General features: G+C 37.8%; 3 protein-coding genes, 2 long non-coding RNA genes, 3 other non-coding genes and 1 pseudogene across 9 annotated transcripts in view; 3 read left to right on the top strand and 6 right to left on the bottom strand.

The window, feature by feature from the left end:
• LOC149011094 (putative 2' cyclic ADP-D-ribose synthase BdTIR) overlaps positions 1-407 on the bottom strand; it is a 447-nt gene extending 40 nt beyond the window's left edge. The window contains exon 1 of the mRNA XM_089162559.1: positions 1-407. This exon is cut by the window's left edge and continues 40 nt beyond it. Within this exon, the coding sequence (XP_089018685.1) occupies positions 1-407 (407 nt within the window).
• A 3,524-nt stretch (positions 408-3,931) lies between these two features.
• Positions 3,932-4,357, top strand: LOC149011093 (putative 2' cyclic ADP-D-ribose synthase BdTIR pseudogene; annotated as a pseudogene).
• Positions 4,358-4,626: 269 nt separating this feature from the next.
• LOC149011092 (uncharacterized) lies at positions 4,627-7,854 on the top strand. The gene is made up of 3 exons (XR_016174276.1): positions 4,627-4,827; positions 4,914-5,096; positions 7,382-7,854. It is a non-coding gene; the product is annotated as an uncharacterized LOC149011092 (long non-coding RNA).
• A 5,524-nt stretch (positions 7,855-13,378) lies between these two features.
• Positions 13,379-19,760, bottom strand: LOC149011088 (uncharacterized). 2 transcript variants are annotated; one of them, XR_016174755.1, is made up of 3 exons: positions 19,292-19,760; positions 18,598-18,718; positions 13,379-13,876 (listed from the first exon to the last, which is right to left on the bottom strand). It is a non-coding gene; the product is annotated as an uncharacterized LOC149011088 (long non-coding RNA). The 2 variants fall into 2 exon arrangements; XR_016174756.1 differs by lacking the exon at positions 13,379-13,876 and adding an exon at positions 17,523-18,423.
• Positions 17,278-17,400, bottom strand: LOC149011091 (small nucleolar RNA snoR83). Its single transcript, XR_016174935.1, has one exon. It is a non-coding gene; the product is annotated as a small nucleolar RNA snoR83 (small nucleolar RNA).
• On the bottom strand, positions 18,205-18,274 carry LOC149011090 (small nucleolar RNA snoR60). The gene has a single exon (XR_016174906.1). It is a non-coding gene; the product is annotated as a small nucleolar RNA snoR60 (small nucleolar RNA).
• Positions 18,361-18,429, bottom strand: LOC149011089 (small nucleolar RNA snoR60). The gene has a single exon (XR_016174908.1). It is a non-coding gene; the product is annotated as a small nucleolar RNA snoR60 (small nucleolar RNA).
• A 13,360-nt stretch (positions 19,761-33,120) lies between the features above and the next one.
• LOC149011087 (Pentatricopeptide repeat (PPR) superfamily protein) lies at positions 33,121-40,219 on the top strand. The gene is made up of 3 exons (XM_089164422.1): positions 33,121-35,846; positions 35,990-36,076; positions 39,138-40,219. The coding sequence occupies exon 1, from the start codon at positions 33,457-33,459 to the stop codon at positions 35,725-35,727; it is 2,271 nt and encodes a 756-aa protein (XP_089020548.1). The 5' UTR covers positions 33,121-33,456; the 3' UTR covers positions 35,728-35,846; positions 35,990-36,076; positions 39,138-40,219.
• Positions 40,220-41,371: 1,152 nt separating this feature from the next.
• Positions 41,372-67,823, bottom strand: LOC149011086 (uncharacterized). The gene is made up of 7 exons (XM_089161892.1): positions 67,740-67,823; positions 67,370-67,622; positions 65,194-65,484; positions 63,848-63,964; positions 62,386-62,535; positions 58,407-58,465; positions 41,372-41,893 (listed from the first exon to the last, which is right to left on the bottom strand). The coding sequence occupies exons 1-7, from the start codon at positions 67,754-67,756 to the stop codon at positions 41,758-41,760; spliced, it is 1,023 nt and encodes a 340-aa protein (XP_089018018.1). The 5' UTR covers positions 67,757-67,823; the 3' UTR covers positions 41,372-41,757.
• Positions 67,824-72,089: the final 4,266 nt, after the last annotated feature.

The following is a 72,089-nucleotide window of genomic DNA, read 5'->3' as shown; positions in this document are numbered from 1 at the left end:
TTGGCCAGCTCAAGAGCCCATCTGTATCTGTCCAAGTCGTTGGCAGGGTAAGTGCCATCTTCGGGAATCACAAGATCAGAGGGATTGACATCATAGAAGATGGGAATGATCTTCTTCTGGTGTTCTGTCAAGAGAGCCAATTCATGCAGACAGTAGTAAGATTGACAATAAGTTGGAGAGAAAATTAACACCCCAACCTTACACTCTCGTATGCCACTTTCGATGTTCTTGATGAGCTCATCTCCAGGCTTCATGCTCTTGGAATCTAAGAATGGCTTGAATTTTAAATGGGTCAAGCGATCGTAAAGCAACCCAGCTATAGTATGCTTGGTATCCACCCCACGATGGTTTATAAAAATTATGGGAGGACGGGCCATAAGAAATTTCTCATAGTTGCTAAGAGCCATGAAACACTTTGCAAAGTAATGCTTCATATATCTCTTCTGCAGTTAACTAGCAGAAAAGGAAAACTCGCATACTGAGGACATAGAGCTGTCGTCCTCCCTTTTATAAGCATCGTCTCTGGAGTTTGTTTGGACATGATTTTGATGGAGATATGAAACGCATTATTTTAAAATTAAGTCAACGTGGGTGGAAGTGGAACCAACTTTCTTGCATGTTATCGAAATTTGTCTAAGGTTACTCCAACTGGTGTGCTGACTTATTGACAGCGCCAACGCTGGTTTTTTTTTGAGATTGTAATTTATTTATACCAAAAAAAAAAAAAATTTTAATTGTGTAATTTATATAGTCAAGCAACTCAGGTGCCGTATAATCCAACAAAAGAAAAGTCAAATATGCATATATAATTTTTTTCCATATTGGCGGCTGTCATACCCGTCGCATTCCATACCCCATGAAAATGACGTCCAAAGACCGGCTCTTAACATGCGGTCGTCATGCATTCGAAACTAAAATACCTACTTCTACGTCTTCGTCGTCTTTGTTAATTATTTTTTTATTTTTTTATTTTGTTTTCCGGAGGGAGAGGAGAGATCGATAGTGATGCAAGTCATGCAACAGAATCAAGTTGGAGATTGTTTAATTGAAATTCTTTAATAAAGACAACTCAAACGGAACCCATCGATCATGAAACAAGCAAAGCATTACATAAAATCATAAAATCATAAATTCATGTCGGAGGATTAGAAGACTTTCTTCAGTAAGTGAAGGTGATTGTTACATTTAAAAGTAACTGCAAGCGCACAGTATCATGTAGCTACCGGGTCGATCTCAGGGAGATATGCCACTTTAAATTCAACTTTTTAATAGTAATGCGAGAATGGAGTGATTCAATACTTGTTAAACTAATTAACTAAACTAAACGATCATAATCCATACATCTAATGCAATCGAATTGAAACGAAAAATAAAGCAAAAATGCAATCAATGCATAAATAAAAGACAGAAGAAAAAAATGCAAACAATAAAAATAAAAGGAAAAGGGAAGTGATCCGAATGTCAGCTCTGGATTGAGGGAGAGGAAGTATAATAATAATGACTTTAACCGTGGACCCTTTGCCGTAGTTTCCAGTCCACCGATCGGGGGAATGGATATTGGAGAAAAGGAAATTGCAGAAAAGAAATAATCAAAGCAATAAAAAGAAAATGAAACCTTAACCAAAAAAAGGCACGACTGTAGGCATCTCTGATTAAAGACCCAGGGAAAGGGAGAACAATAAATAAATGTTGAAAGTAAATTACAGAAAGTAAAATGGAAACTTTAACCAAAGAAAGGTACAACTGTAGGCATCTCTGATCAAGGATCCAGGGGAAGGGAGAACAATAAATAAATGCTGAAAGTAAATCATAAATTAAGAATATGGAAGGATAGATAGAAGTGGGAATGGAGGGAGGAGAGAAGATTAATAAAGAATGTTACTTACTTGCGAATTGAACAAACGATTCGAATCTCAACCAACCCTAACAACCAGATCTAGATCTAAAATGATATAAATCTGCAATTGCTAGACCCAAAGAAAAACGAATCTAAAAACTTGAAACTTGAACTTGAATTGCATTACATTGACAAATTAAACCTAAACCTTCAATCTAGAAATTTAAATCTACAAATGCAAGCAAATAAAACTAGAGAAAACCTAAATAAACCGAAGAGAGAAGAAAGAATGCTTCTACTAAGCTATAGAACACGTCCTCCCTTGATAGAGTATGCTCTCCTTTTATAGAGTTTACATGAGATAATGAGGCGCGGTTGAATTTGAATAAAACTCAAAGTTCTTATCTGACTCAACTAATTAGGGTTTTAGCGTACCAATCGGACGGACTTAGAGATATCAAATACATAATTCCACTGTTGGATTTTAGGGTTAAGAAGTCGTAAAGCTCTCCTCCAAAAATCAGCTCGATCGGACACCGGATGACCGTTCGATGAAGGACTTGATTGGAACTAGACAGAGACATTCAAAAATGGGATTTTTTCCTCTTTTTCTTCCTGAATATAATTCTTTTTCCTCTTTTTCTTTTTTGACCAAGTCCCAAATAGGAAATAAGATATTGAGGTGTGGAAAGACTCTTTTTCTCCATTAGGACTCTCTCAATAATATCTATTTAGATTTGATTAATAATTTCTAATCTCAACCGTAGATCAAAATTTGCTTCTTTATCTCTAAAATATTTTGGAGTTGGCCCATAATCACATATTTGGCCCATCATGCTCCAGGTCAGGCCCATTTTCGCATTTGAGAATTTGAACGGACCTCTTGACGTGTAAAATCGCATGTTTAATACCCAAAACTCCAAATATTCACTCAAGTCCTAAAAATTCATAAAATCTGCAAAAACAAGATAAAACCCAAGGTAGCTCCACTCAAAGTGTATAAAAATACATGTTTTATGCCCTAAGATTTCACACATAAATGTGTTCATCGGAAGGCTTCTGCGTTTCGTCTTCTCGTCATCGAGATGCTGGTTTTGGCACAAATATGTCGCACTTTTATTGGGCAATTTGTAGAAAATTTTTAAATATATATATCATTAAATGATGTGCTTGCGGGGAATGTTTTAGTCATCGAAGGCAAAAGGTTTGTCTAACTATGTCAGCGACGGTGTCTGAAGCACTTAGATATTAAATCACTGGTGTTTCACTCAGATTGAAAGGCTGCAATCTCACTCTAAATGGGCAAATCAATAACTTGAAGTGGTTATTCCGCAGCATATCTGAAGATATTATTTTTTATTTCTGTACACTTTGAATTTGTTTTATTTAAATATTTATGTAGGAATCAATTGCTTTGCTAATTCCATGGTTAGAGTTCAAGGTCTCATTTAAAAGAAAAGCCCCTGGGATACAAAGTACGGAATACATCAAAATGCAAAAGCCAAAGAACGAAAGCGGGCAAAGAAAAAAAAAGAAGAAGCCTAAGAAACAGCAGCATAAGAAACTAATCTATCAACTACATAGTTGCATTCTCTATGTGTATGATTTACAATTAAAACATCAAACAGAGAGGAAAGGTTGAAGATATCATGTATGAAATCAGTTCTTCACAAAAAAAAAAAAAGTTCTAGGTCTCCTGGTCTTCCGAGTTTTGTGCAGTCTCCACCTCACAAAGTGGGTTCTTCAAAGAGAGTCAGCTCAAGGAACATTGTCCCAAGAGTTCCTAACATAAATGCTCAGTTGACCAAAAACTGTGCTCTTGTCTCCTGAGAAGTCTTTAGAATATATTGGTCGCGGTTTTTAAAGCACTTTCTAGTCTAGCTTTTGGCTTTTGGGTGTTCTTCTTTGTCCCTTGCTTTGTAAACCCTAAACAACAGTTTCAAGTTTCCACAGAATATAACTTTAATTTCTCAAAGTTTTGATATGCATTCCAGCGTTGATTACATTTTTTGCAATAAAAAGGAAGGAAGAGGGCGTCAATCCATAGGTGAGTTTTTCGTTTGTGTTTTTCCTTTGGAGTGAATTCCAAAAGAGATGAAGCAAAACTTATCAAAGTGGTTCATGGGCGTTAGCACCTACGAGAAAGTTCTCATGGTTCGTCCGCCTGTAATTTTTATAAACCATCGTGGAGTGGATACCCAGCTTTCAGTAGCTGGGTTGCTTTACGATCGCCTGACCCATCTAAAACTCAACCCCTTCTTGGATTCCAAGAACATGAAGCCCGGAGATGAGCTGGTGCAAAGCATTGAAAGTGGCATACGAGAGTGTAAGGTTGGGGTGGCCATCTTCTCACCAACTTATTGTCACTCTTACTACTATCTCCATGAATTGGCTCTCATGGCAGAATACCAGAAGAAGATCGTTCCTGTCTTTTATGATGTCAATCCATCTGACCTAGCAATTTTGCTGAGGTCCTGCGTAATTAATGCGCAGGACCGTCAAGCGAGTCGTCCGATTTAATCGGACGGCTGGATTCATTGTTCTATTAAAATAATGTAAAAAACTGAAATCCAGCTTTTTAAAACGTCGATTCAAGTGACGGTTCGGTTCAGCGCAAACCGTCGGTTCAAGACGAGCGGTTCGTATCCCATCGTTTTAGGTATTTTATACCTGATTCAAAATTTTACCTACGAATTCAAAATTTGAATCAAAATATACGGTTGAAAAACCGAAAACACAAAACCCAACCTCGCAGGTATTACGACCTCATTTCAGAATTATACCCAGCGTTTGCTTGAAGCTCTGACGGAGAAGAAGAGAAGAAGCTTCGTCCCAAGCTTTGCTCGCATGAATCTCTCATGTTAAACACATCATTTGAAGCAGTAACGGAGAAGAAGAAGAAGTAGCTTGAAGCAGCAGCTTGAAGAAAAAGAAGCCATATTTTGGGTTCTCGTTCCAGCGTTCTGGTCTTAAAGAAGAAACACGAAATCGTATGTAAAAATTCTCTCCTAAAATGCTCCTGGTTTACATTATTCATGTCACTTCTTGCTCATTTTGCCATTTACCCTAATTTCAGCACCGCACCACGACAACCAACTAACTGCTCCCGCCGGCAGTTGCAGAAGAACGAACTCCCCTTTTACAGTCTTCTTCAGTTCCTACTTCATCGTCTAACGAGCAAGACCGAGCAAGTCCTGCTACTGCCAATCATAATCAACGGCTTGTCTCCCTCGATGTCTTTCGAGGTCTTATTGTTGCGGTATACACCTCAATCTTCCTACAAGCTACAATTCTTTGAGAAGTTTTTTTTCTTCACTCCGACTGAAATTAGAGTTCAGACGCTTCGTTGACCCCCAAAATTTTTGTTAGTTACAGACTCAAAATTTTATGTAATTTTGTCGCCTTATGTGTGATCGGTCTAGTGTATCTATAACACGGAAATTTAGCTACTAAAACATTTGAGACATTACTGTAATGAGGATTTTCTCCGAGTATTTCTTGTTGGCAGCGATTTTAAACCTTTTCTGTGTAGTGCAGTGCAAGCGCCTGTTTTTATTCAAGTACTGCAGAGTAACAATAATATAGGAAACAAGAACATCAAACTTGAAAAAATTGGACGGGAGTCACCATTCATGATTCTTTATGTACCTACAAAGGCCTGCAGAAATGGTATTCTTGTGGCTTGGGCCACAACAGATTCTGGTGGAAATATTGGTTGCCTTCCTTTCTTTTGCCCGGCTAGTCACCTGAAACTGTGGGTTTTGTTCAAGACATCATCAACAAACTGTGACCTTTGAATTGGCTTATTGTGTGTTGATTAGGGTTGGGAGCACAATATCATCATAAGAAAATCTCTTTGTAGAATGGCATCATGTCTTAACCTCAACTATTTAGTCTTCCTCATCTATCTGCTGATTGTAACCAAAGTTTATAGCTGTACTCTCCTTTACAATAGTTTAGCAATTAAACTTCACTTGTTAAAAGAAATAGGTAAAGAAGAACAAAATGCATCTCACTATTGAGAACTTTCACCCTAATCTCAAAGCGCAGATGTGCATTTCTAAAAGGCATTTCCTTAATGCCTATAATTAGTTACTCAACCTTTTACAATTAACCTCATAATTTTTGAAAGATGTCTATTTACTTGTGTCAATCTGCTTTTTTCAGTGGATCAAGGGTCCCTAGAACTTTGTGCTCGTTTTTTAGTTAAAATCTAGATAGCCTTTTTATTAGATTAATTTATGTTCAATTATTGATGAGACTCAATGTATTTTATGACAGGTTCCAACTTTGCCTATCCATTTACTTTTCAAACATCAGAAATATCTTCTTCTTTTTTATCTTATTTTTTAATATTAAAATCTTGATGTTATTGTTTTTGAGATTTTCTTTGGGTAGGATATGATGATCTAGAACTGCATCGTTCTGCTTGATTTTGGTCTTTTTTTTATTTTCTAAGTAACGGAGCCAAAATCTTGTAAATTCAAGTTAATTTTATAATTGACTAGATATCTACTATGTATAGAAATGTGACAGGATTTCAATTTTGGGATTCTAGCTTAAGATCATATCAAGTGTCTCTATATACTTCTATGTTCTTTACCCATGATGATAAATGAGATGTTTAATTGGATGAGCTCAATAAAAAATGTTTTGGCCCTGACCATATTTTACTATTGTTTTGGAGAATTATTCTCAATTTTGGTTTTTTCCTCTTCTTTCAGAATTGGTGGTGAAGATGAGATTCTGTTCCAGGTCTTGAATATGACAACCCAAAGACCTCATTGATTCTAGAAACCCTAGGTGTGATAAGTTCTGTCACTACATCCTCTTCTTTTTGTTTGTAATTTTATGCAATTACATTGCAATTCCCTTGATTGAAGTTCTAGCTTGAGCTTTGAATCAGGTTTTCTCTCGTCAAAATCCAAGCAATTTTCTGAAACCCTAGCTTCCTTACATCAAAACACTTAAGGTTTTCCTGCTGAAATTCAGATCGGTAACTCATATTCTAATTTCATCAAATATGCAGCCTCTGAAGCTTTTTGCTTGTCTCATTTAAACTCATTTTCTTTAATTTTGAAGTCAAGTTTCCATCAAGAACCACATCCTAGGTTTTGAGAGCCTAGCTCAAATCAATTTATTTTTATAGTGTTTCCTTGGAACCATAGAGTCCTGTATGTCATACCATAAAGTGTAATGTTGCATTTTCTTTTCCTGTGCTATGCATTCTGATTCTATATGAGTTTGGCACGCGTACAAATTATTTCTTTTCCTGTGCCATATATTCTGATTCTACATGAGTTTGGCACACGTACAAATTATAACTAGCCATGCATGTGGTGATCATTACAATGACTACTAAAAGATAATGCTAAATTTAGAGCTACTTAATAGTCAACCTCGATGTTAGTGTTTAACTGTTAGAATTGGATTATTTTGATACAGTTTCTCATCAAGCTCATTCTTGGATTGTTTTGATTAATGGCTTTGTGCTTAATTTCTGTTTACTTAGCTTGACTAGCTTTTAATTTCTGATTCATCCAGTTAATGATTCTAGTTGATGATGCTGGTGGAGCATTTCCATCCATTAATCACTCCCCATGGTTCGGTGTTACCCTTGCAGTGCCATTTTTCCTTTTCAGTGTTGGCGTTTCAATTAGTTTGGCATTCAAGGTAAATTCTAGAACTCTAACTTGAATTTACAGGTACATATATTTGATTCAATTTCATGAAAGATTGGTGAAGAACCTTAATGAGACATGATGCACTGGGGTAATCCCATATACAATCCTCTTTATTTGTTCTTACATTTAAATTGAAGTATCATTCAGTGATATTTTTCTGTTGTATTATTTTATAAGATTCATCTGATTTTGATTTCTTGACACCAATGGAAGTTTACTTTGTGCGGGATATTGGAAAAGAGTAAGCTCATCCTCTGCTTCCATAGGAAAAAGAAATTCTATGCAATGCACTTTTTTGTTGATTCTTCATACATATATATTATTCACAGAAAGCAAGGCTTCATACTTTAGATAATAGTATGTTACCTTTTTTTTTTTTCAGTTCTTTGGGTCTTTTGTCAATTATTCAGTTTCCTTTATAATATTATATTCAACTTGATCTTTTATTGTGTGTGAATTTCTTGTTACATCTCTTGTATTCAGTCATCCATAAGAAATGTGATGTTCCTTTTTCACTTGGTTTTATTTTTTAGTTTTTTATGGCCAAAATTAGTTGAAACTAGAGGTTGTTTTGGTAGGAGTCTTCACACAAATTCCATTGTCCCTCTGTTGGGGACTATATAGAGTTAGCAGAAATGTTAATGGACATACCCTAAATTGGATACTCAATATTTCTTGTGATAGAAAAAAGGGATAGAAAAAAGGGACCAAATCTCATATATTTATCCATGTAATATGTGTTGCCACTGTTATGTATGTGTGTGATTATGTGCATGTTGTATTGTCGAGCTTTACAGTGCCCATGTGTTGAAAAAAAAAATTGATATTTTTTTGTGTGAATAAAAAATAGAGCAAATTGCACTGGAATTCCATCTGTAAAGGTTCCACTCCGACCAAATGTGGGAAACTCAAGCGCCATCTCAAAGGGCTGGGGATGTCTACAGCCAAAAGAAGAGGTGAGCCTACAGCACTCCATCTCAAAGGGCTGGGGATGTCTACACCAGGGCCAAATGGAAGCAAGGGGTTGATTCCAAATGTGTTTGGGGAAGGGGCAGGTGATGAAAAGGTCAATTGGGTCTCTTCAATATTGACCTCCCACTACTTGTAGTTTTGGATCTCTTTTTGCCGCTAACTTGTCGACTTTTTCTTAATCATGTGTCTGTTACTAGTTTTTGGCTAGGACATCTTTTTCTAGATTTCTTACTCTGCCTGCAACATGAGTGTCTAATTCTGCACCATATCAACCCACAAAAGCTTTAGAGTAATATTAATTGTAGCATTTTTGTGAAATCAGTACCTCAATCTTTATTATGAATTTGATGAGCCTTCTTTTCGACCATTTTATTAATAATCATATTTTTATATTCTTATTTAGGTCATTCATGGTTTTAAAATTTCCCTTACATTATTTTGATAATTTTCTCTTCATTTTACCAGAATGGAAAGAAGCATAATATGTGTAGACAATGTTTTGAATTCTTGATGTTTATTCTATTTTTAGAATTTTACTCCGTTTACTTATTGTTCTTGGTATATCTATTTCATTAGCTACCATCTTGATTTATAATACTATGTAGAAACACAATAATTAATCAACTGCAACGAAGAAAGTTATACAGAAAGTTATACTGAGCTCGGCGAAGCTCTTTGTCTTGGGTGTGCTGCTGCAAGGTTTGTCTATTCCCACCTCTAAATTCTTCTGTACAAATATCTTAATTCTTGCACACTGCACATTATAGGTACAGAGAACAATGACTCAAAAGACCTTTATTATCTAATTAGGTGATTTCTCTTGGTCTAATTATTTTGTTCGTTGCAGTGTTCTGCCTTACTGAAGTTCTGGCCCGCCCGCCAAGGCAAATGCCTGGTTTAAGTCTTCAGGGCGCCACTTTGTATAAAAATACCAAAAGTTAGGTCTGATCTCAAAATCATGCCCCAGGACCCCACATAGGTGGGACCAGCACTCAATAATGGCCCTTATTCATGATAATATTTCAATTTTCAACAAGTCCAAATTACTTACATTTGCTTCATAAAGCAAATAGAACCACGCTGTTGAACATGCTTAGCAGTATGAAGGCAAGTCATGGCGGTGGTCAGGTGCCTTGACAACTAGGTGACACCAAGTTGAGCATCATATTTGGAGAACGTCATGATCAGTCCAGCTATACACACGAGTTCATAGGTTCATTTTCTTCTGGTTGGCCCATAAATGTTGTATGTTGGTGCTTCAACGAAGACTTGCTTTCCTGATTTGTTTGATATTTCTGGTTTTCAGTTGCCTGGTAACCATGAGCTTGGCACTGTTACTGCTACTAATGAGTTGTGTACTTCTAGGTGGGTACTTCCATGGGCGTAATCATTTAGATTATGGAGTTGACATAGATCATATACGGTGGTGGTTAGGTGTACTGCAGGTAATAGTTTTGAATAGAACATCGCTTTGAATATTTTCCTCTCTTCCTCTGTTATTATGTGGTTTCGTGGACAGAATACTTTTCCTCAGTTCATTTGAATGGTTTTCTGAGTTGTTGGCCTTTTATTTATTTATTTTTTTCCGCCGGGGGGGGGGGTTATCATGATCTTATTGTCGTGATGTTGAAACATTGTGATATTGACCTAATCAATGGTACAATGTTCATCCATTTTGCAATTCATTTCATAGGTTCAGACATTAGTGTTGTCATTCATCTGGCTGTAAATATGATTTTATTGGTATGAGGCTGTAAGTATGATAACTGCTAATAAAAACTTCCTTGGATAATCTATTTATAGTAATAGCTTAAATAGATCTCACATTGTCCATAACTTTGAAATGGAATATGTTGGAGACTTTAGATGAGTCTAAGCTTATATTAGCACACAAACTCGATACAATGTATGGGATACAGTTCTAAGTGAAATGTTTTGCACTCATGGTAAACATCTATAATGCTACACAATCTAGTATGTCCAATACAGCACATTAAAGTGCGAAGGTGAACTAAAACTTGTACTATCATTTGTTGTCTCCTAATTGAGTACTCAACCTTAAGAAAGCCTTATACCAGGCAGATAGGGTGGCTACCTGATGTAGTTCTAGATTGGTAGGGGACCAGTAGAAGTTAATGACCAGATCTGCTATGAATAGGTGGGCTTGACTAGGCCAAAAAATAGTATTTGGTCATACTAGGGTTAGGATTTTATTGGACTGGGGTTTAGTGAAATGTTTATGTCAAATGAGGGTGTAGTGGATAACAGTGAAGGTCTCACAATGTTTTAATGGGGGTGAAGTATATGGAAATGATTTGACAGCAATTTACAGGTAGGGTTTTAGATTTCTGGAAAGAGAATGATGTAGAAATTCTAGGGTTTGTCTGATCAGAACTCAACCAAATTTGAATGTTTTTGTTAGGAGTCTATGGGGGGGTAACCAGTTAGAATTGAGGATAATTCTGACAGTTGGTTTAAGTCTGAGTGAGATTAGGGTTTTGGGAATAAGTTGAGATGGGGTTTGCAAAGGTCTTAATGGAAAGAATGGGCTGAGAGTTGGATTGACTTCTTAGATGGGTGTATGAGAGTATTCAATCCAACTTTGGAGTTTTCATGTCTGGTTGGATAGGTCTTTTCTCTTGACAAGATTCACAGGGAAATTGAAGCTGTAGAAAATTAGAGAGGTATGGGCTGTTATGTTGTCAGCTCACTGTTGTTGCTGAAGAACCTGGGTTGCAAGTTGTTTAGTAAAGAAACTTCAATAAAACCAGATCTAGGTTAATAACTTGAAGGAGATCTTCACATAATTTGAATGAGAGTGCTTCAACAAGGGGGCTTTAAACCATGAGGTGTCTGCTGGATCAAACACCAAGCCCACCAATCATTGTTCTCTGCATATTCCTTCACCAACTCCATTGATCTTGTACTTTTTGTAAAGAGGACTTCATCAGAATTTAGCAGACCCTTGTAAACTAAGAGGTTCTTGAAGTAGAAATTATCAAACTTTGTTGGACTGACATAGTCCAAGAAGAACAAGTTCTGATCACCACCAGATCTTGGGCACCTGGTTCTTAACTGTGCAGCAATGATTGATCAAGTGAGTAGTCAGGCTGACCATTGCCTGACCACCTATCATAGTAAAGAATTTCAGCACAAGCACACAACCTTCTTGGATTGCTATGCACTGCTACGAAGTAACAAGCAGGTAACTAATTATGGCCAACAGTTAATACAATAATCTTTCTTTTCATTACTTCCTTAATTAGCAGCCAATTCTACTGATGTTTTGTGTTCTTGTTAATTTGTCAGATCATCAGCATAGCTGAAGAGGTATCAAGTTTGTTTTGAGTGCTCAGAGTCTTGTTGAGAGGGAAAAGAAAGTGCCTTCACTTGGAGTAAGTTGGAGGAGAAGTGATGATATGGAGTTGATATTATCTATGGTGAAGAAGCTCACTGGAGACAAGTATAAAAATGAAAATTGTAAAGTAGGGATAGAGCAGAGCTTTCCTGTTAAATAGTGTACTTCATTTGTAAAATTGAATTTGGATTGATGGAATTGGATCTTCATTTGTAAAATTGAATTTGGCTTTTTGGAACCAATTTTTTTTTTAATTAAAAAAATTATCCCGGCGTTTGAAGGCATAGGTAACATATGACGGCGTTTATTAAAAACACCAGGATAAGTAGCATATGATGGCATTTATTAAAAATGATGGTAATAAAGTTAAACTCTTATGTCTACTACGGCATTTCCAAAACACCGCAAAAAAAAAACTGTGATCAATCCAATAGCAAGTGTAGCTTGTAGCCGGTGTCAGTGTAGCTACTACGTCCGGATGCGATAGATGAGATTTACTCCTTTCAGACTATGGCAGCAGTAGATCAGTTTCAAATGGTAATAAAGTTAAACTCTTATGTTCCGTTTCAAATGGAATGGTTCCTTTTGATCAGTCCGTTTCAACACTGTGATCAGTCTGATGAACGGAACCATTCCGTTTCAACATCAGTCTGATGAAACGAAATGGTTCCTTTTTAAACGGAACCATTCTGTTTCAACACTGTGATCAGTCTAGTGAAACGGAATGGTTCCTTTTGATCAGTCCGTTTCAACACTGTGATCAGTCGATGAAACGGAACCATTCCGTTTCAACATCGTGATCAGTCTAGTGAAACGGAATGGTTCCTTTTGATCAGTCTGTTTCAACACTGTGATCAGTCTGATGAACGGAACCATTCCGTTTCAACACTGTGATCAGTCTAGTGAAACGAAATGGTTCCTTTTGATCAGTCCGTTTCAACCCTGTGATAAGTCTAGTGAAACGGAATGGTTCCTTTTGATCAGTCTGTTTCAACACTGTGATTAGTCTGATGAACGGAACCATTCCGTTTCAACACTGTGATCAGTCTAGTGAGATGGAATGGTTCCTTTTGATCAGTTCGTTTCAACACTATGATCAGTCTGATGAACGAAACCATTCCATTTCAACGCTGTGATCAGTCTTATGAAACGAAATGGTTCCTTTTTGAACGGAATCATTCCGTTTCAAGTAGCTTTAAAACGGAATCATTCCGTTTCCTCCCTGTGATCAGTCTAATGAAATGGAATCATTTCGTTTCAAGTAGCTTCAGAACGAAACCATTCCGTTTTACCCACTTTGCATAAAGGTTAGCGCATGGTCACATACCAAATCTTCATATCATCACATATTTTTGGTAAATTAGAATAACCACTGTACATACCAACTCTTTATGTGAAGTACATTTGTATTGGAACCCAAAAAAAAACTATCCCATAATTGAGCAACCAACCATGGGTTAAAAAAATTAACATGTCATCTCACCAGACACTGCTAGCTTTTTCACCTCATGAACCAAACAAACCATATTTTTAAAATTTCATGTCATTCAAACTACCAACTTATTCACATAAACAACACCTTCCCACTATCCTATATAGAAAACCTAAAATGGGGGGAAATAAACTTCACAATACCATAAAGACATGTTCTCGATTGATGGGTAGCACATATAACCCAATCATTTGAATGTTACTAGAAAGAAAGACAATAGTTGTATATATAACCCAATCATTTAATACTTAATAATCCAATCGATCCTTGGAAGTTCAACCACGTGCTGCAACAGCTCCATTTATATTCTTTGCTCCAACTGGTACTCAGCTTGCTATAGATATCAATTGGTAGTTATGAGAACAGAAAGAGTGATAAGTATGGGCTTTGAGAATATGTAAACCACCATGAGTGGAATTCCAGTTGCCATGAGGAGGATTGTTTGACCTCTACATATAAACTCCCAGCATTTCATACTTGGCTGCTCCATGAGCTTGCCCACATAGTGTCTCAACCACACTAACCATGCCAAGCTGCCCATAAAGAAACAAGAATTTATCAGTCCTTGGGTAGAGCTTATCCTTCAATTCACTAACTGGTAATTACATAAATGAAATATGGGTGGGGGCTGTAAAGAGCATTAAACAAATAATAACTGATGCTTGTGTTCTAACAATTCTATGGTACTCTGTGTTGTCATGGATATGCATCTTTCTAACAACAATAAAAAATGAATACCTTTATTACAACATTTCCCACTTCAAAAGATTCTATTAATGCTCAAACCTAGTGTTCACCAAGATCGTGTGGTTATGTACTCAGTAGGGTCTACAGAATTGGAGAAGAACTATCAAGCAAATCTCCTTATTCAGCTTGCAAATGGTAGGATTCAGGCACATCCCATAGGAAACCTCTTACTGTTGTGGGACATGTAAGAAGTTCTTATATTTGTTGTTGTTAATGATGTTAGTACCCTAGGATGGTTGGGAAATCATCTCTCTACTTTTAATCCTCTGAATATTTAAAGGAGACTATAGGAGGCCATACATGGGGCAGATATGACCATGCAGAAATTGAAAGTAAGGTAAAAGCTGAAACAAGTGAAGTAATCAGACTAGCTAATAACCAATGCTAATGCATTTCTAACTCCATTTTAATTGTTTAAGAGATGGACAAAAGGAAAGGAACTAAATTCACATCTTGAAAGTCCAGTCAAAATTTTTCCCAACAAAACATAAACCAACCAAATGACCAAATCTTAACTCGATATGAAATTGGACAGCTTGTTGATTCATATTGACATTGGAAGGTTAATGTAAGTTTCCTATGGTTTGCCTATAGCTTGGAAGCTCTCCTCAAAGTGACTGTATTATTATTTCCTATTCATTATTGTTACTGTATTGGTTAAATGGTATTGTATGAATCTCCTATGCATATCTATTTCTTTTCCCCCAACATCTTCTGAAGGACAGCCCCACCCACCCCCAAAGGTCTAGTGAGAAGAAAAAAAAGTGAATAACAAATAAAAAAAATCCCAATAAAAATAAAAACTAGGAGACCCTGCATATGAATATTATTATGCATATCATATTTGAGATAGATAACCAAGAACATGGACCAGAGCAGAAACTGATTCATTCCTTTTTCATATCAAATATGATATGCATAACAATATTTGTTGTTGCAACCAAGTCTGCCCTGGTTCATTCTTTTTTCCTTTTCTTGTATAGTAGCCAAGTGCCATTGGGTGAATGAAAATGGTGTTCCTATTTTATCACTGGGTGATTCATGTGAAAAATAAAGCAAATTAAACCCTGTTGCTGGGAAAACTGAGATCTAATTCAATTCTTTCTTTCACTAAAGAACAATAGAAGCATTAACCATTGTATTTGTTCAACCCAGCAAATGGTAAAAGATATAGAATAAAAAGAATTATACTCAAGCATTTTTTAGCTCTGATTTGTAGCAGTTGAACACTGATTGAAAGAAGCTTAATATCCTAACACAGGATGAGGTGAAAAACCTAACAAACAGAAAAGAAACAAATAAAACTGAAAACAACCGGAAGGTGGATGTTCTTCACTACCCGTCTCTGTTCTTCATATAAGGACTAACAAATCATAATATTAACTCCACTAACCCCATACCAAGTTCATAGGTACTCCAGAATTAATGGAATTAAAATAAAAGAAGTTGCAAGCACCTTCCAAGAGAATCAAATTGGGGTACTGGATAATCAGGAAGAAATTATCAAACACAGTGAGACAAGGACAAACCAACTATGAACCAAGGAAGCCCCCTGCAAAATCAGCCTTTTTAAAATTATGAAGGAGGAGTTTTTGTAGCTTCACTTTTCTAAAACAATTTGGATTGGTGTTGTTCAGTCATCACCTTGATGATGGGAAGCCTAGAGGGTCCTCAATCAACCAAACTCTTCATTAGTTTGAATAACACTATGTTCAAGTTCAGATTTGATTGTAAGCAATCCAAATTTCTACTTCAAAACCTCCAAATCCCTAAAACTACCCTCCCTTTTACTGTTTTCCTTTTTTGAAATGTTAGTTCACCAAAACCTTACAGCAGCCCAAATTCACCAGTAGAATCCATTCAAATCTCAACTTAAACCCATGGAATCAATGACCCTCTCATAAACATTGGGTTTCTTCAGCCTCATACAGGCCATGGAGATGGTTTGCCACATATATCTTGGCAAATAAGGTCCAGGTCTCTTTGCATTTGTCCTGTGTGTTTGGCCAGCAGGGGCTATGTCAGTAAGGTCACAAGGCTTTCAAAGCAGGGAGAGTGCTTGCTAGAAGGTGTGCGCCTCAGGAAGATGCCAGTAGAACAATTATAGTACTTTTCATCTTAGTTACTTCCATAGGAGAAACACTGTTCACATGCATGCGAGAAAATAGATAATAAAAGTAAAAAAAATAAAAATGATAAGTAGAGTCATTTTTTCTAGTTAACAAGGGACAAATGGCTAAATATCCCGGTTTACATGTGCAAACAGAGAAAACAACCGAAGAGAAAACAATAAAGTTTCATTTTATGGTTGGATGAAGTTAGCAGGTCATAGAGTTTCATTTCAGAATTGGATCGGTTTCTCTCTCGGTTTTTTTTTTTTTTTTTTGGGGGGGGGGGGGGGGGGGGCAAAGGGTCAGGGTTTTACCTTTCATACTGTTTCAGTTCTCATTCTCCCCGTTGATTTACATAAATTATACCACTAACCGACTTCAAATTTACAACAATCAACCTACAACTTAGATCAGCAACTGAAGATAATGAAAAACCATTCGTTTTACTTGGAAGCATGTGTAACCAAGTAGCGGGAGCCATGTAACAGAGTCAAAGAATGGGAACCAATTGTCCTTATCCGTGTTATGGACAACTAAGTCTAATACTCCAAAGAACCTTGAGAAAATAGAAACAACCGACTGTCCAGCTAACGGTCGTTGGGTATCTCATTCCCAAAAACAAATGATTTGAAGAATGAGTCCAGAGATGTGGAATAAATCATATTGAGGAGAGAGAGAATTAGAAAGCACACCGAAGAGGGGTGAGCTGAACAAAATGACAAGCGGATAACTAAACCATTGGAAAATTCTACAACTACATGAGAGAAACACCTCCCAGAAGATCCCTCCTTCAGCGGAGGATTGAACTGACACAGAACAAGGAAGTTGGTTACTTGGTTCTATGTTTTACATAGAAAACAGCCAACCTTGAACCCAACAAGGCTGATATATTCATGATTGGATTAAGGATGACAACTATATTTGAGGATGACAAGACCAATCACCATATCAGGATTGAGACATCACCCTTCTAAATGTAAACTAGGCGCATAATCTTAATAGCTTCCATCGTGGTCAAGTCACCCAACAAAAAGAAAGGATTATAAGAAAATTGGGACACTTGGGAGCAGAACCCATCATGTTTGGCAAGTTACTAGTAAAGCACCATTTAATTACAAAGGTGTTATCAGCGAAACTTCCATTGTTAATATTGGCCTCCCATGAATCAGATAAACACCACAAATAGTTTTATCTAGCATTATGGAGGCAAGACTAATGCATTTCTTTAAGAAGCATTAGCATCAAGAAGAATACAAAGAATGGGCAACAGTGTCAGCAAAATGATGAAAATCCATGATAATAATAACTCTATTGTGGGGTGGGTAGAAAGGAATAAGTTGCAATAGATCCCCAACAAGAAAAACAAACTAGTATTGGGTCATCAAAGTTAGATCCAGCCTTCTAAGATCCGCTCTATGGTTAGCATGCATGGGAGCAAGAGAGATGAAATGTGCAAGGAACCAACCTATTCCAAGCCTTTTTTGGATAATCAAGGTCGTAGGAGAACTACAAACTCTAGGAAGGTAATTACTCACACCCAAAAAAATTTCTCTGTACCCAAACAAGCCTAGATGACCACCAGTCTGTGAGATGATTACTGCAGGAAATGACTAGGGAGAAAGTGGACTACAAAGCATCAGGAAGCACAAAGCCTTACCAGTCAACCTGTACTCTTCTCTGCTATAATAAACAATAACAGAAGAGTAGAGAAAATACTAAAGGTAATAAAGTCTGAGGTTAAAACAGGCAGCATCTCATCCTCATATAGGAAATTACCATTTAAAAACACAAAGAATCTTACCAAAATTATATTTAATAAAATTTTAGCCTAATAACTGCTGAATTCTTTTTGCCTATGAAAAGAAAATATATGAAGGGCATTTTCTTCTGAGCAAATAAGTGACTAATAACAAGCACAAGGGAGTGAACCATGACATTCTTTGCTTTAAATTTCAATATAGCAAATATAAGGGGAAAATAACTCAGGGGTTATTATATGAATTTGCATCAGAAACTCGAGATTACATCATCCAAATGTCTTGAAGGAGAATCCGAGTAACTCTTCATCTGCTTGATCTCATAGAACTGATTGAAATAAGCCAATGTATAATACAAGCATTCACAACAATGAAACTAAAACAAAATTCAGTATAGGCATTTGCATCAGAAACTCGAGACTACATCATCCAAATGTCTGAAGGGGAATCCGAGTAACTCATCATCTGCTTGATTTCAGAAACAGAGTGAAATAAGTAATGTATATATATTGTGATCTCCAAAACATAATATCTTTTTATGAAAAATAGATTGTGTATTATATACAATGGGAATACATTAATACATAGATATCGCAAATGCAGTGAGCAGATAAGAAAGGAAAAGTACACATAGCCAACCTGAAGGTCATGGAAAATCCCAAAATCAAACAGCATAACTATTCTTGGGGGTATGCCAGCACAGATTCAAACCCCTCATTCACCAAGAATCATAACTCAGAAAATGCATCTAGACATCGCACTGCAAGAAAGTACCTCCAAAGATTAAAGATAAATAAAAAGAGAGAATATTTTAAAGATGAACAACAAAAATCTAAAATTCATCATAAGATCTTCATGGATCCATTTCAACAAATAATTGAAATGTTAACAAAGATGGGTAGACAGAAGTTAGATCTAAAATTTAATGAACAGATAAAACATGGAAAAACTAAAAGAATACCAATCAACCTTATCAATAGAATTACAGGGTAGCAAGACCGGGCAGGTACAAAGAAAGGAAATAATAAACAAATGACTAATATGTGACCAGAAAAAGTTCAACCATAGGAGCTCTCATGATGGGTCTAGAATTAGCTGGCAAATCAGAGAAAAGATGAAAGAGAATTTCTGAGGAAAAAAAAACAAAGGAAAGAAAAGATCAAGATGTATCCATTTGAAATAAACGTATTTTTTTGTTTGATAAGCATAACAGGGATGAAATACATATGGGGGAGAATTACCCGAGCAATTAGAAATAGACAGTTATATTCTGAGGACTATATTTGAAGCCATTAAAGAAAAGGATTGGGTGGGATGTAGAGTAATTGCTCACCTGGATTTTGTCAATATATTCCTTGCGAAATCGGAGCATATGGCCGTGATAACGATCAACAAAGAGGAAGTCCCGAATTCCATACGGAGATTATGAGAAGCACAGGCCAGAGAGACTGCGGCAAGACAAGACTGAGTAATGATGGCATCGAGCTCGAAACTAAAGATCTGATAATTCTCGCACCCAGAACAGTCGGAAATCTGAAGTATCAGTACAGGGACCAAAACACCCAGAAGAAGGTAAGCAGACCAAGCTAATAGAAAGCCTGAAAGCTAGAGAACCCAAGATCACCCACAAAGAAGCCTTCAGTACAGCTGCCAAAAATGTAAGTGATGTTTAAGCTGAATAAAATGCTTCTCTTTCCCTGATAAAACTCATAAACACAAAACTGAGATTGTTGTATCCATTTCAGATATAGACTCTTAAGAGTGTATTGTGAAATCTGATTCTTCTCTATTTTCAACTTCAAATGCGTTCTAAACCAAATAAACCAAAGCTGAACATGTTTTGATTGTGTTAGACTGTTTACAGTGGGCCTATATATTTCCATCGAATTTAGAGTGAAAAAAAAAGAGATGGAGAGAGGAGCACTCAAGAAAGGGAAAAGTGACAAAGAATCTAGATGTTGACGAGCTAAAAGCTTGTTCATGAAAGAAAACTCTTTGAAAATCAGACATTGAAGAATGACTAACAGAAACTCAAACATCGTTGAAAATCCTCCACTAAGGCACAAAACCACACCTTCGAAGAATTGCACTTCCGTATGAATCCTATCAAATGTAAAAGCATACACAAAAGAGATTGGGAGAGATGATGGATACCTGAATTTGAAGGATATTGCCTAGAACAAGAGGATTCGAGGTTGACCTAGAACAAGAGTTGGGGCTTTTGATTTTGAAATGAAACACGAGTTCAACTCGTCTTCTCCTCTGCTTCTCCTTCTTCTTCCAATGATAGACAGATCTTCTCAAGCTCCAAGATGCGATCAACGGAAGCGAGTTCATTCTCAAGAGGGCTTGTTGTTCTTCTTCTTCTCCAGATTTTCAGAGCTCCAAATCGTAAAATGAGTTGGGCGGGTGACTGCCATGGGTTTTGGGTATTTTCAAAACATTTTGAAAAGCAAAATTGAACCGCTGGTTTTGGTTTTTGAATTCGTATATACATATTTTATTTTGTATGTTGTGTTTTTAAAACTTATTAACCAAACTTGTATGAAATACCAGTACTTCAGTTACATAAACCACTCGAACCGCCCAACTCGAACCGCTGGTTTGTCATTGGACCGATCTGTCAGCAAAAAGTAAGCATTATTTTTTTTTTTTTTTTTTTTTTTTTTTTTTCCCCCCCCCCCCCCTTCTTTTTTCTCGCTCGGCCCGCCTCCTTCCCCCCCTTTCATCCCGCCCCCCCCCCCAATTCCCCCCCCCTTGCTTTTTTTTTTTGGCCCTTTTTTCCCCCCCCCCCCCCCCCCGGTTTGCCCCCCGCCCCCCCCCCCCCAGGCGCGGGGGGCCCCCCCTTCCACCCCCCCCATGGGGGGGTTTTGGGGTTTTCCGGGTATTTCATGTATTTACCTGGGTTGTTATTGAACCGTCCGGTTCATGTGTTTGTATAAGGCATAGTTGGGCTGGTTTATTTCATTGATGTATGCAAACAGTGTCGAGGGTTTCATGTTGTGATTTGGGGTTTGAGCTCTGGCGATTCTGGAGATTTGGAGATGGCTATTCTTCTTCCTGCTCTTCATCTTCTACCTTCGTTTGATGGTTGATTCTTGTGGTACTTTGAGGCAAAGTGCTTGGCAAAGGAAGGGAATCACTTGGTGGTGTTCTTGAGTGATTCGGTGATGGCTTGGAGTTGTTCTTGATGTTCTGATCTCACTCTGTGTTTGGTTCTTTGAGGCGATACCAGAGGGCTTTCATTCCTCATATGAAGAGGAAGACTCGATGTTGATTTGAGCATCAACTACTGCCATATATAGTCATCTCTGTACCCTTATTTTCCCTGTTTATCTGTAATCTCTCAAGCTATATTAGATTGGACTCTATCCCGAGTCCCGGAGACGTAGGCTCAAGAGCCGAACTCCGTCATCAAACGCCTGTGTCTCTTCTTCTTCTTGCTTCCAATTTTCTTGTTAAATCACATGATCGATTGGCTTGACTAGGTTAGGGTTTATAGGTTGCGTATTTCTTTTGATTCAATTGATAATTAATATGAGTTAATCACCTAATGCTAATGTGAATTGAGACCTGGGAACATCAAATTGGCATCAGAGCAAAGGTTACCCTGCTAGCCTGAGACAGCCAGTGTTTCGGTTAGATGATTCGGTGGAGACCTAATTTAGAATTTCTCTATGAGTATTATGTTAATTGTTTTATGATCTCATAGATAATTTAGGTTAAATTATTGAATCATTTTTTTCTGATTATATAATCTGTGTATGCTTCTACTTCGCTTGATTATAATTCGGATGATTCAACTGCTGATTATATAATCTGGTTTTTATATAATTTCAGCAAGTGTTAACCTGTTAGATTGATAGCCTATGTTTTTTGGTTAATATAGATTGATTTATTGCTTCTGCTGCTTACCATTCTGGTCTGCTGATAATTTTTTTTTTGTTCATTTCCAATGTTAATCTATATGAGGGTTGGTGATTCTGATTAGATTAATTTGCTAAATTAATCTCATATGAATATAGGTTGATTACTGTTATATGTTGGTCATATATACTACTGCTGCTCCTGTATGTTACCAGTAGGTATTCGGTTCTAATTTTTATGACCTGTTTTGACTTTGTAATTGTGATAATCTATGTATGAGATTTATTCTGTTTTTATTAACTGTTAATTGAACACTGGTTATATAATTTCTGCTAGAATTTTATACAAGACTGCAGTAGTGATCTCAATTGATAACTTAGGCACTTTATTTGGTTTATATTGGCCTATTGAGTTAATAAATGTTTGATTAAATACTGCTGACACATGTATATGAGTAGATAATAAAATTGTGATTGATTAATTCTGTTTATTATATTTTTCAGAATTGTTTATATCAGTATTGTGATTTAATTCCAATATATACTGATTGTGTGTGATTTATCTGCTTCAAAGTGGAGTTAAGTAAGGGATTTGGTCTACCAGGGGAGGGCACTCCTCCCAGTGTGGTTAGTGTAGTTACCACACGCTCTAGTAGAGCAGTAGGTCTAGGGTTGAGTCCTAGTTACCTAAGTTTGGATACTCCTATGAGGGGTTCCAGGGTAGACATTGAGAAGTTTGATGGGACAGGGGACTTTGGGATTTGGAAAAGGAAAGTCAGGGCTTTAATGGCACAACAGAAACTCCTAAGATCTATAGATGACCCAGATGCTTTCTTTGAAAGTATTGATCCAGTCTTGAGGATCGAAGTGATGGAGAATGCAATTGGTTGCATGCTCGGAACATCACGAGATGGTGTTATCAGGTGTCTTGATGAGGATGACAACACTCCTATTAAAGTTTGGAATAAGCTTGAGCAGATCTATCAAAAAAAGAATCTAGGTAACAAAATTTATTTGAAGGAGAGGTTGTATGGGTTTAAGATGGACCCTACAATCAGCCTTGACAAGAACCTAGATATATTTAAGAAGCTGATTCAAGACTTAGCTAATACAGGGGAGAAAACTAAATTGGAAAATCAGGACTTGTCTATTATCCTATTGAATTCACTTCATAATGATTATCTTGTTGTTAAGAACTCAATCAAGTATGCTTGTCAAAACATTTCCCTAGAACAACTGATTGATGCCTTAAAGAATAGGGAGTCCGAACTATTGGCTTCTGGTATGACTAAGGGCAGTGGGGAGAATCTGTTTGTTAAGGGTAAAGGCTCTTACAAACAAAAGAGACCCAAAGGGAAGGGAAAAGTATTTGAAAGTCATGAGAATAACAATAAGAATAATAATGGGAACAACAAGTCTGATGCAAACCTCAAGAGATGCTTCTTTTGCAAGAAAGTAGGACACTTTAAGAAAAATTGTTTTGCATATAAGAGAAAACTGCAAGAAGAAGAGACTTCTAATAACAATGTGCCTAATTCTGGTGAAATAAACATGTTTGAGGTCCTTTGATGACCTAGGTGCTTTCTGTGTTAGCATAAACCTTGTTTTAAGACCTGGTTGTTTGGGTTTCCATTGGGTGCACACTTTGGTTTATCCTATTTTGTTCCTTTGTTAAAAGGAGGTGGTCTATTTATTTTTAAGGTGATATGCTTGTGTAAGGAAGTTGTTTATTTTTCATAAATCTGAGACAACATGTTTTATGCCTGTTTTTTTATTGGTTAAGATATACCTTGTTGTGTGAGAATTCTTGACCAATTATGATAGTGATGGCATGTTATGTATTTGTTGTTGTTTTGTACTCTCATGGATGCTTTTATTGGCATTGGTATACTTGTCTGACTGTTTTTTGTAATGCTAGAGTGGTAATAGGTGGTGTTGAGACTGTTTATTACAGTTGGTTACACATGAGGATTCCTATTTCACTTGGTATAGCATTAGATATATCCCTAGTTTTTTGGAGAGGTATAGTCTCCATATGTAGCATGAGTGCTAGTTTTTGACACAGTGTTGTCAAGTGTTTGGAGAGGTTGGTCTCCAGGGGGAGAGGTTTGTTCTCCAGTTCAGCATTGGTGCTTGGTCTTGACATAGGTGTTGTCAAGAGGGTGTGTCCTCACAAAGTTGGGGTTCACATGAGATTCAGGGGATATGGTTTGTCAGCTTGTATGATTTTGATTTGGGAGTAGTTATTGTCAGATTTATTGAGTTGTCTGGTAAGATGACTTGCACCAGTTTTATTGGTTAGGTTATGTCTTGTTTGCAGTTATATTTTTATGTGGTTATTGAGTCTGGTCTTGTTGGTCAAAGTTGTCAAGTCTTATTGAGTTTACTTCTTTTATCTCTGGTTTGGTTTCTACTCTAGGTGACCTAGATGTGTCTAGTTGTGACTTGTACCCGTCATGTGTAGTGAGTGGGTGAAGAGGTCTTGGTTTGAGTAGTGGTAGTAAGCCAGTGATGGATTGAGGAGTGTTATTGCCTATTTGGGTTTGTTTAGAATATTTTCATCTTGTTGGTTAAATGTAAGGCTATTAGAATGTTTGCTATCCTGAGTTACTCTCTTCATTATTTTAATGGGTAATTGGATACTTGTTGTCTTTCTTTACTTTAGTGTGGAAGAAAGAAAGATTTGCAACTTCTTTAGGCATTTTAACAACTAAGTTTGGAAATATGACTTGTTAATGAATTCTGTTGTGATTTCATTTGAATACCCTTGGCATTGATATATAAGACTTGATGGTTGAGTTTTTTGCATTGTATTTACATTTTAGGTTGACAGTTGCCTCTAGTTTCTCATTTCATTTTCTATGTCTTATATCTGCATCTATGTGGTTTAACATATTGATTGCATGTTTGTATTCCTTTAGGAAGGTTTTAAAATCAGAATTTGAAATGAAAATACATGGATTTGTTAGGAATTTCCTAAGTTTTGGGATCTACTGGTTAAGGGGGAGAGATTTATGCTTACTTGTTATGTTTTATATATTTGAATTGTTTAAATCTCTTTTCTCTAGTTGGTTAAGTTCTCTTATGTATCATGTGATATGGTTTAGACTTGACTTGGCTTATATTGTAAGCATTTGTAGATTCATGGGCTGTATTGACATTGTCAATTATGTCAGGATCCATGTTGTTCATCTGTTGATGTTGTGAGGTTCTGTTAATCTAGGTTGGTTTTGGATATCACCATGGATTTCTTGAAGTTTATACAAGTCTCTTGTTTAAAGTCTTACTTGTTTTAATTCATATATTTATTATGCTTGTGTTGGCATGAGTAAGTCTATGTGGTGGGTTATTATCTTTTGTGGAGATTGTATACTTGTTTTTCATTTATCTATGGTGTGGTGATGTCCAGGTATGTTTGTGTTTGTTTATTAGGTTTGCATATGTTGCAGTTTTAGGGGAGATGCTGCCCAAATTTTTATAACTCTTTCTCTGTTTGTCTCAGTTATGAGATATTTGCCTGGTGTGTGCATGTGTGCTCTTCATAGTTATATGAGTGAGTTATGAGTTATGAGTTATGATTAGGGTTTCTCTACCTGTTGCATTTGTTGCATGGTGTGCCTGTTGTGAGTCCTTTAGTGTTGCATGGTTAGTGCATGTCTAGGTACTTTGCATATTTTTTGTTTGCTTTGTACTGTGGTCTTTTTCTTTTGTTTGTGCAGGTACACTTGGACGATGACGATTGAAGCCCAGCCTACTATGGTTGTTGTGTAGAGTTACAGATTAAGGGGGAGATTGTTGGGGTAATCTGGGTATTTCATGTATTTACCTGGGTTGTTATTGAACCGTCCGGTTCATGTGTTTGTATAAGGCATAGTTGGGCTGGTTTATTTCATTGATGTATGCAAACAGTGTCGAGGGTTTCATGTTGTGATTTGGGGTTTGAGCTCTGGCGATTCTGGAGATTTGGAGATGGCTATTCTTCTTCCTGCTCTTCATCTTCTACCTTCGTTTGATGGTTGATTCTTGTGGTACTTTGAGGCAAAGTGCTTGGCAAAGGAAGGGAATCACTTGGTGGTGTTCTTGAGTGATTTGGTGATGGCTTGGAGTTGTTCTTGATGTTCTGATCCCACTCTGTGTTTGGTTCTTTGAGGCGATACCAGAGGGCTTTCATTCCTCATATGAAGAGGAAGACTCGATGTTGATTTGAGCATCAACTACTGCCATATATAGTCATCTCTGTACCCTTATTTTCCCTGTTTATCTGTAATCTCTCAAGCTATAGTAGATTGGACTCTATCCCGAGTCCCGGAGACGTAGGCTCAAGAGCCGAACTCCGTCATCAAACGCCTGTGTCTCTTCTTCTTCTTGCTTCCAATTTTCTTGTTAAATCACACGATCGATTAGCTTGACTAGGTTAGGGTTTATAGGTTGCGTATTTCTTTTGATTCAATTGATAATTAATATGAGTTAATCACCTAATGCTAATGTGAATTGAGACCTGGGAACATCAGTGAGGATCATCAAACTATGGTTTTTTTTTTTTTTTTTTTTTTTCTTTCTCCAGTTTTTTCATGTTGCCTACTTAAGTTGGGGCCAAACACTAGGTTGCTTACTTAAGTGGCCAATATTATATGTTGTCTAATCTAGTGAACTCGGAATATTATGAAAAACCCAAGGTTAGCTTTTAACACTTTCATAGTTAAGTTTTGAAATTTGTAAAGACCTATATGTCCTTAACCCATTCAAATTATGTTATTGCCCCTCACTCACCCTTAGTTCATTCATCTTCTACCCAAAATTTGGCCACTTGCCGGAAAATACGCCTATCTATAATCATCCTCAATATCTTCGACCAGTTAGGTATGTTCATTGGCAAAGACGAGCCAGTAGCTCCGACAGATAGATGATAGTCTCCTCTTCGATTGTTGATGACCCTCTTTGCCGATTTCTTCGGTACCCTCAAACAGAGATATATTGTTTCATCGTCACAGTAAGATCTTGTTCTCTATACCTTTGCATATTTGTTCTCATTCCAAAAACCCAGAAGATCAAAACGAAGAACAAATGAAGAAAAAATGGAGTCAATTTGCTAAGATACTCTGTTAGTCTCACAATCATATCTAATTCGCTCCCTCATGCCACAATTTTCAACTCTTCCTGTGACCAATCCCAATTTTCATTTTCTTCCTCTCTTCAACTTATGCTTTCTCAATTTTCAACCTTTCTTCATAATCCTTTTGTTGCTTCCTATAGTTAAGAACACTTGTCCGATAAAATAAACAAAAGAACAACACTCCAAGGCCGGTTGATGCGTTTTGATCCTAAGCTAACCTAGTCCACACTAGTGCCATTTCTTGATAATCCTTCATTGCCTTATGCAAAGATTCCTCTTACTTCCTCTTTTTCATCAATTCTTTCCTTCTATTCTTCTCTTCTAGCTTCTTCTAAGCTTTCATAGCCTTCTCCACCATTTAACATTCTTCCCTCGCTCTCTTTAATCCTTTTGTTGCTTCCATCAGTCTTTTGGCGTCCCATAAGCGCTCAACTCACTTATCATGGTGTGACCCTGACACATCTTGTAACCATCAAAAGTGAGTCCAAGCTAGCGGCCTCTAGTGGTGGAAGTCCCTCCATACTGGAACTTCACTGCCTCCCACAAAGACTTTTCAGTCATATGCTTCTCCAATCGAAGCATCAGGTCATCCCTCATAGAGCTCAGGATAGTAATCCTAGCTACCATGTCCTACCTCTTCTAGGCATTGTAAATCTCAAAGTCCCTACGATGCTGTGCAGTGGTACCTTCTTCAGGTGGGGACACGCTCTGGTTTATGGTTTTCAGCATGTCCTGCTCTTCCAGGAGATATTGCACCTTTCGATGCTAGAGGTCATAATTCCTCTTATTCAACTTATCTCCTTTGGCCAATGCAGGACTTCTTAGTGGAGAGGTTGTGGGTTCAACCCTTGCGGACGGCATTTCATTTCCAGTATTAAAAAGTTCCAGTACCCAAAAAAAACTTATCTCCTTTGGTGAGATAAGCAACAATTCTCTAGGTAGCAACCATCTAAAAACTAGAGACAATACATGCAAGGATGAGTTCAAAAGAAACTAGCATAAAACACGAGCAACAACAAATTCACACTAGCATGGTCAACCAATGGGACGAGCATTTGAATAAAAAAAAATGCTAACAAACATCCAATCAAATCCTCATGCAAATCTACATAGAATTTATATATCAGTTTCATTCTGTGCTAGAAGCATGATTAAATAACCCAAATCAAAACTATTTTACTATTTACAAAAGTAAAACACTAAATCATATTTATGCTATGAGGTGGTTCACATAGAATGCTTCCACCCTAGTAGCTCCCACTTAGCCCCATTAGGCTCTTAATGCCCAAACATCATCAGAGTGTCGGGCTACTGGTGTCTAGAAAGTCAAAACCACCTTCTAAACCAGATGGACTCTCAGATGAATTCTGAGATGGCTCGCCGTCTGGGAGCCCATCTATCACACCCCACCCGCCGGTCTCGATTACCCGCCCGACAACCCTTGGGAGTGATCCTTCACAGGATCCACGATTTTAGTCTATCAATAATAATAAATGCAAGTAAAGACAATCATGAGCAAGAATAAATTCAATAATTAAATAAAATGATTACAAGAGTCCAAATACTCCAATAAAATAATCAAGGAAAGAATAAATAATCAAAAGGAAAAATGAGTTCAGCGGGAAGCAATCAAAAAGAGTTATATGATTTTCCTTCCAGTTTCTTTCTCTAAAGCTAGATAATGATTTTCATGAATTTCTAGAAAAGGGGTCCTCCAGTTCTTCTCCATTCGGTGAACAAACTGCCTGGCAACCTGTCTCCTCCACCCATCAATGGGTGCTATAAGCGCATTCCATGCGCTCACAGGAGCTCCCACACAGGCTATCTCCATTTCCCATTGTCGGTGCCACATCTTCTTCATACGGGAAGGTTACTTCATAGGAAACCAATCCATCTTCCAGCGTATATCCTCCATCTGTACAAGCTAATAAAACATAGACAAATAAAGGAATGAGTTCTGGAGAACTCAGTAAGAACAAACAATGATTCTCATCCATATATCAAACCAATTAGAAATGCATATATGATATGTATGAATGCAAAGTATGAATACCGCTAAGATCTAACCATGCAAGTCTCTAATAGTTGACATGCATGCTTTAAGATATACACCAGCCCTTCTCTGGGTAGGTCTAGTCACTCTGATCCGGCAAGGACTGGTTACCTCTGTAGGGATTCTGGGTAAAATGGAAAGTCCACACCTGGCTCTCAAACCATAGCTGGGGTTAAGTCAGCACTCTCTTACCACGACCATTGGCATGAGTACTGGCGCATGTCGGGTTTCTAATCCAATGCGGTCATAATGGTAACATACTACATGAAGTCCGATACATCCCCTATGGCACCAACCAACTCGATTCAGTATCCTTCGCAACCTAGGAATAAGAACCCTCACGGACTGGTTACCACTATTGAACTCCATTCCATAACCCTATCGTCATCCAAATATTGTTGGGGCGGAATGCTCTCATGACTTCTCACGACACTCGGTCCGTTCCTTGGACTTCCATAAGCCCAACCCTAACATATGCAACCCTACCATTTATATGACCAACAGTGGACCATCGTCACATCACTGCCATCAAGGGTCATCCGGCTTCAATTCCCCTACCGAAAGGGTAGTAGCATGTGGGGTACCTAGCCATGCAACTCTAGACTCTACCTAAGTATATCATCAAGTAGTTATAACAGTGCTAGAGACATCAGCAGGCATGTGTCCCATACCACAGCCCTCTGATATCCCAAGCTAGAATATCCCAATGGAATACCCCTTCCATCATAACCACAAACCATCAACCATTAGCATATCATATTCATAATCAACAAAGTATAAGAAAGACAATACAAACAGCAAGCATATAATAAGATCAACATGCTAAACAAGGTTACAGCAGCATATGAAATGAAAGGACAGTAATAATAGACATTGGACTAGCATGTTTAAGTCATTTCATAAAGATAGGATTGTAAATCCTTACCTGTAAATAAATAGAATTCCTCTAACTTGCAAACGAGGAACAATTATAAGACTTCTATTTGAAACAAAGAACACCTATATATAGGGTTATAATAAGGTATAAGTTGAATGAATCAAATCGGATCAAAACCAAAAGTCATTTGGTCACTGGAAACCAGCCGGTCGCTTGGGCTATTGCTTAGGCTGAGCGACCACCACTAGTGACCGCCCCAAAAACAAAGAGTTTCAATCCGAAACTCAGGCTTCTGATATCCTATTTCAATCTGAATTTTGAATGATCATAGTCTGAATTTCAAATCTATCACTCCCATAACCAAGGGTGATTCTAAACCTAACCAATGACATCAATTTGGTTATCCAGAATCCTCCCTCTTGATTAGATCAACCCTTTTCATGAAAGTAGGGTTTTGTTTTCGGATCTGATCTCACTAAGATCATCAAAAAGGTAGACAATGCAATAAAATGATCAAGAACAACCAAAGGGGAACACTAATATACTCTTATCATAGCTAAAAGTGAAGTAAGAGTGAACAGGAAATCACTTACCTCAACTACCAAATCAGCTATGAAGGACAGTAGAATCTTCTGGAACACTGACAGCACTTCAGATCACCTTCCAGCACGTCTCCACAGCCGTCAAACCTCCAAAAACAGTTATCCCGAATATAATATTCGTAAAATAGGCGAGGGTTACTATTTATAGGAGTCTAGGGGAAAAATAGGGCAAAACCTCGCAACCAGGACCAAGCGGTCACTTGGGGCGGTTGCACTTGGGGCGGTCGCTTGGTCTAATCAACTGCCACTAGCAACCACCCCCAGGTATATTGCTATACAAGGGTGCTTTGCTCAGGGGGTTGATGTTCAAGTACAACATAACCCTGATGAACACATGGGGGAGGTCTTACCTTAATTCCAGACATCTCTAGACATCACTTACCTTCCAGAAGCCCAACTACCAAGCAAGGCAGGCTCTTCAACAAGAGAATCCAGATCCATGGGTTCAAGGTATGGATCATGGACTTCTATTCGGACACTCCACAAATTTACCCGACTAGACCTTCGGGTTCTCGGACCTACAATACGGATCCCGGGTTAGAAATACGGGGGTTGTTACACCATCTGCCCAGACAGACTTCCGTCTCACTAGACTGAAATTTCTTTTGGTCCATTGTGACCAGAAGGACGTCCGTTTGGTCCTCTGTGACCAGATGGAATTTCCATCTAGTCCTCTGTGACCAAATGGGGTGGGGGTTTAATGTGACCAATTGGACGTCCGTCTCATACGAGACGGTGCTCAGTCTGGACCAAAAAAATTGTCTTCCCCAAAACGAACCCAAAAAATGTCCACGTAGGACTGGATTCGTGATTCATCATTTCATATCAAAATTGCATGAAAAAAAAAATCCAAGAAACATAGCAAAAAAAAAAAAATCCATGGATTAACGATTCATATAAATTATTACAGAAGGAAAATCACAAGGATCTTCCCATTTGGATTCCAATAAAATTTAATCAACAGTATCTAATTCAAAGGTTTCAGTTAAACCCTAGATCCACCATTGGATCCAATCCAAGGGACAACAAATAATTGGGAGGTACTAAGAACCACGAGAACCTGGCTCTGATGCCAATGTAGGTTATCTTTCTATTCTATAAATAGATGGGAGATCCTTACCTAGATTCGCTTTTCCCAATATAGAAATATTGCAGCATAAGAAATTTGGAATCCACGTTGTCATTCCTCCAAGAAATTTTTCATCGGCAAATCATCCTCAATCATGTGGAGAGGGAAGTAATTCCACAACCCAAGTACCGTTGTGGATGAATGGTAGAAGATCAAGATCCAAAAACAAAGAGAGGAAGAACTTCAAAAAACCTTCCGGGTTTTGCATTTCTTGGAGAGAGAGAGAGAGAGAGAGAGAGAGAGAGAGAGAGAGAGACTTTTCCGAAAATTGAATCCATAATTGTGTGTGGAGTGTTGCGGCGGTTACCAAAATATATCCCTATATTTGGTAACCGCCCAATAAGTGAACTTCTACTTTTGCCCTTGGGCATATTAATAAATGCCAACACAAATATTATGCCCAATCCTTGCATTCTTATGTACAATAGCTTTGCATTCACTGTATCAATTAATGCTAAGAATAATATGAACTTATTTTTCCCCTACTTGAATTCCTGTTTTGCTTCTTTAAATTGTGATATAAAGTAGGTGAGTATCAACTATTTGTGTTTGCATGGATGAAGTTCTCAGGATGTTTTCTGTACAACCGACAAATGGTAAAGAAGCCAATCTTAACTATTTAAATAGAGCATACTCACCTCCTCTGGTTCTTTTTCCTTTCTATTCATTCCCTAACAACTAGATCCCTGTTTTTCTTTCCTTTTTTTCCCCCTCTTTGTTTACCAATCTGAAATTAAGTCCAGAAGTTCACTGTCCTTATATTGGGTCATGTTCTTTCTATTTCAAGCAAAGGACCAAACACTTGCTCACCTATATCATTACACAACCTTGTCAAGAATGTCAAATCTCTTAGGTTTCTTATTCTCATGGCTGAGGCCATTTTGATATAGAAAACTACTTGTGTATCCCCCCCCCCCCAACCCCTTTTTTCATGTGTCACTGCTTTGAAGCTGACTGGCTCATTTAAAACATGTAAGCTTGTTCACTCCTTCAAAGTATAAGAGGAAACCATCAAAAGAAGATCAAATCAGTGGAACTCAATGTACAGCTCATTTACACCTCAAGAATGGCTTGATTCATGATGCTCTTCATTGATAGGATTTGAAATACTTGTATCTGGGCTCTCTCTCTCTCTCTCTCTCTCTCTCTCTTTTTAATCTGTATTAAATATAAATATATGGGTTGGAATAGTTGGGCATGTTCTATACTTTTGATCTACAAGTTGAATAGAACTCTTGGTGTGTAAACCCTCCACCTGTATTGCTAAATAATCTATGGTGACATGATTAAAGCAGTACTAATGTACTTGCTAAGAGAAGCAGAGTATTCTCTAACAGTTGTTTTTGCTTTCATTCTAAAAGTATTATGCTTGCCCTTGGCCCTATTCAATGTCAAAATGTTTTAGCCCTAACCCAGCCTCAGTGCCAAAATCTTGAACCCAAGCCCTATTCCGACCTAGGGCGGGTCAGGGCGTCATGGTCAAACTTGCCCCCTTGCCCATCAGAGGAGATCATCCAACTCTCAAGACAGTGCTGGCTTGGTGGAGGCAAGACAACAAGCCAATCGCGATTGAGTCAAAACGTTTGCGAGAAACACCTGCAATAATTAGAACCGTGTTGGCAACACTGGATCAATTGGGAAGAGGTTGTTCCATAATTTGAGTCCCATTGGAGTTTATCGACGTTGCTGATTCTTCATTTTATGGCGGTTATTATGGAATTGTTTTAACCAGAACTTTTGTTTTTCTGCTCGACATAACAAGAATTCCACAGTACCAAGCAAGATACTGTGGAGAAGGACGCACAACCGAGAATGGATATTGAAGTTAAGAACTCAGTAATGTGAAGGGAGAGCACCCATGGCCAGGCAAAGCTTCTATCGGGTCGATAATCTCTACCACAATATTTTGCTCCAACTGAATACAAATACAGCTTCCCTATCTCAAGCCCAACAAGCTCATGCCCATATCCTCAAAACGGGGCTTTCCAGCATTACCCATATCAACACCAAGCTTCTCTCTCTCTACGCTCACAATCTTTGCTTTTCCGAAGCAACTCTCGTCCTTGATTCAATCCCCGATCCTGATGTCTTTTCTTTCTCTACTCTTATATCTGTTTGTTCCAAATTCGATCGCTTTAATGACGCCATTCGTCTCCTTCGCCAAATGCTCTCCCATGGCCTCTTGCCTGATAATTTCGTCTTCCCTAGTATGCTAAAGTCCTGTGGCGGCTTGTTGGCTCTTCGAATGGGGCAGCAAATTCACAGCCTTGCATTTGTTACTGGGTTTGCTACAGACTACTTTGTAGAGTCTTCCTTAGTTCATATGTATGTGAAATGTGGTGGGTTGAAAGATGCTTTTAAAGTATTTGATAGAATGACAGATAGAAATGTGGTTAGTTGGAGTGCTATAATTGCTGGTTATGCTCGACTAGGATACATAAATGAGGCAAAGAAACTTTTCAATGAGATGAGGTGTTCAGGTGTGGAACCCAATCCTGTATCCTGGAATGGTTTGATCTCGGGTCTTCACCAAAGTGGTTTATCCTCTGAATCCGTTGTGATTCTGCAGGAGATGCATTCACAAGGTTTCGAGCCTGACGGGACTACCATTTCTAGTGTTCTTTCTGCCGTGGGTGACTTGAAAGAACTGAATGTTGGGGTTCAGATCCACGGGTACGTGATCAAGCAGGGTCTTGGGTCAGACAAATGTGTGGTTAGTGCACTTCTTGATATGTATGGCAAGTGTGATTGCCCCTTGGAGATGATGGTGGCATTCGATGAGATGGCTCAAATGGACTTGGGTTCATGCAATGCCCTAGTTGCTGGGCTTGCTCGTAATGGTCTTGTCGATGATGCATTGAGGATGTTCAGACAATTCGAGCACCAAGGGACAAGACTGAACGTTGTATCTTGGACATCGGTAATCTCATGTTGCACACAAAATGGGAAGGATATCGAAGCTTTGAAGCTCTTCAGAGAGATGCAAGATGCAGGAGTGGTGCCCAATTCAGTCACAATCCCATGCTTACTTCCAGCCTGTGCCAATATTGCAGCCTTAATGCATGGGAAGGCTGCACACTGCTTCTCTCTCAGGAGGGGAATTTCCGATGATGTGTATGTGGGCAGTGCATTGGTTGATATGTATGCCAAGTGTGGGAAAATTAGAGATGCTCAGCATTGGTTCAATATGATGCCTACGACAAATTTGGTCTCTTGGAATGCAATTGTGGGCGGATATTCTATGCATGGAAAGGCTAAAGAGGCCATTAAGTTGTTCCATTTGATGCAGAAGATGGGGCAGAAGCCTGATTTTATCAGCTTTACTTGTATATTATCTGCTTGCAGCCAGAATGGTCTTGTAGAAGAAGGGCAGTACTTCTTCAATAGCATGACTAGAGAACATGGAATTGAAGCTAGAATGGAGCACTATGCCTGCATGGTTGATCTCTTTAGTCGTGTTGGAAGGCTTGAAGAGGCTTATGACATGATTAAAGAAATGCCTACAGAGCCAGATGCTTGTGTTTGGGGTGCATTGCTGAGTTCTTGCAGAGTATATAGCAACCTTAGCTTAGGGGAGACTGCAGCTGGCAAGCTCTTCAAGTTGGAGCCAAACAATCCTGGGAACTATGTTCTTCTCTCTAATATTTATGCTTCCCACAGCATGTGGACTGAGGTAGATAGAATGAGAGACATAATGAAAAGAATGGGCTTGAGGAAAAACCCTGGTTGCAGTTGGATTGAAGTCAAGAACAAGGTGCACATACTTATGGCAGGGGACAAATCACATCCCCAAATGGATCAAATTATTGAGAGATTGGCAAGAGTGAGCATGGAGATGAAAAGATTAGGTTACCTTCCGAATACCGAATATGTGCTTCAAGATGTTGAGGAACAAGACAAGGAGCAGATATTGTGTGGGCACAGTGAAAAGTTGGCTGTAATGTTGGGGCTTCTGAACACTCATGCAGGCTCCCCACTTCGAGTAATCAAGAATCTCCGAATTTGTGGTGATTGCCATGCTGTGATAAAATTTATATCTAGCTTCGAGGGGAGAGAAATTTTTGTCCGAGATACCAAACGTTTCCATCATTTCAAAGATGGTGTTTGCTCTTGTGGGGACTACTGGTAGACAGTATGTGTTATTAGAGTGGCCCTATCCTTTATTTAAAAATTAGCAATTCTGCTGAGGAGATCAACATGTAAAAGTGCCGCCGCAGACGTATTACTTCATAGTGATATCTCAAATTGGTACTTGTCCTGCTATTGCAACCATAGGAGTTCATTGAATGACCACTTCATTCTACTTTTATTCATAATACATAATTAAGCTTACGTTAAATGATCAAGAAAAGTTAAAAAGATTTACTAAAATTTCGTGTATTTTGGTGCAGCCTTTATGTGGCTTATCATGTAAATAACTTGAAGGTCAACGAGTCTGGACATCTAATCTCTTGCTTAACCCCGAAGGAGCATCTAAGGTTAGTTTAACTGATGAATCATTTTTACAGTTAACTATTTTTCTCCCTTTGGGCAGGGCAATGTGTGCCCCCCCCCCCCCGCCCAGCCCTTTTTTATTCTTGAATGGCTTTTATCTGTGTCTTCTAAATGGGGTTTGCTAGGATCCTTAGGATACAGGATCTTGTAATGAGATCATCTCCCATCACTGAATGAGTCCCACCTGATCCTGAAATGGCAGCCTTAGGTGGAGAGTTTTGTAAGAATGAAACCTCAAAGATTTAGTAGTCAAGTGTTGTTATTATGACATCATGATAAATAAAATAATAATAAAAAATAAAAAACAGAACTAGAAAAGTTTCTGAATGCCATCATAGTTGATCTCTAAGGGGTGAATCTGTAATGTTGGGTTCAGGTCCTTTATTTTTTATTCATGTTCCAGACCTAGGCGATTGGCACCACTTGTGGCAATGGCCTACTTATTAAGATATGTTCTGGTCACATGACCTCTCTGGATGTACCACTCCACCCCAGTGAAATATAAATGTCACGTCCATATTAATGCACCCTGCATGAGCCATCAACACCGGGCCTGACGACCAGGAAGCAATCTTTTACCTCTTTTTCAGAGAATGAATGGGTCTTTGAGGCTTTAGCTTGACTAGATCTTCAAGCTAAATTATTTTAAAAGAAAAATTGTTATATTTTAAGAAAACTGTACCTTGAGTGGAGAACAGATTGGGTACTGCACACACACACACACAGATTTAAAATAATATATGGAAAATCCCAAGTTTCCATTCTTTTTGGAAAATTATATTCCACAAAAATGGGGTAGGAGCAAGAGAAGGTTCTTTTAAACATATATACAGAAGCAATAACAACCCAACCTTGTCCCAACTAAATGGGATCAGCTGCATCCTTGCTCTTTAATCCTCAAGGTAGTACTTGATAAAAGGCCTAAGATATAGTTGGTTTTTCCCTCACTTCTCCTAAGGTCATTTAAGGTCTACCCCTGGCCCTAACTCTTTTAGTTCCTTGAATTAAATCACTCCTCCATAAGGGTTTTCTAAAGGCCTTCGTTGATCATGGCCATGCCTTCTCATTGTCTTTAACTTCACTCCTCCATTGACTCTTAGGCAATGAAGCGAAAAGTCTCTATTGAATCCTTTGTGTTTATATATTATACTTACCAGGATCCTGTTGGACTTCATTACGCTGGATTGTGATCTTGTGCAACAGCAATGGTGGCTCCACTGCAACCAGAAGAGGTTATATTCATAGCACAGGGTTATGCACAGGTTGCACTTTAGGTATTATATTCATTTGGACTGTTTGAAGAAAGCAGTATGACTATGACTACCAACAACTATATACATCTGATTCATAAGCATAACATCTAATGTAACAGAGAGTAGGGGGAGCAGGGGAACAAATTTTTAAACAATTATGGATATTATGCAGAGGCATTAAACTGATAAGTCATACTATGAATTATGGGAAAGAGTAAATGAAACCCGTTTGAGACAATTATCCACAATTATAGAGAACCAATTTGGCTTTATGCCAGGAAGATCTATGATGGAAGTTATTTACCTATTAGGAGACTTATGGAAAGGTATAGAAAGTACCATTGTCAATGACAGCTCTAACCACAGGTCTACCATCCCTTAAACGTGTATGGGAAAGGCTGCTTCTTCTCCAGTCTTCATCTTCAACTTGAAACACAAGAATCTTAGAAAGAAAGTTCATCGATGTGCCATACTTTTAAGTGACCTTCAAGACTGTCTGTTAATTCTTCCATGGCTCTAGCAACTGTTGGTTCACCGAGCTCTGACTTCTAGTGCACTTCCTCTGTCTAGTTCTTGCTGGCTCTTCCCACTCGTAGGGTTTTCACTGAGCAGAACTGTGCCGAGGTTGAACATTTTATGATATGGGGAGTATATCCATTAGATTTGTAGAGAAATATGATTGTAGGTTTTGGCCACGGAAGTTTTAGCTATGGGGGAGATAGAATCAATCCAAACACGGGCCAAAACTTATGTTTCAATTGCTCTAGGTGAATTTTTGGGTCCTTAGATGGAAGTTGATGAGGTTTAAATGATTGGTTGCAGCTGCAAGGGAGAATTGAGTTTCCTACAGGAGCAGGGGAGTATTTGATCAACATATGTGTTCTTTTTTATGGCAGGAATGAGCTGTGGGTGATTTAGGTCTTGGATAATTGAAAAATCGAAAGAAAAAAACTAAAGTAGGTTGATGTGTAACTTGAAGGGTTGAAGATCTTCTTTGAGTTTGCACGTGATTCCAGCAACTATTAAGAGTCTTCGATAGAGATCTAACTTGGCAGCTTGGGGAAACTTGAAGGATTAACTGTAGGGGAAAAGGGGAGTGAATAGCTTTATCAAGGCTAAACAATAAATAACAAATATTGCTTATCAAATCAGGGGTTAAAGTGAGCAATTACATTCTAGGCACTTTGGCTGACATTATTTTCTAAGGTAAACCAGGACTGAGAAATGGAATTTATGATTCACAGATGAGAGATTGAGTGTCACAATGACAAACCACGAGAACCAAAACACATTTGGAACTTCAGCATTGGTGGAGTTATTATGCTTAGTGTGAAGTTAAATATCTGTGATTTTCCAAGTTTGAATGCTGAAAGCTGCCCTACTCTTTATCTTGATGTCAAAGAATGAGGTTATGTGTAGCCCAGATTAATCAGGTCCTACTGGAAGATCTAGTTCAGTTCCTTGAAAAGAGGCTTTGAAATAGAGGAGGTGCTCTTGGAAAATGTGTTGGAGATGCAATGATTCAAATATTTGATGCCCATTGTGGAAAATGGGCTGTGCATGCGGATTGTAATAATTTTTGGGTGAAACCAATATAAAACCATGAAACTGATCTAGCAATAGAGCAAACATACATGTTCTCATTACTAGTTGTTGTGATTTATGACAATTCATAGAAACTTGCACGTTTTGTTACTATGTTGAGGGTGACATTCCCTGTTTCTTGGTTCATGGAGCAATTTTCATTTGGAATTTTTCTGTCCAAGTAGTAACTTTACTTGTAATTTTGCAGGTTGGTTCTAGATTTGGGGAACTGAGCTCCATGCTTTGTAATGCACAGGTTGGCAAGCAAAAAGACAGATCAGCTACTGCCATCTTAACATTTGGAGATATTATACCTGTCCAAGCTGCAGGGCTTATTTCCTCCTTTACAACCGGAAGATCTGACCCTTGATTATGGACATTCGAATCTCCATAGTGTACTGAAGATGGGACATGATGGTTTTCTTCTTTGTCAGCTGGAAGAGATCAGATTGTGCAACTCTCATCTGTTTTGAAGTTGATTTGGAAATGAGTTCATAACTTCATTCTAAATGGTGTTACATATGGAGAAAGAGAGCAGGATATGAACCAAGTGAACAAATTGACATCCTTCATTCCTAGACTTCAGATTTCACAACATGGAGCAAGCATGGAAATAGTTTGGGAACTCAGTCGTGACAAGGTAAGATAACAAACCAATCCAGGAAACAAAGCAAAATTTGTCATGGACAGGTCTGTTTGGAATCAGCTGAGTGGTTTTACCATCTTGAATGAAAAACGAAAACGGAATTTGTAGAATCTTTGGAACACGAGAGAGACAGAGAGAAAGGCAACATCTTTTTTGTAAATTTAATTTTCAGTTATAAATTTTCTCAGGAACTTCTCTAGATGTTTGTTTTGGACTGGAAGAACGCTTGTCCTACCCAAGACGGGTGGTTATTAATAGAGGATTCTGATCTGGTTAAAGCCTCGCCATCTGCACCATGACTCAAGACAGACTTGGTTGTCAGCAAATGTAATTTGTTTGTTATCATGGTTCTTCGTATGGTTTTTGTAGACCTTGAAGTTGTTCCATAGCATGCACAGTAACCATATGGCGATGCAGAGTAAGAAACCAAATACTAAATATGGGTCCTATGATACATTTCGATTGGATATCAAGAATTCAAGACCTAGTTGTTTGAGTAGATCATTGCAAGATTTTAAGTGGCCATGGTAAATGTTTTCTCCTATATTTGATACCAGTACTTATTATAGTTTTATCAAGCAAATTCGATATCATTGGCTTTTTGGTAGAGTCTAGAGTGAAAAGAGCAGATCTGAATCTGAAGAAGAAAGAGGACGGAGAAAGAGAAGAACTAAGCAATTCACAGAGAAGAGAGGGAAATTTGAGATTTAAATCTTCTGTCCTCATTCATCGAATGTGCTCTATTTATAGTTACACTTACATCAACTGAAAAGGCAGGAATTCTCTCTAGGGGAGATCTTAGGTTCGCACCTATTTGGCGGCATTAATTATATAAAACAGCTCCCTTGAGGATGTAATCGTGGTGCGCGCAAGCTGGCCCGGATGAACCTCATATCCAGAAAAAACTTTAACCACGTAAAGTCAGAGGCACTCGCCCCTTCCAGGATGACCTGTGTAAGGTCTTTGAAACCTCATCTTTTGCCATGGCCTTCTTATTTGAAGGTGGGACAGTATCATTGCCATCTGCTACGACAGAGAGCTTCTCCTCAAGCTCATAGTCAGGAAAAGTGTTGCGAAACAGAGCTGTATCAAGTCAAGAAGCATTCTCCAAAGATCAATTGAGCCATTGAACGAACACTTGGGAAACCTGCCGTCTAGCACGCAACAAGGTATGTTGGCGTAAAACAGCAACAGGGGTAGATAAGTTGGTCGACAAGGTCACCGTTGGCCGAGGATAATGAAATGATAGATCAAGCATCTGTGGCTCATTTGCCTTATAGTTATTTAGAATGAGGAGGAAGAGAACCTCATGCAAACCCCATTAAACATTAAGCAACTAGGGAGACCTTTCAAAGTTCTTATTGGGCAACCTCTAAAAGAATATCTGATATTTAGGATTCAAAGTCCAAAAGAAGGTCCATCATTTTTTATGAATCCGTGGAACCTCCAGATGAGAGATAATGCTTTTAATTATTGATTTAGTTGATGCCTCATCATTTTTTGAAGGGAGAAATTCCTAAGGATGGCAGAGATGCTCATTTAAAATCGTAGACAAAAAATAAAATGATTTTTTAAAATATAAAACAAATATGAAGATGACAACCATGCCAATGCCGTTTTGAAGTCCAATTTTGCATTCAAAATCTGCACTTCTTACATAACTGGACTAGTGAATTTCCCAAACATCAGTTACTTTTCACTTGCTTCCTGCTGCATCTGCATCAGGAATGCAGATGACATGAACTCTAGTCACACGGTTAGCCAATGATGTGCAACGTAATGAAACCCATCAAAACTGTATCATTTCCATTACTTGAAACGAAGAAAAATGACAGTAATCACTGTCCACCATTTTTATGTCTCATTCAAGGAAACAACAACTCCATCATCCATTATCAGCAAAATTAAATTATCAAAACAAATATCATCATTCCCTTCCATCAACAAAAGTAAGGACTACACCGATCAATGTATAAATAGAAACAAGCTGGCCTTAAAATGAAATCAAATGACAGCAACATCTTTCCACCCTTTTAATCAAGGAAAGAACAAATGCCATCTCAATATGCATTATAAACAAACTACTTTAATAAAAGAATCATTATTATTTCCTTCAATCTACCAATGCAAGTACTACACCTACCATGTATGAACAAAAAGATCGACCGTCTGTTTCTCCAACTCAATCCAGGTAAAAGAGAGTCAGAATCTTTCTGAGTTTCTTTGCTTCTTGACAAGTTTCCAAGAGCAACTTACTGTCACGGAACGCAAAGCAAATGACCTGCTGTACATGTGAGACGATGTCTCTGTTACATAGCCTGTTAATTTATCACAATCCGCAACCTAATTAGTAGGAGTTAATTATGAGTATGTCTTGTGAAGAGAGAGTACTGATAGACTAGTTGACGTAGAAATACATAAGACACCAAAGTTAAAACACAACCCAAAATCCCACACAAGAGTTAAAGCTAGGCTAATCAGCATTGATTGAAATCATCATAATAAGTCAATCAACAGTTCAAGACCAAGGCCATTACATGCAAATTCCATTGAAGTTGTTGAAGATAATAATAGTTGAAGAGAGCAAGAGAGAAGAAGAGAGAGAGAGACATTGGGAGGATGAGAGAGAGAGAGAGTCTGAGTGTGCGTATGAAAGAGCACAGAAAATAATAATCACATTAATTTACAATGAATTAGTACATAGCTTTATATAGAAACAGAGTCCTTCTTCATAGTGTTCTTGGAGTTCTCCTCTGTATAGTTCTAGGAGTCTTGTGGCTATGGTGCTAGGAGCCTAGGACTCTGGTGTTTTAGATTACATAAAATATTGATTAGGAGTTTGTACCAATCAGTATCTCCTTTGGGTTGCCTAGTGTCTTTGTGAGTACCAATTGTAGAGTTTTTCTTGTATGTAATAACTGGTGTTTGATCAGCTATGGGACTTCTAACATCAGTAGAACTCTTGGAAGTTTGATCAACTATGGAATTTCTAACAGCAGTAGAACTCTTGGAAGTTTGATCAGCTGTGGAACTTCTAACAGCAGTGGAACTCTTGGAAGCAATCCTAGCCGCATATGCTTGAGATGAAGTGGCGGCTAGGATGTTGGTTGATTTTTCAAATATATCCTTAATAGAAGTATACGCACTTTGGGCTATTTTACTGTTCACGGTACTATTTACGTGAACAGAAAATTCTGTTTTTCACTGTTCATGGTACTATTCACATGAACAGCATTGTGCTATTGATGTTATTCTACTTTCTATTTCTAATGTAGGAGTCTTGCTACATAAGTTTTGGGAGTTTTTAAAAAGCATAGTTTCTATTTTGGTGGTAATTTCTATTTTCAGAACTTTCTATTTTAGGAGCTACGAAGTTACTAAAGTTGTAATTTTGTGTTTCCTTTTTTCTAGAGGACAATTACTTGTCTCTCAAGTTGTATTGGATTCATTAGAAGCTATAAATAAACGGGTTCTGTGATTCTAGACTCTTTAGCTAGAATCATAGGCCTCTTCTACTGGTTCTTCATCTCTCTTCTCTCTTCTTCTCTTCTTCTTCTCTCTTTTCTCTGTTCAAGTTCAACTGTTGTTTTGATTATTTAAAGCTTGTTTTCTAACTTTTATTGGTCATTAGCAATAATAACATGGACATATGTTATTCTTAATACTTTGTTGGAAGTGGAGGAGTTTTGAGAGAAAACAGAGAAAGATTGAAAGATTTACTGAAGTATGGAATTTTGGAACTGCACCAGAGTACAGCGGGTAGATCAGAGCCATTTGATATCTCAGTACCCCATATTTCTTACTGACCAAGCCTCAAAAGTATATCAATAAGATGAAAATTTTCACTTACAGAAAACAATTGACTTCCATTCCCCCTGTCCAGAGAAACCAAGATCCCGTCCCTAGAAAGGCCAGCTGAAGTTTGATGATGATTAACATTCAGTCAATCATTCTGACCAAATCGATTTTACAAACACCATCTCATGGCTCAATAAACTTAAGATAATCCATCCCTAACAACCCTTAAATGAGATTGACAAGAACCTTTGATTCACTATGGAATTCAACAGCAAAACATAGGAAATTCATAAGATAGACCTGGCTTTAATGGTGCTAGTCACCCCCACACCAATGGTGCCCTCAGCCAGAGGCTGCCCTAACTCAAACACAAATGCTTGATGCCCTCTCATCTCAATTCCCTCCTATTAATAATCCCCTCAATCACCCCAAGCCCCCTCTCTCTCCTCCACATGGCTATACCTCTCAGGGTCCTATCATTCCCGCCTCCTTAAGTTTCACCTTGTCCTCAAGGTGAAGGAAAATAAGCAGTTTAGTCTCACATGTTTGCCACAACCATGCCAAATTGTATCATCAAAAACAAACCTCTCTGCATGAGCCAACAATGAGGGACAACGCTAATACAGATGTTCTTCACGTAGAAAAAATTGAGCAACATATCTAGCTGCATTGCCAAGAGGTCCAAGGCTGCCCCTCACTCCATAATGGACAATTGGATTGCCTACTTATAAATTGGCACTGAGGGATTTAGACTTGGAGGTTTACACCCGTAACGGAAGCGCTGACGTCCACGCAAGTCACACTGTGCAACAGCACCCCCAAGACAGAGAGTTTTAGCCAACCTCAGTAGAACTACCTTTGAAGCAGTTGAGTTCTTAATGTGCTTCTCAAACACCAAACTAATGGAAAATCCAACAAGAAAAAAGAAAATGGCACTGGAAAGTCTGTGAGTGTAACACCGAACCATGGTAAGTGAATAATGGATGGAAATGCCCCACCAGCAACTTCAGCTCAAAACATTGGCACTGATTGTTCATTCACTGTTGAGGGCAGACCACCAACAGAACCTTACGAGCATGTCCAGTTGCCTATGAAATCATTGATTCGGATTTGGAAGGAGAATGAGAGCAATTCCAAGACAAGGTGGTTTGATTTACTAATGTATGCGTAGATATCCATGCAGAGATGTATTTCCTTAGTCGATTCACCAACAGAACTATCAAGCCAATCCTTATATGTTGGCAATATCTTTCCTACATAATGCAACACAATCCCCACTTCGGATATTCTACCCACAGCTTGTTTTGAGTTCTATCTTCACAATAAACTTGAGATTGATGTATGCTTGGATTCAAGGTCCAACCAAGGGCCAAATGCTACAGGATCGTCTTTTTTTTGTAATGAAATGAATAGTTTCATTAACCAAAGCCCCCAAGGAGGGGGATAGCATATACAAGAGAAGAAGGAAAAGAAAGGGTTGGGGGGGAGGGGGAGATTACAATCTGTTGTTCATTAACAAAGAACTAAGAACCTAGGAAGTTTCAATGGCCCTATTCCTAGGGATATCCATAAGTTTGGAGAGGGGTACAGGGAACAGACTGTAATCTACATGGGACATCAAAGCAGATGGCTCTTCAAATCAAGTCAATAGATCTGGAGTTGGAGGTCCATCTCCTAAGGTTCTGGTCCCAACAAAGGTGCAAGATCAAGGGATCGAACACCAACTTCCCTACCGTATCACAGATAAAAAACCTGGCAAAGTGTCTTAGGAACCAAACCCAATCCCAGGATCAGCCAAGGGAGTGTCTAGTGCATGGCCAAAGGATGACAATAGCTTTCGCCCATAAGGAGCAGAAGGGATAGAGGAAAAAAAGGTGCTCAACATCTTCTGACCATTCCAACAAAGGATGTAGTTGAGGTTGATAGAAAGGCGTCTGTGGGCAAGGAAAACCAATGTGTAAAGACAAAGGCTGAGGGCTCTCCATGTACAAAGAGCATGGTGGGGGATGTGACCTCCAAACCAAACCAAAGGGTGCCAAGCAACTAGAAGGGAGGGGGAACAGATTTGGTCCCAAGCAGAAGAAGAGGAGAGCCAAATGGTTCGGTCCCTGTTAAAGGGGTAAAGAAGACCATATTTGAGTGAGGCTTGCAAGTGAGGTGGAAGCGGGGAACCCAGAGTTATCAGCGATGAAGTCTGAGAGGAAAGTGAGCTTAGGGATACAGGAAGAGTAGACTTGGGTAGGGCCCAAGAGGTTATAAAGGATACCCGAAGGGTGCCAAAGGTCTAGCCAGAAGATGGAGACCCCATCAGCTATATGGGTGGTAATACAAGGGAGGGCAAGGGGCCTAAGGAGGAGGAACTTTCTCCAAACCCTTGAAGGATCGAGGGTAGGGAGGCAATCCAAACAGAGTCCTCTCGCAGCAAGCAGAACCCAATTGACCCATAAAGAGTTATGCTTGGTGGAGATTTTCCAGATGAGCTTTTGCAAGTATGCACACTTAAAGTCCCAAATCCAGCAGAAGCCTAGACCACCTTCAGATTTAAGGCAACAAACAGAGGACTATCTGAGATGGTGAAGGAATCTAGAATTTTGTAGACCTTTCAAAGGAAAGCACAGAACGGAGATTCCATAGAGTGGATGGTGGACTTAGGGAGGGTAAAGATGCCGCACCAATAAAGGTAGAAGGATTGGAAAATTGATTTGATCAGTATCATCCTCCTAGCAAAGGAAAGCAATTTACTCTTCCAAAGCTGGAGTTTTTACTTAATTTGATTCGATATAGGGGAGCAGTGGTGGTTAGTGAGCTAGCTAGGAATGAAGGGGAACCAAGGTAAGAGACAAGGAAGGATCCAAGGGTGAAACCAATGAGTTGGAGAAGCTCAAACTTGATGGTATCAAAAACATCAGTCAAGAAAAAGAGGAGATTTCTGAAGATTGACACAAGACAAGAGAGTGATTGGAAGAGGTCAAAGGAGGAAAGAGGAAAGGAGATAGAACAGTGAGAGGCTTTACAGAAGATCATGAGATTATCAGCAAAGGCAAAGTGAGTTAGATTAAGAGCACAGCATTTGGGGATGGGGGAGATGAGCTGTTGTTTAGTTCTGGGTTGTTGGATCCTAGAGAAGACTTCCAAGGCAACGGAGATGAGAACCGGGGGATAGGGGCACCCTTGGCGGATATCAACACGGAAGGGGAAGAACCCGGATGGAGAGCCTTTGGTGATGATAGAAAAGTGACGAACTGGAGATACAGGCTTTAATCCAAAGGACGAAGGGAGGGGGGAACCCTATAGAGGCTAAGATATCAAGAAGGAAATCCTGGAGATTGATTTTGGGGAGAGCTGCTAGAGAGTGGGAGGAGAGGTCAAAATTCCAAACAATCTTGACACAAACCAGAACCAAACACAAGGGATTTGATTCCCAAAAATAGTGGCTGTTTCAGGGTTTTGAAAGCTCAGACTGGGAATTGGCTTTACATTAATGATGTGCAGGCCCTAGGGATGGACTGATGCTAGTTTGAGATGATTTGAAGTACTCCTAAAATTGAGGCATTTGAATCCAAGTAGGACTCTATGGTCAGCGTGGTTTTAGACGAGATAATGAGCTGCAAATTGAACAGAATATAGGGGATGATATAGGGTTGATCCTCCCACCAGTGGAAAAATCTGATGGCTAGATGGGCAGAGATTTAACTTTGAATTTTGGGTGTCTAAGGGAATCCAAAAATTCAAAGAAGGGATTGAATTTACAGTTTTAGTAATCTGATATGGCTGGAAATCGGAGGGGATGCTGTCCCAATGGAGGGGTTAATATGATCAATATTGAGTGATGATCTACTCGCTAGATGGGCTGGATAGAAAACTCTCAAAAACGCCTTGCTTATACTTGCAAGGAAAATCTGCAGAAAAGTTGCAGGTTTAATGGAGTTCTACACCTCTTTTTTTAAAATGAAATTAAAGAAGGGGTGGAGAATGGGGATTCCCTGCTTAGGTCCCTGACCTGCCCAGTGAATCTGCAGAACACAATCCAGCAGCTATTGGTAGAGCTTGTTAGGTCCCAAACCTGCTTGGTAGTTAATGGAGAGCAATGCCCGGCAATCTTAAGGAAGAAGAAGACGTCTGACATAACCCAGGGTCTGGGCCAGTCTTCAGCATCCTCTCAACTAGAGCTAGCAGTGCTTTGGGACTAAACCCTTTCAGTTTGGGGTTGAAATCTCAGAGGATAGCAGCTGAATTGCACTCAAAACACTCAAGGAACCCTGCAGCTAGCTCTAATTGGGTTCCCAACTCTAAAACCTAGGTGTGGGTAGGTAGGTTTAGGGTATGTTTAGGATAGGAATAGGTCTGATAACTTCTGAAAATACTTTGCTTTAAACAATCTGTAATTGCGGAATTTTTCCAAGTAAAATCAGGTTTCCTAATGTGTTTAGGATTTGGAAGGGGGTAAGAGAAAGTGTAGGGGAAGGTAAGCGTAGAAGGGTTTAGGGTTTGGTTGAGAGGTTTGAGAATTATGAGAGTTTTACTGAAACTAGGGTTGGAGTTAGACTAGGGTTTGGATTGGTCCAATAGGGCTGAAATTGGGAGGGAAGGCCACTAGGTTAGAGGAATGATGTTCCTAAAGTTTTGGACAGATCTAACCACTGCCTTAGATCTGACCTTGAATTTTAGGTCTAGGAAAAAGTCTGAAAATTGCAAAAAAAAATCCAGAAAAATAGAAAAAGGATGCTATGAGCATTAGGGGGTTATGATTTTAGGGTTTGAGAGGGTGGCTAAGGGTAGGGAAGGGGTGATGTAGGACAGCCCTAGAAACTAGAATATTCTACAAGAAACAGGATCCTAAGCCAACTAAGACACTATAAGGGATGAGGGGAGGGGTTTGCACAGCACACAGTTAATTCCACATGAAGAGAACTATACGAAATTAAAAATTTCAGCAAAGAAAAATATAACTAACATGCAAAATCAGTAAGGGCCTAGGGAAGAGCAAATCAGATTTAATCATCCAATCCACAAAACTAAGCAAGGAGGGTTAGGGCGTTACATTCAAGGAAATAAAGAAAATTCAGACAAGTCATAATATAATCAATTTTTATTCAATATAGATGTGAGTTACATCCAATGTAGAAAGACAGAAAACTCACACTCCCAAACCCAAACCAAAATTAAGTCCAACCCAAACACCAATAAGACTAAATGATGAAATAGGAATTGAAATGTTTGATTCTTCAGTGTCTTATTCAGAACTTTACAATTAATATATACACAATTGCTATCTATGAAATAGGAAAGAATATCCTACCTAGAAGATTAGAATAAATAAGAAATCTACCTAGAATAGAAGATTACAATTAATGAGAAATCTACCTAGAATAGAAGATTACAATCAATGAGAAATCTACCTAGAATAGAAGATTACAATCAATGAGAAATCTACCTAGAATAAAAGATTACAATCAATGAGTAATCTACCTAGAATAGAAGATCGCAATAATAAGAAAAATACCTGTAATAGAATATTACAATCTGATCTACTTAGATTAAAGATACTAATAAAATATTATGATATGATTCTAAGATTTTCCACACTAAATAATAAATCTGAAAAACCGCAACCAGCAGTATGATATCGCAGCAATAACAATAAAGCAAGACAACAAGGCAGCAAATAAATATAGCAGGAAGTATAGGTGTTGTGCTATAAACAGAACAACAGTACTATGTAGCAGCAGGAAATTAAGGGAAAACAGGGGGAAAAGAATTAGCAGCAAAGTTGGGGCTGTCTTGGGAGATTTCTTGGGAGGAAGAAACAGAATGGACTAACGATAGGGGAAGTTTAGGCCATGGGAACTGTCGGTTCTATAAGAAGTGGTGAAAACAGAATTTTACAAGCAAAAGTAGTGAGAAGAGAAGGACTTCTACCTGTCGTGAGATACTGCAAGAGAGAGGGAAGAAGCTGCCTGCCAGGAGAGAGAAAGCAACAGTTGTGAGTTTTCTTCTTTTCTAATTCTTTCATAATCGCGCAATGGACACGGAAGGGCTCCGTTGCCTCTGCCTCTAGTAGTAACGAGTGGTGGGAGGTGGTCATGATGTGATGTCCCCATCAAAGGGGCTGGGATTGTACTTGATGGCGAAGGAAGACCACTCAAAGGTTGCTGAAATTGGGATGTTCCCTAGCTGCCGCAAGTAGAAGAAGATGAGGAGCACGTGAAATTGCAAAAATGAAATTTCAGTTTTACTTGCTCTGTTTTTGCAACCCACAACTCCACTCATTTTTTATATTGAAAACTAGGGAAACCATGACTCCACTCAGTCTTCATTCAACTCTGTTTTTTCACTCATACAAATCTGCCTCTTACAAGAGGGGGTCGCTCTCTTTATAGCCTTACATTGAAGGAAAATTAAACTAAGACTCTAAAGAGAAAACTAACTTGGACTAAACTTAGGGAATCCAATTTGGATTAGAATTCCCTATTACAACTCGGTAACTTAAATAAATCAACTAGACTCCTAGTCAAAAGTGTTGAGACTTGTCCAAGTCTTGAGGATACAGCCTTGGTGTGCAAGTCTTGGGGCTGTAGTCTAGGAAAATCTAGAGTTTCTATTTTCAGTTTCTTTCTATTTTCAAACATTCTGTTTCTGTTCTTTCTATTATGGACGGAATCCTTTGTTATATAATTTTGTCCTTTGGTTGTAATTTTGTTCCCTTTTTAGAGGACAAGGTTACTTGTTCCTCAAGGATATAATTAAAGTTGGAGACTATAAATAAAAAAGGCCTGTGATTCTATGAAACTAATCCAGAATCGCAGGCTACCAATGGTTCTTTCTCTTCTTCCTTGTTTTCTCTTTCAATTCAATAACTGATTTGATTCTTAGAGCTTGATTTCTAACATGGTATGAGAGCTTTTTTAATCAAATCAGTATTGTCTCCATCGCACTCTTCTGAAGTGTTTTTTTTTTTTTTTGGTGCACAGCCACCTATAGCTGCAAGCATGGTAGAAGATCTCACTCTCAAGAGAGATCTCGCCACCTTGAAAAAGAGAGATCTCGGTCGAGATATACAACTTTTTGGCGTCAATTCGGTGGCCCATCTCAGTGGGTTTTAGGGTCCCAATTGGGTTGAAACTTGGTATTTAGCTTATTTAAGGCCTTTTGAACACGTTGGTGGCGTTGGGTTTGTTAGAAACAACCCTATGTATGATTTCTAAGTCTACCCATAGTGTGAAACCGAAATGTAATAGGATTAGGGAATGCAATGTTATACAACATGTAATATAGAACCTTTAAGGCATATAAATGAAAAGCAAGTAAATCAAATGCATCAACTAACTTAAATGTTATCAAAATTTCATCCATATGAGTATCACCATCTCAATTTTCAAGAATAAAATAATTATACAACCATTAGAAGTTCTATATAAGTCATTAAATCATAAATTCATAAGACAAGTAGAGAATGATTGATCTTCCTTGTTGTAGATGTGCTAAGAGTAGTTGCAAGTGAAAATTCAGCCAAAATCCACAAAAAAAAGTAAAAATCGAGAGATCCAGGGCGAGATATGGCGAGATCTCGAGCAAGATATCCCAACTCGCTGCTCTCGCCCTCCATCTCATCTTGTCAAGCTGAAAAAACGAGATATCTCGCGAGATCTCCCACCATGGCTACAAGTAATATGTCTTTTTAGATCAGTTCTTCATGTAAACTGATCTCACTATCTACTACCTATACTGAAGACCCCAGAGCTTGGATCAACTTCAGTTTTATTACCCTACCTACCCCTTTATTCTGTGTCCTACAATTTTTATTTTCCTTATCCAAGTTCTAGGTTGCTACTGTTTTTGCTCCCCATGCTGTAGGGTTTTTTTCTTTTCTTTTTTGTAATATTTATCCTACGATGCTAGTAAGATCTACCTTTGTTTTACATGTCTATCAAAGCTGGTGACTCCACCACAAGTACTGTTGAGTTTAAGGGACCCTTAGGAGACAATGCGAAAGTTCAAATTACTTCCATCAAATTAAAAGATAGTTCCGACTACCTATTGTGGTCCCAAGCAGTTCGTGTTCATATTCTTGCAAAGGATAAGCTCAAATTTATTGAGACTAACCCCCCCTACCGAGACTGAGAAAAGCTACTCTAGTTGGGCTATCACCAAGATCTGGATGTGGAATAGTATGGAACTTGACATAGCGGCCAATGTTATGTTCCACAAGACTACCAAAGGAATACAAGATGATTTCCAAGAAACATATTCCAAACCAAGAATGACACATATCCATAGTATCTATGAAAATTTATTTCAGTTTCAGCAGGCTGATAAATCTCTTCAGGATTATTATAATGCCTTCAAAGGCATGATGGAGGAGTTGAATGTTTTTCAGCCCCTCACTACCAATATAGAGAATCTTAAAGCTCACAGGAATCAATTTTTTGTGTCTAGGTTTCTTGCAGGTTAAATCCTAAACTAAGGGCCGTCAAAGGACATCTCTTAGCTAGTGAGCATGTCTCCACTCTCAATTAAGCATACTCTAAACTCCAACAGTTTGCTTGCCTGAAAATAATTCTCCTGGGAATAGTTGGTTCCAAAGGAGAGAGTTCCACTTATACTTCTACTCAAAATAGGGGCCATGGCCGTGGTTTAAGGGGAGTTAGTCAACATCTAGTGGTCGTGGTGTCCAATACTTAGACAAGTCATCTCGCCTATGTACTCGTTGTGCCAAAACTAGACACTTGGTGGAGGCTTGTTGGGCTAAGCATGGGAAGCCAGAATGGGATAAGCAACTAGACAATCAAGTTGTATCTGATTGTGGTACAGAAATGGTAACATCCAACGACAACGCTTCTAGATCTTCCTTTGGGGAATTATCTAAGAGTCTACAAGATGATGTGAGTCAAATCCTTTGTCGCTTACACTTCCACATCCACTAGCAATTCTGTCACAATTCTCTTCCATGCAAGTAACACAGCATTACTTACTTCTACATCCACCCCTTGGGTCATCGATTCAAGGGCTTCTTCCCATATGACTGGTAAGTCATCCTTTTTTTAGTTCGTTCTCTAAATCCACTACAAATAGTTCTATTGTTATAGCTAATGGGACTTCCCCACCTATTCTAGGTTTTGGAAGTGTTTCTTCCACAACTTCCCTTATATTGTCATCAGTTCTACATGCTGCTCATTTTTCTTTTAATTTATTGCTTGTTAGCCAGTCAATTAAAGCCTTGAATTGTTCTATAACCTTCACGCCTACCTCTTGTGTTTTTGGGGATCTTCACAGGAGGAAGGCGATTGATAGAGGGAGTGAACGGAATGGACTTCACTATCTAGACTATGCTACCCAATTGCAATTGTTTCTGATGATGGCGTGGATGCTTTTCAATGGCACTATCGATTAGGTCACCTTTCTTTTGCTAGGTTGAAACTTTTGTTTCCATCTTTTAGGTTTGTGTCCAGGTTAAATTGTGAGCCGTGTGAGTTAGGGAAGCATCATCATGCCATCTATCCTCCTCGCTTTGTCCCTCGCAGTGAGTCTTTATTTGCTTTAGTTCACTCTGATATTTAGGATCCCTACAAAGTTAGTAATAAGCATGGTTTTCATTATTTTGTGATTTTTGTGGACGACTTTTCTCATCTTATGTGGTCGTATCTTTTAAAGGATCGCACTGAGTTTTTATCTATATTGAAAGTTTTGTTCATGAAATAAAGACTCAATTTTCTTTACCTTGTTAAAGTGTTCCGCTCAAAAAATGCTATGAAATATGTGCAAAATTATATATCTAGTTTTTGTGATTCTTGGGGCACGATTCATCAAACCACTTGTTCCTAATAGAATGGACTGGCTAAATGCAAGAATCAAAGCCTCTTGGAAGTTGCACGAGCTCTCCTACTTCATGTGAATGTGCCCGAGACTCACTGGGGTGATAGCGTTTTGACCACATGGCATTGATTGATTGGATGCCCTTGGGCTTGCTTCCTGACAAGTCAGCGTTTTTGATTGCTTTTCCTAATGGAAAACCATTTTTAGTGCCACCTAACGTGTTTAGTTGTGTATGTTTTGTTCATAATGTACAACATGCTGTTGATAAGCTCTCCCAGGTGTACCAAGTGCATTTTTTTGGGTACTCCCGTAGTCAAAAAGGTTTCAGCGCTATGATCCTATTCAGCATAAACAATGCGCAAGTGCTGATGTGACTTTTTTTGTGGATACCCAATATTATTCTAGTCCATCTCCATCTGGTGAGAATGTCATCTGAATGATGCACCTCCCATTCCATCTTTAGTTCCATCGACAAAAATTGTGCCCCTTCAGATCTATCAACGAAAGTGCAAGTCAGTAAATCGCATTGTGGATAGTACCGTTCCCACACAGTGACACTGGTGTTTCTCCTCCAATAGATGTTGATTCTGGTCCCACTACAGCTCCATCTTCACCCTCTCCAGCAACGGATTCTTCCAATGGAGACACTCCTCAAATGTTGGATGACTTACCTATTGCCCTTCGGAAAGGTACACGTACTTGCACTCTACATTCCAATGTTGTTTACCATATTTCTCATTATGTGACTATTAACCATTTACCTCCTGCTTTTCGTCATCTTGTTGTTCCCCATCTGTAACTCATATTTCGACCCACTATAGTGAGGCCCTTAAAATTCTTAGTTGGAAGGCCGGTATAGATATGGAAATGAATGCTTTACAATCTCATAATACATAGTCTCTAGTAGATTTACCCTCGGGAAGGGTTTAGTACCTTGTCGGTGGGTGTATATTATCAAGTATCAATCTCATGGTACAGTTAAAAGGCTCAAGGCTCACCTGGTAGCCAAGGGCTACACACAAACTTATGGTGTTGACTATTTTGAGACTTCTTCTCCTATGTCTAGACACAATTCCGTTCAAGTTCTAATTTCTTTAGCTGTAAATCATGACTGGCCTCTTTTTCAATTGAATATCAAAAATGCCTTCCTATATGGAGACATTCAGGATGAGATTTATATGGAGCACCCTATAGGGTATGTGGCTCAAGGGGAGGATCAAACTCATGTTTACAAGTTACATAAGGCAATTTATGGTCTCAAACAATCTCTACAAGCTTGGTTTGAGAAATTCAGCAAGACTATAGTCTTTTGGGTTTGTTTAAGTGTTATTCTGACCATTCTATTTTTGTTAAATGGCAGGGTGGCAGTGTGGCTATTAACTTATTATGCCAATGTATGTTAATGATATTATTCCCTCCGGGACTGATGTTGTGGCTATCAATGCAGTTAAGTGGCTATCAATGCAGTTAAGGCACACTTACAAAACCATTTCTAGACTAAAGACTTGGGTAACCTACTATACTTTATGGGCATTGAAGTAATTCGTAGTAAAAAGGCAGTTAGCTTGTGAATTTCGGGACAATCAGTTAAAATTTGGGTAACCTATTGACATCCCCATGGACCCTCGGTTAAAATTTAGACTGGATGATGTCCATCACCACAGAAGTCTTGTTGGGAAACTTATCTATCTCACAGTTACATGGCCTGATAATTCTTATTCTATATAAGTGTTAAGTTAGTTTATGTAGTCTCCTAAGAAAGCCCATTGGATGCAACGATGATAGTGCTTCCATATCTCAAGAGCATAGTCAATAAGTTTGGATATGGCAATAATTCAGGTATAGACACAAACGGCAATTAAGCAGTCCATACGATAAACAGTACGTTTCCAATAATTCAGCCCAATAAGTCATCTACAGCAATTGTACCTTACATGTTTGGCATGAGTTTTATTTATTTTATGTTTTTTGTATGGAAGGTTTTGGTTTATATAGGCATGAAAATTCGGAATTTAATTGCAAAAAAATCAATTTGATCTTGATTTTTACAAAGACTAATTTGAGACCATTTTTCTTTTGGATCTCTACATCTAAGATGAATAAGACAAATGTATAACTATTATTTATCTTGTAACTCATTAAATCCATAAAACATTGTTTAAAGCAAGAAAATATAAAAATCATTTGTACATGATATATTATGTTTGTCTCTTTTCTACCATCAAACAATTCCAATATCTTTTTGTACTTTGATGTGTCTTTGTTACCATGTTCTATTATAATATTCCTTGCCTTTTGCATATCTTCATTGAAAAATAGATTTGTTGCTCCATTACCATCAATCAAACAAAGGATTATGATCAATGTTTCTATACTTGAGTATACACCCCTTCTATTTGCCCTAAACTATGAATTTTATATTATTTTAGTGATCATTGCACCCAATTGAGACTTGCAATGCCTATTGGTCCTCCATTTTGATGATTCCACCATTACTTTTAGGCCATCCTCAACATTATAAATGAATTTAAAGCATAAAAAAGTTAGAAGCAAATCTTGTTTTGCATGGCCTTTTTAACTCGTTGTTTTTTAACTTCAAACTTCTTATGAAAAATGAACTAAGTGACTTACAGATAGATTGAATCGTCCAACAAAGATGACGGTTGACGATGAGCAAGTTGCAACTTTGTGACTTATGAATGAAGAATAAACATAAAGAGAAACAGGAAAATAATGGGAACCACATAAGGATTAGGGATTTTCATGAATCTTTTGGCTTTTTATTTTTAAATAAGGTAGAAAACCAATTAGTGCCAATTAATATGCCAATTAAAACAACAATTAATAAGTAAACCAATATAGCTTGGTTTCGAAGTTGGGTACTGCAACAAGCGTGTGCTTAATATACAAAAAAAGTTTGTTTTTTTTCAATTATATGTTCGGATACACGTATTAATTCGACGATTAATAAACACATTTACTAATTATGTTCTAGAGTTCTTCTGTTAAAGGACTTATCTATTGACCAAATCATAGTATGGATTTGGTTGCCTTTTTTTATGCGGATTGGCAGGATCCGCAGTCTACTCTTGAAGGGAATCTTGTGAGTTGGAAAAGTAAAAAGCACTCCACTTTTGCTTGCACTAGTGCTGAAGCAGAATATAGAGCTATGGCCCACACAGCTACAAAGTTAATGTGGCTTCATTCCTCAGTAGAGGAGATGGGTTCCAACATCAGCTCCCATGAAGATGTTTTGTGATAATCAAGCTGCCACTTATGTTGTCAATAACCTTGTTTTCCATGGAAGGACAAAGCATATAAAGGCAAATTGTCATTTTATTCATGATGTTGTTAAGAAGAAAATTATTGAGACACCCTTTGTGGGTTCTACAGATCAGCTGGCTATTGTGCTCACTAAAGCCTTATTTGGTCTAAGCTTTCGGTCTATCTGTTTCAAGCAGGGCATAGGAGACTTGTATGCTCTAGCTAGAGGGGGAGTGTTGGACACTTGCGCAAGCCTTAGTATGCAAGTCCTGTGGCTGTAGTCTTGGTGCACAAGTCTTGGAGAATCTAGAGTTTCTATTTTCAGCTTACTTTCTATTTTTAATTTCTATCTCTATTTTCATACTTTCTATTTATGTTCTTTCAATTTTAGACAGAATCCTTTGTTAGTTAATTCTGTTTTTTTGGTAGTTATTTTATTTCCTTTTTTAGAGGATAAGGTTACTTGTTCCTCAAGGATGTAATTAAGGTTTGGAGACTATAAATAAACAAGGCCTGCGATGTTGTGAAACTAATCCAGAATCGCAAGCTGCTGCTGGTTCTTTCTCTTCCTCCTTGTTTTCTCTTTCAATTCAGTGACTGATTTGATTCTTAGAGCTTGATTTATAACAAAAAATACTTGCAAAATAAGCAACCAACGTCCAAAAGAAATCCTACTTGAGAATTGGATTCCATCTGAGGATTCTTACTTAGAACTCTCACTCCAACAAGGACTCTATCATAACTCATCAAGGAATGATCCAACTTAGAAAATAAAAGTAGATCTAAGATCCTTGTAGGGAGTGGATTGTAATTAAGGGAATGCCTCTTTAATTGGGACTCCTACCCAGACTGAGACCCTACAATAACTCAACCAAAATAAAACCAAACTCAACCATAAAAGTAGATATGGACCCCTAACAGTAGCCCACATCTGACCACCCTACTAGGGTTCCAAAAGAGGGGTAGAATGAATAAAATACCCCCTGGACAGAATTCGGCCTGCCCATAGTGCACTTTTTGGGGTCTGTTTTAGGGTCCAAATCTAATCTAGATGGACTTTATGTGGGCTGGCCTGGTTACATCAAAATCCCTCCTTGGGAAATTTATAGATGACTAAAAACCTTACAACATATAAGAGAAATAGAACTTGAAAATCCAATAGACTTGGGGGTCCAAATCTCGATGGATTTTATGTGGGCTGGCCTGGTTGCATCAAGGTCCCTTTTGCGGAATTTATGGATGGCTAAAAACCGTACAACTCATAAGAGAAATAGAAGTTGAAAATCCAATAGACTTGGGACTCTTTAGAGACTTGGGCACCTAAAACTGAAATAAAAACATACCAAAAGGCTTTTACGCCCATATAATTTATGTTGAGCAAAACACCAGAACCACACTAAAGGACTACTTGAAAGTTGAAACAAAATAAGCTAATTACTAGGCTATTTTTCGTATTCAAGGCTTGGACCCTTAAAGGAGGCTCACTACACCTTAAAACCTCTGGGATAAAGGCCCATAACCAATATATGTCCATCCTAGTCTTATTTTTTAAAAAAAAAAAAGCCTGTTTACTGCTGAGTTTGCAGCAGGGAATCTCTAGTAGGTAATAGAAATTGGCTGTCCCAAAACCCTGCCAATAGTAACTGAAAGTAACACACTCAAAACGCAAAATAAAAAATGATCTCACTGAGTTTCTCATCTACGAATATGAATCTACAACTAGAATCCATGTGCTACAATAATTACCACATTTTTTTGGTATGAATGATCACCACCATTTTTACTTTATTTTTTGCAGGGAGGGGTAAAGGACCACATAAAATCTATTACTCCAACCCAACTTTCAAATATTTTTAATTTATGTTGACTTCAATAATCTGACATTATGGAATAGAACTAAAGAAATGAAAGACGAGGATGAAAGAGTTGCAGAAAGAAAAGGAAGCTCTAACACACCTGCTGGATTCTATTAAAGGTAGATGATCATTGCAAGGTTTCTCAACGACATACTTGACCTGCAAACAAGGAAAAAAGTATAATGTAAAAACAAAAATGCAGAGCATCAACGCCAGCTGAAACTGGGGTAGGGAGTGTTGCCACTTGGCACCTCATGCAAAAAACTACAGAAAGTCAGAACTTAGAATCAAATGCAATTGACTCCAATGACCAGGTGAAAGAGAGAGTCCTCCATGAGTAATGACCACACAGAGAGAGCCATAATAACATCAGCAAAACCCCCAAAACTCAAATATACAAGCCCTGGGTTGCTTAATCTTAATTCCCTCTTTTTTTGGAAGAAAAAAAAAAAAGGTGCTAGAGAAAAAAGCCAATAAAAAGGAGGATGTACAACTAGCCATACACAAATTTATTTTTTGGGGGGTAGAACATATACAAAATCCACATATGCACCAATAGGCAGGCATGTTTGCCATTTTACTTCATTTTAATGTCTTCAAGTAAAATATTTTATACGGTGTAGCCAAAAATATCCCACAACTAAAGAAGAAAGAACAAAACATGTGAAGTGCGAAGCAAATTTAGTTTAGTTTTTTCCCCTTGCCTTAAAAATAAAAACTTAGTCATGGTAATACATTCATATGGAGCTAGACAGCATCGAAAGACAAATATAAAAGGGGATCCATAAATATTCTGACAAGGCAGTTCTTAGTTAAAATGGCCACCTACACACACAACTAGTTTCCTAGGCAGAGTTCCTAGCCTAAGCATGTTACCTTCCTTTCCCAGACCACCTCCAAGACAATACCTAGACAACACCACCTTGCACTTCAAGATGGAGGAAATAACTTTACTTTTAGCTTCTGCTTCAGCCATAAGTCCCCATCTCATGGCTCTGTATCGTAATCAATTATAGTGACATTTGACATCGAAATTGTTTTGAAAAATAGGGGATAAATAGAACCTAGGGTACCTAACATTATAAGAATTGTAGTTTAGGCATCAGATGTTTCACATATGGTGATTGACGTACCTGAATCCAATTAAGAATATCCAGAATTACTCTGGTTTTTGCAATTCCAATCTTACCCTTAAACTGCCTTTTATCTTTCTAAATTTTTTCCTAAACACAGCCTAAGTAGGTTCCATGCTATGTTTCTCCAATCCACCAATTCCCCACCCATCATCTTCTCTTGCTCTTATACTCCTTGATGCATTCATGGCCAACAGCTCTATTCTTCTTCCTGCCCCCCTCACACCCTCTCCCCAATTAGATCTGTCCTGCCGTGTTGCAACCCCAGATCCTTATGACAGTCCCATCATCTGCGACCTAGGTGGGCCACGTCACATACACCAGCCCTGCCACTAGTCCACAACATAACTACAATCACCTCAACCCCGCATTACCTGACCCCTTCCCACCGAAGAATTTTCAACCTTTTCAATAGCTGTCATTCGCAACAGAGTGAGGTCATGCCTAGGGAGAAAATAGAGGCAACAGCAGCAGCTCATGAATTGCAACTTGTGGAACGGAAAAATACTTGAGATCGATGCTGATGAGTGTCACTGAGATTGGCAGTGACTTTCCAAAGAAAACAAAGGATAAAAGAATCCGGTGATTAAATATAATTGAAAATCACCGTTAAATGATATTGGATTTTTACTTTTTTACCCTTTTAGTTGCTTAGGTGTCAACCCAGGTATTGCATGTTAGACAAGGCACTCATATGTTTCCATGTTTTCCATGTAATTACTTTAGGAAACTTAGATTTAAGTCTGATTTTATATGAGCAGTAGAAGTTACTAGATTTCAGTCTTTCTATTTTTCCTTTTGGAAAGTGGACAGAATATTCTGACCAGATTTATAATTTATATAAATAAAGAGCCTCTGATTCAGGAGTCCAGTCCAGAACCGCAGTGAGATTCTTCCCAAGCTGGTTCAATTTTCCATCTCCTTCTTCTCCACCTCTTCTTCTCCTCCACTACTTTTCTTCATCATCTCTGCTCTGACATTTTAAACTGCACGTTTATTAGGTTTTCATTTCAACCTCACCTCCTCTTCATCAATCCATCCATTAATACATTACACCCGTCAATCAAAAGTTTTTATTTTCATCCACCTCCTAATCTCAGAATCCAACCATCATCCTAGTCTCAAATTTGCAGCACAGTATACCCCTCACTTGGGACTCCATTTGATGTAAGTTGGGAGCCAATCGGTTGGATAGTTTGGTCTAGGAACTAAGTTTCTATTAGGACACCATCCTCGTATCTTCCAATCTGTTTGACAGATTCAATTGAAAGTTGCATGATCCTTCCCAGACACACAAACTTTCATCCTAGCCAAGGCTGATTATAGTTATGGTGTCTGGTTTGTTTCAGACTCTAAATGGTTTGTTTCCATCCTTGTTTCTAAATTCTCTGTTAAGTGGGGCTAAGTTGTCCTTGACTTAGCTTTACATTAAGTAGTCAGTAGATTCCATTTTTGAATTTTTGGAGTCACTTGTACATCAAATATCACCTACAGATTGGAGAATAACTAAACATCTATTCATGCTTCAAAAATCATAAACATAAAACATAAATAGGGGGAACCATGCCCCATGATTTTTCAGCTAAAACATTGTATGCTCCTTCATACAATGCATGCTACTTTGTGGTGATTCAGCTGCCAACCCAAGGCAGTCAAGCCTCCTACAGGTCTTGGTGGTGAAACCAGAAAATATTCCATTCCTTCACCCCTTCTTTGCCCCCCCCCCCCCCAATTCCCAATTGCAGCAGGCAACGGATATACTTAATATCTAACAGAGGAATGCGTTTTAGACTGCCTAGGAACCATCCACAGGCTAAGGAAGGACCTTGAGTGCCTAGGGTTGCCTAAGCCTTGACAATATGCTTCCAATACAAGTCAGAATCACATAATATTAGTCCTGTTGGAATGTGAATCTCCTCTAATTGAATATATAACCCCAAACAGAGTGGAGTCAGGAATCAGGATTCACATAGTCAAGCTCTTCTTATCTATTTTTCAATGTTCTTTTCTTCTTCTTCTTTTAAAAAAAAATAAATAAATAAATTGGGGGGGCTGGAAGAACTGTCTTATCAATGGCAGTTCTTCAAGGGATGAAGTATTCCAAATGCATGAAAGGTGAATAGTTGGAGGTTTGTAGGCTGGAGAACATATGAGAAAAAAACAGTTCTTGCCTCTTGGGCCTTGAATCTCACTTAACTCTGGTATAAGTCCCTGATCCCGAATAAAAGAGGTAATATTCAGTCACGGTTCATTTGGTTGCAAGGGGAAGTAAAGCAAAGGAAGTGAAATTTTTTAAACAAAACAAACTTTGATAATCATGACTCCATGTGATTGAATAAGTTACACAAATTTCATACCATATTTTGTAATGATATCAAGAAACTTTGATAATCATGACTCCATGTGATTGCATAAGTTACACAAATTTCATACCATATTTTGTAATGATATTTTTAAATGCAATCTTTATTCACATTTTAAAAATGAAAGGAAATGGATATAAGTAAAGTGAAATTTGATGACACAAAAATGGAAGAATTTCGAGTTAGAAATGTAATCACATAAAGTAGTAAATAAAATTATTACAAAAGTTTCTATTTTAAGTACGAAATTTCCCTTCCCTCCCATTAAATTCCCCTTGCGACCAAACGAATCCTCAAGGAATCATTCAGCCAGTCCCTTCTCCAGAGTGGGGAGGCTGCAATCAGTTGGTTTTTATCAACTCAGAAGGGGAAACCTGGTCCTCTCAATCAAGTTATGTCACTCAGCAGACTTTGAAATGTCACAAAAAATTGTGGCAAGTCTTTGAGAAAACCACATAGAAACTATTTTTTTACACATCTAGCAGTTCCTAGAGTTTCCAGATAGAAATGTTGAATTCCCAATCCATTTAATATGAATGCAAGCAAGGCAGTAAAAAGCACAAGAACAAAAATGGAAAATTACCTTAGACAATAATTCCTGACTTTCTAAAGGTTGCATTTTCAGACTCTGAGGCAATATTACAGTCAGTAGTTCTGGTTTCTCAGCTCTTAAGGCACCTCTAATGACAGCTGCATTTGTCCCAGATGCTCCTGATGTAAAAATATGATTTCCCTGTAACATAAATCAAGGTCTTAGAAATCTTAAGGTCCTATCTTAAGAATTAAAGATGCTATTCAACAGATAAGCAAGTACACAAAAAATGCCGAAGGAATCTTCTAGTTCATAAAGTGGTAAAATATTTTTTAAATGTGGGACTTGGTGCGATGGCAAAGTTGCTCCATTTTGGCAAAGTGGTTATGGGTTTGAATCTGGAAACAACCTCTCTATGAAAACTGGGGTAAAGCTATATATTATGACCTTCCCCAAACCTTGCAATGGTGGGAGCCTTATGCATTGGACGAAACCTTTGTAAAATGGAATAATGCTCTCTACATGGTCCAGGGTAAAAAACTTACACAGATATTCCACCCAGTTTTACCACGTGGAAGGATGTTGCAGAACTCTGATCATTAAGATAGGTAAGGCAGGGTCTTGGTCATTTGTCAAACTGAACTCAATTCTATTGTATAGCTGCTCATGTAATGCATCCATCCTTCTGAGGTCATCTCTTGGCTGTCATGCATTTCAAAACATCTTAACACTTGGCTTGTTCCATTCTGTATGAAACATCAAAGATAAGAAAAGAACCTTGGGGTCTTTCAAATACCAGGCCACAAACTTTAGCCCCCCCCCCCCCCCCCCCAAAAAAAAAAACATGGCTAGATGGCACAAAAAAGTGGATCATATAGAGATGCTTATCCAAATGACAGTTAAGGAGACATTTGCCCAAAATGAAATAAAAACCATGAAGAATGTCTAAGTTAATAGTCAGCCTCTAATGGGTTTTGATTGCAAATTTCAACTCCACTATGGTTGAGCACTGGACCATGAACCTTTCTGCCTTCACATATTGCACAAACGAAATGTGTTCAAAGATGTGAAGGAACACACGTTGGGCTATGCATTTTCTGAAGGCCAAAATGTATCAGACTATCAAAATCACATCTTTTCCACATTATTCGGCATACTGGACGCTTGGAAACATCTCTCTCCATCAATCACTAGATCATATACCTTAATGGTACCCACTTACTAGTTACATTAAGGCTAGAAGAGCAGGTGCTCATACCAAGGACGGAAATGATATGTCAAAATTGGCAACTCCAACCCCCATTAAAAGCACTCTTAAGAGACTTGGATATAAAAATTTGATTTGTTCTAAATCTTCCAAAATTATACTTATATCACATGACTAATTCAAGATGTTTTGTCAAAGAAACCAGAATATTTTTATATTTCTATTTATGCACCTCTGCTGCAAGATAAATTAGATTTTCTAGTTTGAGATACAAGATTGAAGACTTCTCAAGTTAAAGAATCATACAGTTATAACCATCGCATAGCTGAGGATCTCAATAAGTTCTTGGTACAAGAAACCCATATTCCGCGTCCCGAAGAAGCCAATTGCTCTTGGCCCCTGCTTTTGAATGGCCAATAGCTCCTGCAAAATTAGAGGAGTGTAAATAATTCTGATTAAAAAGAAAAGTCAATTATGACAAGCGACTCAGTGTCCCCAGCATAAGGGAAAATAGAAATGGTTGGAACAAGGTTGATGTCCCCCATTTCCAGGTCGGGAAAAGATGCGATCCTCAAGATCCCCCACATACAACCCCCCCCCCCCAAAAAAAAAAACCCTTATTTCACCACTCAAGTTATCTGTATAACTCTCTTAAAATATTTTACACATACCGAAAGCTTGGTGAGTTTCCTTATGCCAAGCAATAATTACTAGGAGCGGAGCTAGGATACAACATAGAGGGGCTGAATAATGAGAGTCCGGATCACCTCCCCGTTGGGGGAGCACTGACGTTTTTTCACTACACATATTGTGTGGGACCCATGTGGGACCCACTAGGGGTCCCACCTTTGAATTATTTTATTATATTCAAAAATGGCGCTGACGCAATACTAAAAATATAGGTAAATTATTAGGACTAAAATATATGTAACACAATTATAGGTAAATTATTGAAAATATATTCAAATAAAGCATAAAGACTAAAATTGTACGAATAGATTTGTCAAAGTTTAAAAACTTTTAAAAAATCATGAATAGTGGCTACTAAATTTTAAGAGTAAATTAATAAGAAAAACTTTAAAAGAATATTTTAAGTAGTTAAGACGTAAGATTGAAATTTTTCTTAGGAGGGATCGAAATTTCATGAAGAAAGTTACAGATTCATGAGTTAGTTTCTAATTGCATGTGTTTCTTCCTTAAAAGTAAGGTTTTAATTGTAATGGATAATTATTGAGAATGACCTTTCTAAGAAAAATTATTTCCAATATTGGGGGGGGGGGGGGGCAATAATAATATTTCACACATGGAAAAAGAAAAACAAGGAAACACAAAGAGATTTAATAGAAAATTTAAAAAAGTCGAAATAAAATGTTTCAGCAAAGTTGGCACAAAAAGACATCTTGTGTGGGAGGCAGTCTTGCTAAACCCACTAAATATATGATAGTGGGAGCTAGGCTTTGCTCTTCATCAAAATGCGAATGTAACCCAAAAAATATTGAAAAGAAAGCCTCACAAATATTATTGGTGTTGCTAATTATGATTTCCTCATCCATGAAATGAAATGCAAAAAAAGTCATACCCTAACCAGACTTAGGTTCTGGAACATGGAATTCATGGAAGGATCAAGGACTTGGGACATACAGAGAATGTACCTGAAGATAGTCAACATCAGTAATAGGCTTGATCTCTGGAGCATGATATGAATCTGTTCCTTCAATAAGCATTTGAAATCGAGTAGGGACTTCCATAGCTCTATCCTCATCAGACTCAAAAACGCTTAACAGGTTTTCCTCTTCATCTAACCAGCTATCCTCACAAGACGCAAGAATGCGTAACAGGGTTTCCTCTACTTCTCTGCGTAAAAGGTTTTCCTCTACATCTTCCTCGCTATCATCTTCCCCGCTATCCTTATCTTGATCTTCTCTTGAATACCCACAAAACCACTACAATGAACAAAAACAATTCAGCCCTGCTAGTAAATCATCAATGAAAAAGCAAAAATAGAAACTGACTGTGCTACACAATCTAAGGTCACAACAATTTTATAAATTAACAAAATCCAAAAAAAGGATCCAGCACAATCAAACAGATGCAAGCAGGGCCTGTAATTAATGGAAACAACCACAAGATAGGGGAAATCTAGGGTGAAAAGTATGTCCAATTGAGTCATCTTTACCATCCGAATATTGAAAAGTCATATTGATCATGGAGAGGATCCAAAGACTAGATACCCTACAATACATAGATCATATATACAGAAGCCATAACAGGAATGGATCCTGCATGGTGAGCTCCCATCTTGCATGCACTGTAGACCAAGATATTCTATTTGATAGACAGGAGTCACCTTCTCAATGACTCTTTCAATGATCTACTGGTGTCAGTGTGTTGTGGTGGGAGAGAGGAGGTGGTACAAACAAGATCCAACCCAAGCATCACAAGAATGAATTAAAAACTCTATTGACAAGCATGAGTATCATTACAGAATGTTTAGAATGTCAGTCGGGTGGAGTGTGACAACCAGAATCTAGCAACATGAGAGTCAACAATTAAGCTACAGTGGTAAATGAATTAACATATCATAATTAGGACAGCTCACATTGAGTTCAGTCACATAAAATGCATCTCGAAGACAAATTTAGAACTACAAGAATAAAGACCAACTCAAATAAGAAAAACATAGGATAAAACACCCCCATGAATTCTCTCTTTACAATAGCAGTTAGCTAATATCTACATTACATTGATATAACTACAGGTGTAGAAATCCTGCACAAACAAGAGTTGTAATGTCAGACTATGCATAGCAACAGAGAAAAAAAAATTCCCCTTTATTTTAAGCCCCAGAAATGGATGCAAGGACTCAGCTCTGTAGGATTATTATGCTTAAATATTTCTATATTTGTTCTACATCATATATACGCATCATCATTTAGTCCAATGGTACAACCACTTCCAAAAATCTTCTTGGGTCAAGATGCAAGCAACTGCTTCCAGGACCCGCTCGCAAAAAAAAAAAAGTCATTTCACCAATTTTTGGCCTTTAGGCGAAAACCTGTTTCCAAAAGAACAAATTAGTTACATATATGCAAGTCTGTCTGTCCTTAACTCATCATTATTCTCTTAATTTTAGTTCAGCTTTGTATGAAATTACTTAGATGGATGACAGTAGGAAATCAAATGGTTTGTGTTTGAATGCATAGTATTAATAGTAGACTTCCAATACTCAAATGGTGGAATACTAGAACTAGACATTCCACCGCATCAATGCCAGAATCTACCCATGCCAGGCATGGGTAGTAGAATCCATCGCCAAACTTTGTAGGCTAAAATCATGTTCTCATGTCCTTGGATGAATAACAATTAGGCTGAAATAAAAACGCTCAAAATGAGTTGTCCTCGAAATCCAATTAACGATGTTAATCAGAGACAATGACAATTGAATTGAAAGGCCCATTATCCATTATACGTCAAAATTGATTTTTTTTATTTATTTAAATAATAAAAAAAGGAAAGAAAACAAGGACAAATTAGACTGCAAATCATCGTGAATCCAAAGTAAACAATTTCAGATATCTAACCGAAGAGAAACAAACTCAGAATGTCACTCAAAAGAAAGCTACGTAAGAAACGAATAACTAAAGAAAACTAACAGGAAAAATAGCCCAAGTTCAAACCTTGAAACTAAAAGAAGCAGAACCCAACCTCCGAAGAGCATTTTAATCCCAACCCACCCCCGCAATACCATTGTCCAACAGATAAGTCCAGCATTATCAGAACTGAAATAAAGGAAAACCAAAATAGGACAAATAAGAGGTAAAAATATACCAAATTTGCGCTTCTGGAGTTCTGCCGGTGCATATTCACTCCGCTCCATCCAGTGAACGATGAAGATGAAGAAACGAGAGAAAACTTGGAGGGATCAAAATTTTTGGACGAGAAACTACGGTTGTCACAGAAGACTTTTGTAGGCTTTAGAGGGAGATCCGAAGAACATAAGGTCCTATTCCCAGGTGACAAAAGCTTTAAGGGAGTTGTCATTCTTCTCCCCTCGAAATTCGAGCAGTCTTTCTTTCTTTTTCTTAAAAAAATAAAAAACTCTTTTAAAATAATTCTCAGTGATCGCGATTGATAAACTACTGGAGAAGACAATGCATATTACGGGGAAAATACACAGAGAAAGGCCGGATTTTGTCACCTTTCTCGTCTTCGCATTTTCGCCGAAAGAAAAAACAATATAAGTAGAAAGTGTTTTTCGCCTTTTGATCCGACATTTTCTCTTTTCAAAGGAGGCACACCTTAGCAGGGCGGACCTATGAACGGCCCCGGATTTTTAAAAAATAATATTATTTTTCTTTTTTATATAAATTTTCTTAATTTTTTCTTTCTTTTTTTTCTTTTTTTTCTCACATGTCAAATGTCACTATTTAGCCCCTTCAAATATTGGAAATAATTTTCAAAGGTAAAATAATTGATATAAATGTCATTCCTAATTAAAAATCAACTTCTCCAATCTTTATTTATTCTCATAGGTTAAGAAAATTTTTAAAAAAAAATCTTATTAGGTATTCAAAATTTCATTCCAAATTAAAAACTAACTCCTCAATCCCTATTTATTCTCTCCCATCTCCTATCTCTTCTCTACTCTCTCCTCTCTCTCCTATCTCCTTTTCTTGATATTTATTCTCTTCATTTTCTATAAGCATGGATTAAGAAAATTTGGAAAAAAATATACTCCACAATTAGGTACTCTTTCTTTTTCTCAATTTATTTATCATTTCTTTCTTTCTCCTTTTTGTTATTATTCTTTTTATTTGATTTTATATTTTTTGTTTCTTTATTTCTTTTGCAACTTTTGTTATTTAATTTTGTATTGTGATTTGTGAATAAAATGTTTATAGTTAGTAAGATAACTAAATACCATTGGTTTGTATCTCTTACCTAAAAAAAATTAGTTTACATCTCCCGCCAAAGAAAATTTTAAGTTGCATCTAACTTTTTAGGGTTGTAGTCATGTGTGTATAACTTTTTTTGTATTGTTACTTTAATTTACCTATATTTTGTCAGAAAAAATATCATTATCAATAATTTAACTTTTTTTTTCATGTGGTCCCCAAATATATGTGGGTCTATTCATTAATATAATAAAATAATTTAGATGTGGGACCCTCAATAGACTTATAAAGACCTTACAAAATATGTGTGGCAAAAAAGCATTAGTGCTTCCCCAACGGGAAGGTTATCTAGCTTTCATTCTTCGCCCCCCCACTATTGAATCATGGGTCCACCCCTGGCCACAGCTGCACATGCACATGACACGCACACGTAACACCACAAGGAGGCACACCTTACATCTTGAGTTGGGGTCTTCCATCTATTCTTTCATGTCTCCCCATCATATAATTTAGGCAAGGGTGTCAATTATATATCAATACTATTTTACCGTATCGAACTACCCGTTTAAATTGCACCATTTCAAATTTAGTATTGTTGTGAATAAAATATCCTAACTCATTGCTCCGGTTTAAAACCGGTTCAATTGGTTTAAGCTGATGAAACAAGGCCATTATTGGGTTTACCCAAGAACTAAGTGAAGGCCTAATCATGACCATCCAATTCATCATTATAATCCGACGATCATAATCAAAAGAAGATGAGGCGGTAAATCTATATATAGAGACGACGTGTTCATTCAGAAGGTAAGAGACTGAGATCTATAAACACTCCTGTTCTTTCCTGTTTTCCACCATTAAAAGGATCTCAGAAGCTCTCAAAGAGTTCTGAAACCCTACTTCTTACCAGCTACTCACTTAATCGTCGGAGACGGAACGCCAATCTAGCCGATCGGTTCCGTTTCTAACCAATCCTATGTTTTACAAGAAACGAGAGTTCGATTCAATTTAGTTTAGATCAATCCAAATCTAATAGGTTCGATGCTGGTACGGTCTAAGGATCACGACAAAATCTGCACCAACAAGTACTATATGTACTGAAATCCTTTTTTTGAATTTGGTACGGTACGATTTCGGTTTTAGATAGTATACCATTGGTAGGTAATGAATACTATATCGAATTTGACACCCTTATATCTAGGTTAAATTGGGCCCAATTTAAGATTTAGTCAATCTTGACATTACTCCTGGATTGGGCCCAATTGTTAAGAGAGAAGTAAAAATAGACTTTAAATTAAAAAAGCTTAGATTGAAAGTATATTTTATAAAGAATATAAGTATATTAGTCTTCTTCTTCATATATTGTAAACATGAACAGTTAAAATATTAACTAAAATACCATATTACACAACCAATACCATAAACACTCTTTGGTTGTAAGTGAAGAATATTAGAAGAATGGGTTTTTTTATACAGAAATTATATCCTACCATATACCAAACCGTATCGATTTTATACAGAAATCAAACCGAACTATTTTTAAAAATATCGTCTTCATACTGTACCGTACCAAACTGGCACCCTTATATTTTGGAGGAGATTTACCTGTAGACCAATTTATCAAATATTCAGGGATGTATCCAGTGGCGGACCCAGGATGCAATAGTGGGGGGCGGGCCGAAGAATGAAAGCCAGTAACCTTCCTATTTGGGGTCCTACCGCTAAATTATTTTATTAAATTAAAGAATAGACCCACATATATTTTGTGGGGCCCACACATATTTGAAAAAAAATGATAAATTATTAATAATGATATTATTTTTTTTGACAAAATATAGGTAAAATTAAATCAACAATATAAAAAAAATATACACATGACTTCAACCCTAAAAAGTTAAATGCAAACCAAAAAGTTTTTTAGGTAAGAGATGCAAATCAATGGTAGTTAGTCACCTACTAATTATAGACATTTTATTCACAATACAAAATCAAATAACAAAAATTGCAGAAGAAATAAATAAACATAGAATATAAAATCAAATTAAAAAGAATAACAAAAGAAAAGAGAAAAAAAAAAAAAAGAAACAATGAATAAATTGAGAAAGAGAAAGAAACTTAATTGTGGAGTAGATTTTTTTTCAAATTTTCTTAAGCCACGCTTATAGAAGGGGAAGAGAATAAATAGGAAAAAAAGAGGATAGAGGAGAGGAGATAAGAGAATACATAGGGATTGAAGAGTTAGTTTTTAATTAGAAATAACATTTTGATTTTTAAATATCTAATAAGATTTTTTTTTTCAAAAATTTCCTTTAACCCACGTTTATAGAGAAGAGAATAAATAGGAATAAAAAATGAGAGAGAAGAGAGGGGAGAATAAATAGGGATTGATAGATTAGTTTTTTATTAGGAATGACATTTATACCCATCATTTTACTTTTTAAAATTGTTCACAATATTGGGGGGGCCAAATAGTGACATTTCACATGTGGGAAGAGAAAAAACCGGAAAAATTAAAGGAATTAGGGGAATATGGATAAAATTTTAAAAAATCCGGGGGGGGCCATGGCCCCCTCCGGCCCCTTCATAGGTCCGTCCCTGGATGTATCTTCCTCCTAAATATATATGGTGAAAAGGTGTGAAAGGAGCACAATCATTCTGGTTTGTGCCATGGACAACAAGATCCACAAATCATTTGGTAGGAGACCCGTCATTGGGACCATGGCCGAGGGATACGACAGTAGAGGTTGAAGTCAATTCAATGTCATACAGAAACATGGAGTATTCTCACAATCTTGCTTTACCTCCTAACATATTGTTGACATATGAACAAGATTCGTGGATTTCGTTCGTTTCACCCAATGGAATATTGTCCACAAAATGGGAGGGAGATGCAGTTCGGAAAAAGAATCCGACCTCAAATCTGGTGGGGAGCACAAGGTGGTGGAAATTCTTATGGAAACTTCCCATACACCCCAAGTTCAAATCCTTTTTCTGGAGACTTCTAAATAAAGGATTGCCCCTCGCCACAACCTTATCTCAATGGACCAACTACTCTCCGCTATGCAGACTTTATCACCAAGCCAATGAAACTTATTGGCATATGTTCATATAATGTGAATGGACCAAACGAATACGGGCTGTAGGAGTCTTGGGCCTCAAAACGGGAAATATCACTATTCACTCTAACTCTATTCTTGATTTATGTAAAACTATGGCTTTTGATTGGGGGGATGGATCATGCAACAAAAAAATGGACAATGTCAATCTTCAACATGACTTACTATTTTGTATGGAAGGAAAGAAATAAGGCCTTATTTTTTGAAAAGAAGCCAAATCTAGAAATGATACTCAATGCTATTACTAAATGGGTGGGGGAACTTCAACTTAAATTATCAGAACCTCTAGAGCCTTAACAATGATCTAAACCCAAAGGTGTCTTGTGAAAATAGCAATATCTACATATGTGAAAACTTAAAGGAGATCCACTTACCTATATTATTGTGTGCAGGGCTTCATAAACTAGGGCTAGACAGAGCAGCTTGGAGCGTCGGGGTCCTATGGAATGGAAAAATTCAATACCTAAATAAAGGTGTCATCAACAAGGGAACAAGATATAATTCATGGAATCATCGACGACATCAAATTTGCAGATCAGC

The sequence above is a fragment of the Hakea prostrata genome, chromosome 7 (genome assembly GCF_041222555.1).
Source record: "Hakea prostrata isolate BN-2017 chromosome 7, UWA_Hpros_2, whole genome shotgun sequence".
NCBI lineage: Eukaryota > Viridiplantae > Streptophyta > Magnoliopsida > Proteales > Proteaceae > Hakea > Hakea prostrata.
Note: the sequence above shows the minus strand (reverse complement) of the source record. Positions and strands in the feature narration are given on the sequence as shown.

What these genes read in the sequence shown, in the direction of transcription:
- LOC149011087 (XM_089164422.1), top strand. Translation starts at nt 33,457, where the DNA reads ATGGCCAGGCAAAGCTTCTATCGGGTCGATAATCTCTACCACAATATT.
- LOC149011086 (XM_089161892.1), bottom strand. An exon ending in GTCAGGAATTATTGTCTAAG is followed by an intron (nt 58,466 to 62,385) that starts GTAATTTTCCAT and finishes CCTTGTTTGCAG; the next exon opens with GTCAAGTATGTCGTTGAGAA. An exon ending in CCTTTAATAGAATCCAGCAG is followed by an intron (nt 41,894 to 58,406) that starts GTGTGTTAGAGC and finishes ATAAATTAACAG; the next exon opens with GCTATGTAACAGAGACATCG.